General features: G+C 36.6%; 1 protein-coding gene across 1 annotated transcript; it reads right to left on the minus strand.

The window, feature by feature from the left end:
- Positions 1 to 8,896: 8,896 nt before the first annotated feature.
- SLC41A2 (solute carrier family 41 member 2) lies at positions 8,897 to 59,216 on the minus strand. The gene is made up of 10 exons (XM_050915099.1): positions 58,482 to 59,216; positions 55,662 to 55,769; positions 49,549 to 49,620; positions 48,551 to 48,695; positions 46,500 to 46,646; positions 36,556 to 36,703; positions 35,908 to 35,987; positions 21,809 to 21,940; positions 20,724 to 20,872; positions 8,897 to 11,020 (listed from the first exon to the last, which is right to left on the minus strand). Exons 1-10 carry the CDS (start codon positions 59,034 to 59,036, stop codon positions 10,835 to 10,837), a joined length of 1,722 nt encoding a protein of 573 aa, XP_050771056.1. The 5' UTR covers positions 59,037 to 59,216; the 3' UTR covers positions 8,897 to 10,834.
- Between the last annotated feature and the right edge of the window lie 7,362 nt (positions 59,217 to 66,578).

Below are 66,578 nucleotides of genomic sequence, written 5' to 3' on the forward strand. Positions count from 1 at the left end.
AGGTGTCCTCTCGTCCAAGCAAGGGACAAGATCGCGCAAGTAAGTCCGGTGGAGATGATGCAAAGTTTGAAGAAAGCCTGTTCCTGCGGTTGTAACATGCTCTCTGTGCAGGCACGAGCTCCACCAATACTTCCCAACCTTTGTTTGGATGAAAATGCATTTCATTTAATTCTACCATGATTACAAAAAAATTTTTAAAATCTGGGAAACTGGAAGGAAGAAAGAAAAAAAATTAAACAAATGCAGCCAGCAGCAGAGTGGAAACCAGAGCACATGCTTCCCAACCAGCAGTGCTGGGCTCTTCTCGCTAGGTGTGTTACACATCATCACGTCCAAGACTCCTGATGCCACACAAAAATATCTTGCTTTTCCAGTTACACTTACAACTTTGCCAAAGGTTGAAAATTTTGAAAAATTAGAGTCCAGATTTATTCTTCAGTGCGCTAAAGGACAGCATATTGAAAAGCCACTTCCCCAAATTGCATGCAAATCAGTTTTTTAAAAATCTGTGTTAAAAGAGAAAAATCAACTTTATTTTCCCTATTCGCATGATGAACAGCAGACCTGTTCCCCTGTTACTTCAAATGTCACTCTGCTGGAGTGCTCACGCCTCTGGACTATGAGATTCAACTCACTGTCAATAAATGGCTTCTGCTGGCTAAGTCAGAGGCATTTAGGACTGAGAGTAGTGACTTATTCATGGAGGAGAAAAATGTAGAAAGTGTTTTCATTCATTTATATGTTGTTAAAAATATATTTTGCCAATATTTTAAGAACGTTACTGACTTTGACATTGAAATTGATTCCTCTGTCCCTATTTTTTGAGTAAATGCAGACCTGAGATAACATTTCTTTAGGTGTTTAGTAGTATACGTCCTATCAGTATGCAACAAATGGACAGATTATGCTGGAAAATGAGACACAGCATTTCAAGTAAAATTATGTGGGTTTGAAAATCTCATTTCAGTCAGAGTTTTTAATTAAAAAACAAACAACCAGCAAAGCTGTTTTCCTCAGTCAGAGAAAAATCAATCCAAAGTTTATGCCCTCATTTCTATTTTTTTACTAATATATAAAGCTGTCAGGGTAACATACAGCTGAATAATAACAGCTAAGCCATTAGCCTTCGGCTTATTCTAAAAACTAGAATTATACTGTGGCAATTCATGACTTTTTAGCTAGCAAGAGGTCTCCGTGCTGTCAGCAGGTATTTGCAGCCCTACATCAAGTCAAAACCTGCAACCCACAACAGGCCCCAATTTCCTGCAAAAGCTTCTGCAAAGACAGGGTTTGGGCATTGCCTAAGCCTTTCTTAGGCTCAATTTAGTCAGACTTATCTTAGCAGATAACTATTGTAGCTAAAACAGGTTTAGTTTTATGTCTAAAGTAGAGGTGTTGGGGTTTATTTTAAAAGTGATTGTTTGCTCCATTAATGCAATCAATCACTGCATATATTTTTTTACCATTTTTTGAACTTTGAAGAGATGGATGTAGAAAAAAAACGTCAAATCAGAGCAAGCGGCCATGCTATGGAGAGGCAAGTGCTGTTTGCAGAGATGTCCAGGTAAATGCTGAGACACTCATTCAAGAAAAACAAAATATTTTCCCTCCTGGAATTATAGCTATATGTGATTTATTAAGAAATTTGCCTTCAGCTATATGGAAAGACGTAACAATTCAGCTATTTTGTATTAATTTTACAGTGTACTTTTTGCTATTTTATCATAAAAATGTTACTGCTGTGTGTGCAATATGATTTTACATGCAATATGTATCATTCCTACAGCAGATGCTTTTAAAGCCTCCCTTTTTCACTTAGGAAAATTTAAAAAATTAAATCCACAGTTACTTTTTTACAAAAAAAACCCTTGAAGTCAATGGTGGAAGGATTAGAAGGAGGCACAGCTGAGTGCAATTCAGGTGAGAAATTAAGTCTGTATAACTACAGGAAAGGAATGCAAGATGGGAGGAAATTCAGGATGGAATGTCTCAGTTTGGGGAGTCTCCATGTGAGATACTGAGAATTAAATTAGAGGAAAGCGTTTGAGAACACAGTGAGGTGAGTAATCTTGCTTTGCTTATTGTAGTCTGGTTCAAGTTACCTGGCAAATCTTTGCCAGGGCTATTGGAAGCTGATTAAAAACTGTAAATGACTCACATGTAATGTCAATGGGTATTTCCATGCTGAGAAATGCAGCCAGAGGAGAGTACATAGGCTCCATCTCAGTTCCTAAACAAGGAGTTACACACTTAGTTTGCAGTGTCTGGATTTCAGTCTTATTTTTCACAAGTGTAGAGATGTCAGAGGGAAAGCATTCAGGTGAACGCTTCTGAAATAATTAACTGGTTTCAGGTTGAAGACATTTTGTGCTTGGTTTTGAATAGCAGAGGCTCCATCTAAAGCCCTTAGGAACGGTGTGCCCTCCATACCTTAAACCAGGATAAGGCTGCAGTCAGCCTTTTGCTCACGGGTGCTGTCATAGTCCCTGGGATGTGCGTTACAGTTAACTCCTCCTTTATTATCAAATTACCATGCAAAGTGAGCTTTTGAGGTGCGCAGATTTCCAGCTGGAGACAGAGATGTTAGCTTTCCCTCTAGCAGGACATTTCAGTAGATGTATTCAACCAGGTGTGCTCCTGCTTCCGAGTGAAATAACATGCTCACATTTTTCCTTTGATCAAATAAAAAGCCTTGGGATAATTAGCTGAAGAAATGATGGTGATAGCTAATGGTTTCCTTCTGCATCAGAGATCTTTCTGGTGTGATCTGGATATAGGTCATGATAGACGTGAACTGAATGCAGCTGCATGCTGCATTGCCAGATGTTCCCCCCCCATTTCAGAGGCTGTCAGACAGTGGAGAAGCATCCTAAACCTGGGCATCCAACCCCCCTGTCACTCACAGTCATTCATTTCTATCAAGTGACTATCAGTCTGCCTTACAGAGCAAACACAGCTCCTTGTATTTTTTGTCCTGAACTTGAAAATTTTATATGAAGACAATTAAATTTGTTGTGGGTTGTTGAATAAGGATTCCAGGCCATATCTCCCACTTCACTAGAGGAATTAAATTGGTGTCAGTGCTGTAACAAAGCTGGCTCTGCTCTACGGCCATTGGCACCCCCCCCGTAGCCCTGAGAGGCAAGCACACAGACCCCCTCCTAACTCCGCGGGCAAACCGGGCTAGTTGCTGACCTCGCACAGCTGCACTTGACACCATAGCCCTCCTAATCCTGATCCTGAGGGCTCGTGTTGGAAAAGGGACTCCAGATTATCTAGGGGCTTTCAGAGGCTGCCTGCGAACAGGAGACAGCTGCCCTCAGAGCGTACAGAGGATGCATAGATCTCGCCTAGTCCACGGAGCTGTAAGCCATACCCTCCTAAAAGCAGGAGAAATGGAAAAAAAACTCCTTCTCTTATGTGTGGCAGGAGCTTTCTATATAGGTATGAACAGGACTAAACGGATTACAAGACTTGGTCCTTATCTAGCAGGAGACTTGACCATGAACATATGTGAGGGATACACACAACCATGACATGGTCAAGGTAGCAGGGTATCTGCAGGTATGCTGTGGCTCCAAAAAAAAATCAGATGATAACTAAAAATGAGCTTATGCTGAACATAATATGCCAGAAAACTGGGTGTGATGTCGTTAGAGTTGAATGAGAATCAACAATCATCAGAAAGGTGAACAGTTATTAGTTTTGTCTCATGAATACATGTTGTGAGAGGCTTCCTATGGTAATAGGACATTTTTCTGCTTCTTGTAATAAGTGCTAAAAATGTTCAGGTTTGTTTCTCTTAGCGCCAGTCTGAAAGCTATACATATTCCAGAGGTATGTATGCATTAATCAGCGCTTTAAGTGCAGCTTCTGTATCTATTAAACATTTATGTAATGCAATAATCTCAAGTAGGAAGGACTTTAAAATATTTACAGGTCCTAATAAATGTTTAAAATGCAATTTTTGTAGCAAACAGCAGAACTGGACTTCCTTTGAACTGATGGACATTTCTGCATCTTCTTGTGTCTCTAGTAAGACATGAAAATACGGAGAACATGTATACAGAAGTATCTGCAAGTTCCCATCCCATATGAAGTCAACAAGGTAAAGGAGAATCTAAGCAGACAGTTGAGACACCATGGTGAAGGCCCATGGAGCAGAGAGGGGGTAGCTCAGTAAATACCTTTGGATGGGTTAGAGGAACTGTTGCATGGACAGTTTCTCTTTCCAATTTTCAGCCAAGTCTTACTATGTACCAGCAACACAGTGGGCGTCTCGGTGACGGCTCTTCCAGCTATAGAGCTGCCTGAGGTGAAGAACCCCACACAGCCAGTACTGCATATTCAGCACAGTGCCAATCCTATATAGTGCCATATTCTGTTTAATGCCAAGACTATATAGTCAGGCTTTGCTCAAAGCAAGGAATTTAGTTCTCTCTAAGGGGCGAACGTAGTCATAGCTCATGTCAGTCTCATGCACAGAGCACATAACTGGACATGGTAACTAACAGAGCTGGGTTTCATGCTCTTTGGCACGGTAACCTTATGGTGCTTTAAAAAAGTCTTTAAAGAAATGAATCAGCTTTCTAACGCGGGAATAGAGCAAAGGCCAGCTGGAAATGAAACCTAGGAATGACCGTGTCTTTTTGTATCTGAATTCGCAGCATTTTAGATCTTTCATTTTGCACAAATGACATGCAGGTTTTGTAAGGGTTGTTTTTCAAAGGCCTTAATGTTTTCTGTTCCAGAGGGGGACCACAGTTTCCATACATACGTGACAGACTTACTTACACTACCATAGTACTTAGTGGCCTTAATGGATTGGCTCTAAAGAAGCAGCAATGGCAATCTCAAAGCATTAAGATGAAATGAATGAAACAGGAGTGATCAGCCAATCTTCATGTATTAGATAAATACAGAGCTTGCTTACATCTCCAAATCATCTATGCTTTTGTCCACAAATTCAGATGATCTTGGTACCTGAGCTGATCTCAGTTACCTAATGTGGTCAACCTTAATGAGCTAACTTCTATTTTGGAAATGCTCCAAGCTCCACAGATACTCTTCTATTTTAAGCAAGAGCTACCATCCATCTCCCTAGAACTAGAATTAATCAGACATGTCTAAATTTTCCTATGTAATGAGTAAAAATTGGTTCAGTCTTCAAAACAACTGAGATGAAGCATGTTCTAATGCTACTCCAGAATCTTGGATAGTATAAGAGAATAAAATAATTGGTTGTGTCAGCACAGGGAAAAACACTTGCTTCAAAAACAAACAGGAAAAAAAAAAGGGCTTTGGATGATCTAAAGCTAACCATAGTATGAGGATTCATAGGAAAGTAGTAGATGATTGCTTCCCAAGTATAAAACAAGTATTATTGCTCGTAATTTTTGGAAAACCATTTAGAATGTCAAATTTATTAAAATGCTGTTCTACCGTAGACAGGACATGGCAACAACTTCATTAATCAAAACCAGGAGATGACAGAAAAAATCAGTAAACAGACAAAATCCTTTTTAGATCCTGTTCACAGTAAAACTTAGAATGTAAATCTGAGAACTTAGAGACATTAAATCTTGAGGAACTATTCAGAAGTCAATTAGTCCCAAAGATGTCTACCATATAATTCATTCAGGACCCTATTTCACCTGCAAAAAGCAGATTTAAAATTATTCAAGGAAAGCACTTCCTTGACCTCTCAAGACTTTTAGCAACTCTTGAAGAGGAAACAATCTCCCAAAAGAGCAAGCTGAAGAATGCTAAGTAGAGGAAGAAGCAAATTTCAAGTATAGTTTGAACTGAGAAATAGAAGCATAAATAGAGCATATGATGAACTATCCTGCATATTAAATAAACAACAAGCAGGACTTGAAAGCAAATGAAATTTTTAGCTGCAGAGAAAGTAAAGCCCATCCAGCCCTGCCAGTGCTGAGTGACTAAGGGGTACACTGCTGCTCTTGGGTACCCTCCCAGAATATGGCAATCTTGTATATTTACTAAACATGGTGGTTCTTAGCTTTAAGCATGAATTATTCATGTTTTGTTAATACTAGATTCCCTAGAGTATCCATGCACAGCATGCATGATGATCAAATTTTCACTGAATTTAACAGAAAGACTTTCCTTTATAACTACCAGAATGAGGCTTTAATGACAAAACACACCTCTTCACTAGTTCTTCCTCCCCACCTTTATATATAGAAAGCTGATCTTTTGAGTACGTATGGGAAAATGATAATCCAAAAGATAACTGAACAACAGACTGACTTGATTAGGAATGGATTAGAGAACACAATTAAAACAATGTATTGTATCACAGAAAACCTAGCCAAAAATAAAAGAAAAATCCTACTAAGAGACTTCACATTGCTTCCAGTACCTTTGGTACTGTTTTCGAACATTGTCTTACTCTTTTTAAAGGAGGTTATAATTCAATTATCATATTCTGTTGCCATTTTCTGCACCTCTAAAGAGACTATCTCCTTCGCAATAGCAATTTTACCATTATAATAAGGAATTTCAAACACTTCATTTCACAGAGTGCTTATACTACTGTTTCCCAATGTGTATTCTGGGTTATTCTTGGACTTAAGAGAGCTTTTTGTGATGCTCAGAACTGAAGTGAAATAGCAAATCCATTAAAAAGATGATAGGTTTTATTTTGAGCCCTGATTCTGCAAACTATTCTGCATTTATAAAGCCTTAATCCTCATGCTGTTTTAATCTTTGTATGAGAAAAGTCTAATTTAGTTGGCAAATCGTAAAAAGAAGTGAAATTAATTTGCTGCTCGCCAGTTTCTCATCAGCATTCTAAAAGCCCCAGTGAAATTAATATATTAAACATGGGAGTGGAAGAGGATATTGCAAATTTAAACATCACAGATTAAGGCAAGATGTACAGTGATGCTATAAAACTCAAAATATTGATCTAAATACGTTAAAAGAAGAATCCTCCCCTATATCAAACAGCATAATAAAGCTGTGGAACTACCCTGGCTATATAATCACTCTAAAAATAAGCTGGAGTCATTCAGTAACTCACTAGAATGCAAACATCATTTCAAAGCATTACACAGAAAAAGAAAACAAAACACCTATGGTATGAAATGGTTCTGACTCCAAATTTTAAAGCTGCATTTAGTTGTAGTTTAACAAATGAGATTGTCCCCTTTCATGCATGCTCACAGAACAATTGAGACAGTCACAAAATCCTTCAGAATGGCAAAGGATACACATTTCAAATAACCTGCCCCTACTTCTATTTACTCTAGAGATATTTCTAAAGTAGAGAAAAAAAGAGTAGACAGTAAGAATGGCCAAAAAGAGCACTCCAACAGTTACTCAGCATCAGGTTACAGATAGCAGCTCATAAAGGCAAAGCAACTGGAGCTTCTGGCTGGTCTAGCTCATCAGCAGAATGAAAAAGGTACAAGAAGTTGCAGGAGGAGCTGTAAGATCACCTGCAGCTTAAATGAGGTAAATGAGCCAATATGAGCAAGAGTCAAATAAAGAAAATGCTACACACTGACACAAAAGCAAATAGATGTGAATCAGCCCTAGCCCTATATAGGTTAGAAATTATAACGAAAGGCATGAAAGAATCTTCTAGCAGGTGGAGGGGAGGAAAACACTTAATGAATTTTAATGCAAAGAGCGATCATTTTATCTGCAAGATTATGAAATATGGCTGCTTTGATAACAAGAGACAGAGTAACATCTCAGGATGGCCCTTTCAATTGTATGCTTTGAGCAGTACAAAAAGGACACAGTTTGTCTCTAACAGAATTTTTGGTAACATTTCTTACCCACACATACAGTGAAGTAATTGACTATTACTGGGATACGTTTAAAAAAATCAAGTTGGTGGAATACTGTGGAGAGGTTGACTGGACTAGAGTTAAAATTGGTTTAGGGAGTACAGCTTTCGAGCAGATGATAGATTCTCTGGTATCCAAGTACTCTTTCGTGCCTTCTCCCGTATTAACTTCATGGCTGGAATAATATTCCCCCCAAAACTTGCTGGTAAGAGCTTTTTACCTTCATAACACTACGTAGCAGAGTTAGCAAACCCTGTAAGTTTTTAAAATGCCCCTTCCACATAGGAATCAAAGCCCTTTCCACATCATAGATTATTTACTCCTTGCTCTTCCAGATGTCAAGGTTTTCTCTGCTTTATCAATGTCATACTTCTTTCCCCATTCAAACTCCTCTTTAACCATATGTTACTGAGAACATTCTTTTTTTTTTTTCCCCCCTCACTTCCACCATTCCCCAAAGTAGCTCTTTTTCCACCTCTTCCCCAACTCCTTTCAACACAAGTTATATTTTTCTTCCCTTCCTGAAAAAGAAGTTTGGCTATGCCTTTTTATTCTTTTCTCTAAATAACTTCTTTCTGTTTGCTCCTGCCTCTCCTAATGAATGCTGTGTGAATGTTTGCACCTCTTTCTTTCCCACAATATGGATTTTGCTCTTTCAACCATGCAATGAACTTTCCCCCTCTTGAAGTACCAAATTTTCCCATTACACTTTTCCATCACTTATTGTTTCCATGCCCAATTATTCCAGTCTGTCAACATATTTCCCTTTTTCAAATTTTACTGAATTTGTCCCATTTAACATTTCTTCCCCAGTTCCGCGATCTAAACACTCACCCATTTGTCAGCAGACTGTACCAACAGTCGTTGCTTATTTACTGGGAAAATATGTAACACACTAAAGATGCTGTCAGGACTAAATACTACAATGCCTTCACACATCAGATAAGCACAGATCACAAGTATTTCAAGAAATTTTAATTTTTAAGAATCTTGCAATTTGTTTAAAAAGGACCTTAAAATCCAGTAACTTTAATGAGAAAAGTGCTTGAAATGGCAGCTTAGTTGATTCAGATGGCAGTTCTATCAGAATAAAAAAATTTGCACCTACATCTGTACCAAAAATAAATAACCATTATTGAAAAAAAAAATTAAAAATGAGTTATGTCTAGTCCATTTTAAACAATTTAATAGGAGTATTTCCCACAATGCTACATACAAGAAACTATTTTAAATAACATTAATACAAACTAAGAAAAGTCAGAGAACCTGAAGTTAGAAAGATTTCATCTTTCTCTCACATAATAAAAGACATAATACATATAATTCATTCAAACAACTGTATTATCATAACTGTAAGAAAAAGCTTAAATAAAAGCGTTTAAATGAGGGAGCTAAAAGTCAGGCATCTAAATCGATGTGTAGGCACTGAATAGCTGGTTTAATTTTCAGAATTGCAAACACTTTCAAATTCCACAGAGTTTAAGGTGACCGACACCTATAGAAGTCCCAACACCACTTATCCACATAATTTAATTCATCTGAGTAGGTCCATGAAATTAAAAGGGAGGATTTATATGCGTAAATCACATGACTAATGTTTACAGGATTACAACATATGCTGATATATGGATTTAGTTGTCTAATTTAAGTCTCAAAATTTAAAACTTTCAATCACAACATTTAGAATATTTAATTATGCATTTAGGATGTATGCTATAGTCTTTAAAAACATATGCTGTGAGGAACTCCCACTAGATTTTAAAACAGAGCAACTAGTACATTTTTTCAAAGTGGCAACCAGAGTCCTCATGATCAATGTATCATTTGAAATATTGAGGTATACAAAAAAAAAAAAAAAATCATTCAGAAGCAGTCATTTTCCTTATTGACCATATTACTTCCACAGTTTGAAAGCAGAAATCCTGTTAGCAGAGATTTCTGCTTAGAAATGGATGACATAAATAGGTCTAGAATTTTAGAAGTTTATGTAACTTCCTAAGTGCCTAAAAAAGAAGCATAATCTTTTATACCCCAAGTTTTAATCAGGGATCAGTATTTACATTTGGATCAACACCTCTAAATACTTCATTAAAATCAGGATACTGGCCATCACAACACCATTAATATCAGTTAGTTAAACATCTTTTCAGTTGCTAAATGAAAATACACTTTCCAACACAAGTTTTAATCATTCATCCATTATTATTGATCAGGTCAGTGTCACATTATTTGTCTTTACTATGCTCTTGTTCTAATGAATCACAACAGCAAAACAATTAGGTTGCTCTTTTTAGCACAAAGAAAAAGGGCTCAGTCCTGCAGACACTTTTCAAGTGTCTAATTTTATAAATGCTGATGGTCATATTAGTATACATAAAATAAAGCTTGTGACAAAATGTTTAGACAATCAGGGTTCAAATCACCATAACAGTTATTATTGATATCAAGTCTGCAATGGTCAGAGAACTACAGCACTGAAATTGCAAGATAAGAACGTATCATCAACTGATCAGGTAATGTCTATGAAACCGAATTCATTTGAGGTCTACTAACCACTTCCGTGGTAAAATGAAAATACATACCCATTTTATTCCTGGGAGGGAAAGACAAGGCAAGCCACTGATTGGGTCTTACCCTCTTCTTCGTCACCACTGAATGAGCAATTAGAGATTTTTCTGGTTTGCAATACAGGTAAGGAACTGTTCTTTTAAAAGACCAGATCTTTTAAAAATTTAAAACTTGATAAAGGATTGATCTGCCCTTCATTGTGTCTACTCAGATGTTTTCAACTAGCAGCAATCCACCTTGGTTTCAGAGTAAAGGTCTCAAGTATCGTTCTAGTTCCATCCTATTTTTTAAAAAACAAACCAAGCTAAAATCATTAAGGCTGTTTCATATCTGTGTCAACTTGATTTACTTATACCAAATGGAACAATCACTTTGAGGACCTTCAAGTGGAATGATCAGTTTTGTCAATATTCCAGGAAAAGTCATTGTATCCATTCAAATAATTAGTCTCCGACATCGCCATCTCTGTCACCTATAAGCCACAGAAAATGAAAACCTATAGCTAGTAAGGCAGTTCCAAGCAGATCTCCCAGTGCAGTAAGATAAGGGATAGAAAAACTGTCAGGATCTTTTCCTTTTTTCCAGAAGTGGTGCACCATCCAGTCAGCAATCCATAACAGAGTAAACACCTACGCAACACCAAACAAACAAAATCTGTATTATTATCATCACATAAGTTACATTGAAAGGAATTCAACAGCCAACATTATTGTCTCCTTAGTACGCAGCACTATTGTATACAACTGCTTTTGGAAAATATAAATAATTAATATGAATGAATTTCAGACTAAAACTCCCCACAAACAGAGACAGGGACACTTAGCCAACTTCTCTCAGTCTATCACATGCACAGGTAGGAGGAACATATTGAATCATTGATAGCATTCTTCACCCAGACTACACTTGAGGACTTCTGAAAATGGCAAGAAAAGGCAAAAACTCCAACCAAACATGCAACTGCACTTGTCACACAAGATACCACTCTGTACAGCGAGAGCATAAGTGGGGCTTCGAGATCATTCAGAACCGAGTGACTTTGCCCCAGATGAAAACATTCAACCCAGGTGTAACTCTTGTTTCCACAGGTCTAGAACTGACCTGAAATCAGATGTGATATAAAGAATACGAGGTCAGATTAAGAACAGTTTCATCTGGGCTGTATGAACTGCAAAAAATGGCCTAGAAGCTACTTTTATGCCTGATACCAGCTTCAGCCCTTCTGTAATAAGGCACACCTGCAACATATATTATGAAATTGTCACTCCAGGCTGAATTTGTCCCAAAGTAAAAGATTTCATTCCCAACTGTGAATGTCTGAACATTCGAGAGGTTTGATCTTAATACCAAAGGTATGCATAATCATTAATCCATTTTTAGAAAAGAATTCTTTTAATGTTGCACAGCTGTATGACAAGAGATTCTGGTTCAGTGGAATCATGTGGTGTGGCATAGCACAAGATGAATGGAGAAAGGACCCCTAACTGAGCTTCCATTTCTCCTTGTCTCTTCTAAGGAGCTGCTTAAGATGAAATAAACACTGTATTTTATGTATTTTTAGTTGATCAGATCTTAGGAAGGGTAAACTTAAGACAGTTACTACCATAACTCATTTTTTAAAAGACTACTATGTACATTTAAAAGAATATGCAGTATCAAAAGTAGCAAAAGGTACAAAATTCATATTTTATTTAGTAAACGATCAATTACTGGTATCAAAAGTATCTTTATAAATGTATGCACTCATTTATTGACATACTGATAAGATGGTTGCAAGACACTTCTCCACAATACAAAATACAGTAAAATGAATGTCATATAAAAAATTGTGTTGAAAAAGTTTCTCAATTAATCTTTGCTTTGCAAAAGTATATGTTAAAATACAAGCCTGAATTTCTAATTTAAAAAAAAAAAGGGAGGAGTATTTGCTTAATGAAAAATGCATGGCTTATTTATACAAACATATCTTCTGAAAAGGGAACTCTGTAGTCTAAGCTAATTATGCAAGTCCTAGGTGTGCTGACTGGAATCCAAACAAATATATTTAAAACAGATGTTTTCTTTGGAAGACTATCAGATTCTTTGAGTCGGCTCCTTCTTCTAACAGAGACAAAAAGAGGCCTGTTTATAAAAGATACTGTACATTAACATCTCCTACAGGATGTGCACAGAAGACTCTGTAGCGCCACACATCAACAATAGTTATGCATGTTCTATTAGAAGATGAGAGCGTTCGTTCCAAGAATAATTTATAATGCAGTTATATAACACAACCAATTAGACATAACATACACTGTCCAATTTAAATGACAGTATGCACTTTTGGCTCTTAAAAATCATGACATGAAAAAACCTTTCATTTGTCTATGTAATTTCCACCCTGAAATAACTCACTTTTAGACTACTGTGAAAAATGGGTAGTTTGGAAATTAAGTTTTGTGAACCTTCCCAAATAATTATTTTTGCTATATTAACTTACGAGTGCATAACACATAACGCAAATTACAACAAACCTGGCTTCTGTAAGGCTATTAGAAAAAAGTCATAGCATATTATATTAACTGATGCTTGTAACTGTATATGATGGCAGTTGGGATATAGTGCTTACAGAATAAGTTATGAGACTGCAGTTCACCAGCCTTTATTTTGGTGAAGGAATAATGCTATCATCATGCATTTGCATGGCTAGAAACTCACTAACATTTAAGAATTATACAGATCAGTCTTTGGAAATGGTTACTTATTTGGCCACAGTAGTTGGTGTTGCAAGATAGAAGTCAATCAATGTGACTTAAATCTTCAATGAGATTTTGCTTCTTATCAATGTTAAGAGGGGGCAATCAAAGTCATCAATCAACTGTCATTTTTGAAAAAAAAATAAGCAAAAGCCCTACTATGAGTTTGCTGAATTTTTGAAAGTAAGACAATCCTTGAATTTAAAGTGATAAGAGAAGTCACTCACAAAGATCTGACAGATGTAAAAAAAAAAAAGAGAAAAATCATACAAAAGACATTATGAGACTTGTTACTTTCGTGGCACAACACTTCACATTTTCTGGGATTTATCAGTGACCTATACTTATTTCAGCAAAATGGCGCAGATGGCATAGCAGTACAAATACTGTGTACTTCTGCTCTGCACTCTGCAGAAGAAAGCCTTCCTACTTCAAATTGAAAACCAGCTGGTTTTGAGGGAAAAAATAAAGGGACCAACATTACAGAAAAGCCTAATAAAATAGTACAAAAATTATCTGTTTAGCGTGAAATGCTGTAGAAAAGTGATAAGAAAAGCTTGTAAATATATGCAGAACTGTTCAGGATGTGAACTAGTATTTTAAAATTATTTAATATACAGATGAAGAGAACAATTAAGTGTTTTCTGCAAAAAAGGAGATGAGTAGTAGTAGAATTATGAAACAGAGCCCTAGGAATTCTTCCAGACTGAAGAAAGAAATAACTGCAAGGTTTAAGAAAGGTAAAAAATAACTAAATATCTATATACATAAAAAGGTCCGTCTAAGAAAAGGGAGACACTCTATAGTCACTGATCAAGGAAAAAAGCCCAGAGCCAGGATTGCAAAAATACAGGCAAAATTCCAGATGTTTTGATATCATAAAAAGGAAGATCATGCTACATTATTACTCTTCTGGAAAAAATTACAATCAAAATTGAGGAAAATGAAACTAAAGACATCATCAGTTTTAGACTGTATTTCTAAAATGACCTATTGGTCACATTGTCAAAAAGGGTCCTCAGAAGACAGAAGCAGCAGAATATAGCAATAAGAATGAGAGGGAGGGAGGGAGGGAAAGAGCGAGAGTAAAGTCTTTATCAAACCCTAATGATGAAGAATCTGAAAATAAGGAGTATAAGTACACATATCATTTTGTACAGCAAAGGACAGAAATAGAGAGTAATTCTCGATATTGAACTTTGATTCAAATTATGAATATCAGATTGGAACTGAAATTGAATATGAATGGTTAAATAAGAGTGAGCCTCACTATTTAAAGCACAAATCTTATGATTGCAAGACTAGAAATGGGAACATTATACACTACAAAGTAGTTTTTTCCCTTTGTTATTGGGCACGAAATTTACTTTCATTCTTTGCAGGTCTTTAGATACAAATAACAAGTTTAGCTAAAGAAAAGTTATTTTTGTCTTTTGCATGTAGTAAGGACCCCTGAAAGCTATCTGCATTTTCTCATGTAATTAATTTCTCATGATTTCTGAAACAGGAAAAGAATGAAACTCTATTATTTAAAAAAAAATACATAACTCCCTCCAAACATTCTCAATACTGTCTAAGCTTCCTATAGCCTAATCGATACGTTACAGGATGCTATAGTATTTTTATTGTTTCCTTCATCTGGGATGACCACATTTCATCAGTGAATGCATATCAAATTCACAGTGATAAGAAGTATAACAGTATAACATTCACATGCATAATATTTGTAAAGCGGATTTGAATCTTTAATGTTTATATTAGTTTATACGTTAGTTGCTGTGATTAGTGAATTCCAACACCAAACTGGAAAGAGAAAGTTTAGGTTATATATTTGCATATGCTTTTTCACATGGGCATTATAAAAATTCAACTATAAGTTTAGTATGTAGAACCGAGAGCTTTTAGCAGTTTATTTAGCATGCCTTGGACAGGGTATCCTGCATGTTGCTAGTACTGCTGATTCATCTTAAATTGTTTCCATGTGAAGGTGCATTACAAAATAGTTTCATTCTGTTACTTTAGACAGGAAACACAGATGCAAATAAACTGTGGTAACCTCTTTTCCAATGTATTTTAATTCTCCTTTACTCTCAAACTTATACTGACTCAAAATTCACCTATAATGTAACTATGACAAGATCTGGTAATTACTGCACAAGAACTCTTACAAATCTATGAAATTCAAAGGTAAGTGTATTTTTTTTTTAATTATGAGTGAAACCCCCCAATTAAGGATCTCTAAAGACTACTGTGTCCTGACTCTGACATCACTCTCACCAGATTTATGGTGTAGGTCATCTAGTGCTTTTGACCCTTCACTAAGTTAATTTTTAAATTATATATTACATTTCTCAGATTTTAAATGGCTTTTGATGTCTTCATGTGAAACTAAGTAGTAACTGTAAAGCACTCGTAATAGATTTACACTGAACTTACTTGCTGAATTTCCATTGTCTACAGCCAGAATTCTGCAGTCAGTGAATTCTCAGAGTAGGGTCTACATCTATTTTTCAAAAGAAATTTTTCTCCACTGTCTTCTCAGGTAGCATATGTGGTGTGTATCGTGTCCAGGGGAAACAAGTCACTATTTCCTCCAAACATACAGAGATTTCCTTCAATGTCTGGCTGCAAAGAAACCACTGAACAGCAAGTTCTTTCTTGCTGCTGTTGTTTGTGTTGTAGCTAAGTGGTATTAGCTACGCTACGGTATCGAAGCACCCAGACAGCACAGCATACATTTATGTAAGACTAAAACCTCATCTGAGTAAAAAAGAGGATACTATTTTAACTGAAGTCGTTTCTAAATCAATTTGACTATATTGATGTAATTTTGTGGGAAAGAACTTTCTTTTATTCCATAGTTTGAATCCAAATTCCTCAGACTGTCTTCTTCATTTCCTTGTAGCTTTGCCAGACACCCTGGTTTGACCAAGACAATCCTAATTTCAGGCTGTTTGTCAGCCGTCTGAATGAGGAGTGCAACCCAGACCATTAAGTGTTCAGGTATGCTCAACCTGCACTAGCTGTAGCACAACTCAGTGGGTCATGCTACATACATTAGCACTTTGAGCTCAGCCTTCTGGAGGCAAAAATGATATATCCCTGCTAATGACTTGGTAGGAGCCAAGCTTCTACCACAGACAGCAACATGCCTGGAAGTGAAAGAGCGGGTGATACCCACATTCAGATCCCAATGAATCTGGTAAGTCTGCTTCTCATGCTGCAATGAGAAAGCACTGAATGTGCAGAACTGTCCAGGTTTGGACCTTAGTTTCCATATTTCCTGGAATCATGTACTCTCTTTAGCAGTTTTATGCTCTACATTTCAGAAGTAACCTTTCCTATTAGAAAAAGCAGTATTTAAAATGCATCAGTATTTTCTCTATAAACACAACCTTCCTTATTTCTCTATAATGTACAGTATTCCCCATGAGTTCTTTTTCCACATTGAAGAGGCCCATACCATCATTAGAATCCTCAAACTAGTGAGGAAATCTAAGACATTTTTGATGTGAGCAGGAAGTCATTATGAGCACTCCTGAATTCTTGGTTTTCTGTTGCCCCAAACAGCGCTGAAGCACTGAAAAAGTTACTTCACAGCAGTAGACATCTGACCTTCATTGGATAAGAAGGACTGCATTTTGGAATTACTTATTTGCTTGGTAATAGCTCTGGGAATCTCCTATTGTTTGTTTATTCCCCGAGTCTTTAACATAACTGTGTGCTCAGATTTGGTTAGGAGGTGTGAAAATTCCTTAGAGGGCGTTTTACTGGCTCAGTGAGAACACGCAGAACAGAGGCCGCCTTTGAATGCTCAGAGCCGTGTGCCACGACTGATGGCTTGGCAATTCCAGTGCTGCTCTCATTCTACTGCAGGTTGACAAGACAGAGGATGAAACTTTGCTCAGTGCTAGCCTCATACAGTTAAAAAATACTCGTGCCTTTGTGAGGTATAAGAGGAGGACTGTTTTTCAATTAATATATTCTTTGTTGGTCAAACGCCAGACTGTAACTGCATGTAGCATACTGGTATGTGCTTGTGTGTGACTTGTTTTTGTAAAATTTTCAAGAAAAGAGTATTCCTCTTAAATAGAGGCCACTCACCAAATCCAAAACACATTTAAAATCAATATACTGGTTTTCATTAATGCACATTGGCTTGCCCAGATACTGTACACTGCATTATGTGAAGTACCCTACGTACCTACAGGGTATACCTTCCTCATAATACTTTTTTTTGTATTTTCCTCTGGTGCTGCCATTCATAAACACAGAACAGACTCTTCACTACAAAGCTAATTCAGACCTTTTGAACTCAAGCCTAAAAGTTCTAGTTGAATGCAGATTAATATAAATATTTGTGCAGTTTTCCCCACCTTTATGAAAATGTAATTGTGAAATCCTAGCCCCACTAAATTTAAAGGGAGTATAGCCTGGGATTTCAATAGAACCAATTTATAAATTTAATTGAAGAACATTTCAAGAATATGTATTTAAAGAACCAGAAACAACTGTACTATTAAAGATAGGTAAATTAAAATAAAAGAAAATAAAAACACTTTCTGGGTCTTCCTAAGTCTAGAAACCAGAACTGTTTTGTTCATAGAGCATCAGAGAGAATGCAGATCATAATACTGGCTACTCATATTATTTAAAATATCTTAATTTAATGATTTTTAGAAACAACTACATATTCAGTGAAACTGTACTTTGTTTTACCACATAGCATATTTTTGGTCAATAATAACTAAATCATACTATTGCTAATGTACATCATGTCATATTAATTACTTATTTCCCATAAATATTTCTATTAAATGACATGCTGGGAAGAGAATATCTAAGAACAGGCAGGAGAAGAAAGAAAAAAAGCTGGTCGGCATGGGTGGTGAAAAAAACAAAAATCAAACAACGAAAGTATCATCAGAACTGGATGAAATTAACTATCTGATTGGAACTTCAGTAATACCTCCTCAAACACAGGACTGACCATAATTAACTCTTACCTTTGGGAATCACTATGTTCTATTAAATTATCATCTACCACCTCAAACATAAAAGGTATAGCCTGCAAGCAGGCTTGTAATTTTTGACATCCATTTTCACATGCCTTCCATGCAAAGTGAAAATAAACGCAAAGTCCAATATATTACAAAGGCCTAGAATGCAGATCTCTCACTGCTCAAAAGACTGTCAATGGATTTGTTTTGTTGATAATTGAAATGACAATAATTAGCTGTGAGGCTTTTCAGTTTTACAGCAGAACTGGAAAAGCTCTCATTGGGAGGACAAAAATATAAAAGAATTCTGGAAAAATTAGATAGTAGATGTCAGCTTATGCCAAAAGAAATGGCAGCTTGAAAACTGTTCTTTACTATATCCAGGTGCATAGATGATGTCACTGAAAAAAGGGAAGAGGAATGAGTACAAATATTTAAGTGCTTTCCTTGAGAAAGGAGAAACTTAAAAGCACACAACTGCAGTACGGAAGTGCTTCAGACTGACAGGTAAATAAAATATGTTCAAGATTGAAGGTTTAAAGCAAGAATCGTCTCTCTGAAAATTTTAAATTCTTCTAATTAGAGGTATGCAAAACTACAATAATCACTACTAGAAAAATACCAGAATAATTAAAATGGGGAAAAGAATCTATTAAATATTTTCAGAAGGTGTTAAAAAACATGGGGTTCCAAATTGTAAATCTGTCAAGGCCCACGAGAAGTTATAGTGTGCAATACTGTTACTCAGTTTCAAAGTAAACACATCTCAAACTGCCTGTAATGGCTAAAGACAGAAGATAAAGAGGAAAAAATCACCTATAAAATGGAGTGGGGAAAAAAGAAAAAAAGCTATACGTCTGCTTTATAGGTGAAAAATCAAGAAAATCATGTGTGGCCTTACAGACTGCAATGGAGATGCATAACTGCAAAACTGAATACTCTAATCAGACCCTGAATTTCTAAAAATCAACTTTACACATGTATATGTGCCAATGCTGGGTCTGAATTATTGTGTGATCTGAAAGTCCTGCCCTAATGCCTTAACTTGGTTTTCAGCTGAACCTCTGCATTTCTCACATCTTACCCTATCCTTTGCTGTTGAGGAAAAGGTTTGTATCCCTAAACATATTATGATTGCATATATGTGCAATCCATACATCCATCCTCCTCTGTGATCAGGAGGACTGTATGGATTTCATATGGATTTATGAATTCAGGTTGATTCCCATGTGAAATCTCTGAAGTCCAATAATGGCTGAAATCACACTGCAGTCTTACCTTCAGCAAAGGCATTAACAGGGATTCTTTCCCCAGCCTGTTTTTGTTAAGCTTATAGGAACTTAGTATCACTGAATGAGCTGAGGCTTAGAAAAACTTGACTGAAATGGGCCAAAGGATTCAAAAGTTACTAGAAAGGACAGACAGACAGAACAGACAGAGTGAAGGAATAGCATAATTTCCTCAGGAAAACACATTATAAAACAAGTGATAAGGCTGGAAACTAGGAATATTACGTGAGAGGAAAATGAAAACTAATTTATAACTTTTACTATGACATTCTCACTTGCACAGGTTGGAATGTTACCAGTTATATTCTACCAAAAAAGTATAGAATTCTCATATGAAGTTAAAATAGTAACAGTTTTCAAAACCTATCTTTATTGAAACAGTAGTGTGATAAACACAGAAAGACAATTCAGAGCATTAAAAATTATAATTTTTATTAAGGATTGACTGATGATAATGTTGTTTGTATTTTAAAACTAAATTGGTCCCATTTTTAGAAGGCGTATGTATATTTAACTTATTGATATTTCAACTGTATTTTTATTGTGTAACATGAACAGTCAATTTTTGTTTTTAAGGCACAATGAAACTTCATAGTTAATTCAGCCAGGTTTTAGCTAAAAATTGGCTGTGGATTTAATAAAAACCATTTCATTTTGTATTACTGATTTCTCTAAGTGAAATTATTTCACCTTAAGACATTGTTATTTCAAAAGGCATCTTTCAAGATCTGTCCTTGCTGGGTGTGAACAGGCCACTAGGTAAGACCAGCCAAAATAATGTAACAATGTTTGACAATTAATGCAATTACAATTTCTTGTACAGTGATTGCTGTCAGAGTAATTTCAACTTTATTAAGAATGCACCAAGCAAGCCATAACATTCTCATCTACTGCATATTTGACTGTTAACTAAAACAGTAATGTGAATCACTTCAGGAGATTTCTTTGAGAGTTTCCTTGACGTATTCATTATTCATAAATGCTACTTTTCCTTCTCTCCATCTCCCCTCTAGTTGATTAAAATGATGGGGGTTTTAGATGCAATGGTTCCAAGAAGCATGTGAAAGAGAAAGCACAAGATGCATGACTGGGAAATAATGCAGTCAAGTGTCTTCTGAAAAGCACTCACAATACAGATACACCTGTGTAAGCTGTATACATGTGGAGACAGTTACTTCAAAACTGTGCTGAAAGCCTATATTAACCCATACCTTCTTGTACTATTCATGAGATTTCAGAAATCAGATAAAACATTATTTTCTTCAAGAACTTGATTTTATACAAGCATTTTCAAGTTGTACTTCTTCTTACCTGTAGCAGAGCTGCAAACAAATATACTGCTATAAAGATAGGAGTTAAGGAAGTGTGGCCGCTTTTCATTAAGTGGATAGTGTACAAGAAAATCAGGTGTCCAGGAATCACCAAAAGAAGCAGAACTTGGGCTGATTTGTTATTTACTCCTACAATAAAAAAATCCAAAATTCAGTTAAGCTCTTCAATTACTATATCAGATTTCTATTAATTCTAATATAAAGAGCAGTTTTGGAATTCCACAGCATTGACTATGGTGGAACAGCAGGCATTATTTTCTGCTAAAAGACTCCTTGAGGATTTTCACAGGGGGGAAAAAAGCCACCTCTAGTGTCTGCCAGAAAATTTAAGCAGGGCCCTTCCAGAAGAGGGTGCAAACTGTCTGCTTTCCTTCTGTACTCATGTAATACCATCTACTTTTTTGGAGCTGCAGTGACCTCCTAAAGCCTTCCTAGGAAAGAGGATGTTTTGGACACCATATTCAAGACATCCTCAAAAGTACCTTATATTTCTAAAAAGTAATCCCACATTTACCACTCTCTCATCTGTTCCAATTCATTTCATAAATATGAAAGTGTAATACATGCTGTTGACACATCACATTTCACCACAGTTACCACATTATACGGAAAGGGAGCAATACAGTGGAGGAATAAGCTGTGAAGCAAGAATCTAGAAAGAAAATAGGAAATGGAAAGCAGGAACTTGGCTTAGTAATAATCTTAGATATAAAGTTTGGTCCTAACAGGAGATTGTTTTGAACTTCTGGAGTTAAGTGACAAAGGTTAGGAGCAGGTAAACAAGCTATGGAAAGATGACGGTTGAAATCCTTCTGAGTGGGTACCATAGCATCCTGCCTCATCAGTCCCTATCTTCGACCCCTCTACGCATCGCCTCCTGCAGGGAGTTCCTTGTGATTCTGACAGGCAAACAGCTCCAGGCAAAGGAAACTGCCAAGCCTCTGCTGCCTTTGAACTGCATACAAGTTCAGTTTGTTGCCTGTACTGGTGGTACAGTCTGGCATACAGGGGGAAAAAGAGGAGACATGAGACAGTAGTTTTAACAATTAACTGACTAATACATACCTGTACCATAATAGGTTCTGCATGGATAATAGCAACCCTTGGCTTCTTCTGGCAGCTCTCCAGGAATGCTATGTAAATGGAGGTAGGTAGAAATTCTGCTAGCTTGAATAGCTACTAGATTACCACCAATACCTGAAATACAAAAGGGAACAAGTGGTAAATTTTCAACTATTTTTTTCCTCTAGTAGGCAATATTTTTGCAAATTTACCAACTTCCTCTATGTTTACCACAGTCCTCTACATACAAAAGTCAAAAAGAGAAACATCTTTAGAATGTATATTAGTTATAGACAGGCTAGCACCAAGCATTAAAGCAAGTCAAAAAACTTGGGCTACAATTTGGTGTATCACTGGATATTTGCAATATCCAAATTGGAAATTTGGATATATGGAGATCAGTTTTAATTCATGATAAGTGCAAAAGATTCCTCCAAAAGGTTCAGTCTGATGCCTTCTTATAGGTGAAGCTCCCTTTTATTGCTCCCTCTTCTTTGGAAATCCTTCTTGGAACAACAGAAGTACTACATAGTTGTGCCACTGCTGGATTACCTTCCTAGGTCAGTATTGCTGGCAAGTATAAATAATGCAAAACAGATGCACTCGCTACCACAAGCATAAATGCAGATTTCACACACAGAATCATAGGGCTGGAAAAGACTTCAAGAGCTAATCTATCCATTCCCCTTTGCCACAAAGCAGGATTAACTATAATCTTCTGCCATTCATAATTCAGGCTGAAAGGACAAGACAAGTGTCTGAATAACTGATTTTTAAAAGAATGGTAGTGATGGAGATTCTACTTTCTCCATGACAACTGCTGAAATACTTCCCATTAGAAAAAGATTTCTATGAAACAAACCACCCTAGGATGCGAAGAGCGGCTGGCATTGTTACAAGGCCACTGGCTGTAATCTTTGAAAAGTCGTGGAGATCAGGGGATATCCCTGACAACTGGAAGAGCGCAAATGTCACACCCATCTTCAGCAAAGCATTTGACAGTTTCCCACAGCTTCCTCCTAGACAAACTGGCAAGTTACAGACTGCGAGATGGGTAGGAAATTGGCTAAAAGGTCATACTCAGAGGGTGGTGATCAATGTTTTTTAGAGGAGGCTGGCAGCCTGTCACAGGTGGGGTCCCCCAGGGATTGATACTGGGCCCCACACTGTTGAACATCTTCATAAATTACCTGGATGATGGGACTGAAAGCACCCTCACCAAGTTTGCTGATGACACTAAACTGAGTAGTGAGTTGGACACGTCAGAAGGGAGAGCCATCTTACAGAGAGACCTGGACAGGCTGGAAGAGTATGAAGTTTAACAAAGACAAGTGCAAAGTCCTGCACCTGGGACGACATAACGAAAGAGCCCAGTACAGGCTAGGATCTGTGTGGCTGGGGAGCACCTTGCTGAAATGGACCTGGGGATCCTGGTGGACGAGATGAACATGAATTAGCAGTGCACCGCTGCAGCAACGAAGGCACTGCTAGCAGAGATAGAGACGTGATCATCCCGCTCTACTCAACGCTTGTCAGGCCACACCTGGAGTATTGTGTCCAGTTCTGGTCCCCACAATTCAAGAAAGATGTGGACAGACTAGAAAAGGTTGAAAGGAGGGCCATGAAGATGATCAAAGGGCTGGAGAACCCGCTTTATAAGGAAAGACTGAAGGAGTTAGGTCTTTTGTCCCTGGAGAAGAGAAGGCTCAGGGGAGACCTCATCACAGTTTTCCATTACTTGAAGGGCAGCTACAAAGAGGATGGAGGCTCTCTTTTCACAAGGAGCCACATGGAGAGGACACGGGGCAATGGGTACAAGTTGCACCAGAAGAGCTTTCATCTCAATATAAGAAAGAAATTTTTTACAGTGAGAACAATCACTCATTGGAACAACCACCTTAGGGACATGGTGGAATCCCCTTCACTGGAAGTTTTCAAGACGTGACTGGACAGGGTGCTAGCTAATCTCATCCAGGCTCCCTTTCCCACAAAAGGTTGGACCAGATGATCTTTGGAGGTTCCTTCCAACCTAGGCTGTTCTATGTTCTATGAATTTTTACTTCAGTGAATAGAAAACTAAACCAACTTGTTATATCTACATTACAGAATGCAGTGGCACTAGCATAAAATTCTCCTATTGTTATTATACTCTAGAGTTGTCTACTTGCATATCAAGCACATGCTTTCCCCACCCCACCCCCAGATGCTTTACATAGCAATGGGTTGCTCTGAAAAGATACGATTAGGCAGAAGTAATGCAAATCTTGTCCCCACTTCAGAAAGAGAAAGCCCTTGTTTATTGTAGTTGAATTGATTTGTTTGCCTGATGCTTAGGGCTTTGTTTGGTTGCAGAACAAATATCTGTGGTCACCAGACGACACTATTTGCCAAATCCTTTTGGTGCCTATGCAATGGTTAGGACAAACATCTAATACTACAAACTCAAAGAAGATTTCCTGCCTCACCGCTGCTTAAAGACAGTTAATGGCTGAACCTAACAAGGAAGTAGGACTTTTAAGCAAAAAGCTTCAAATACAAATCAGGAAATGAGGTATTAGAAAAAATCATGGAGTTGGCAGAAAGGACTGTTCATCAAACTTACCTGCATCTTCCCAGTCAGGAGATATAGGGACAAAATATGAACTACCAAAAGGTTGAGTCAGTGTTTGCAAAGGAAATTAAAATAACAGTAGCTTTTTTCCAATGAACTACAGAGAAGTAAAATAAGGGATTTATCTAAACTACAAAAGAGGTTTAAACAGATTAAACCCAATCTAAGTAGGGTCCAAAGTCTGTCCTTTGATGGAGAACAATAAGTTTGAGACTTCTGACTAATGAGAATAAGGTATGGAAAGGGAAGCAGAACTAAAATTAAGGATCAATGCACTACATTTGGATGGGGATCAGATAATTTCTGTGACCAAATTACGAAAAAGCTGTTACGTAAAACTGCTTCTTAATAAAGCTACAAAGCTGGGGATTGTGCCATATGACTACAAAATATGAAACAGTTTCTGCTTAAAAAAGAGGGGATAAAAGCAATCTGGGTAATTGCAAGCAGGCTAACAACTGCAATAACTGATATATTCAAAACAATATTAAAAGAAAAAAACTACTAAACTCTTCTCTCACTATCCATATCTCTTATAGCACTATGAGAAGAAATAAAAGATAGAAGTAAATAGGGCTGTTTTTCAAGGTATGTTTTGAGGTTAGTAGCAATGCAACTGTAAACCACGTTGGCACAAAACCCCCTAGATTTCAAGTATTTCCTAAGCTGTATGCAATTTCCTCTTCTGACTGATAATTATCTGCTTCAACAAATTCAGACAATCAGAAATATGACAGATGATCTGGACCTCTTTCCCTAATTAATAACAAGGGAAACAGAGTGAGAGAAAAGAATTAAGGAAAATGGAAATTTGCCCATTTGAAATGGCAATAAAAAAACTGTCTGGACAACAGAGACATGTACAAGTCTATGAAAGAAGGTATAAGATTGGTTGTCAATCCTTTGATGGATAGCTATTAATCACAAATCTTTTTACTTTTATAACCATCGTTTAGAGAAAGTATGCCCCAAGCCCTATTGTGCATGTAGATAACAAGAAAAATGATTGAAAAGTATTAAAAACAATTCTAAAACAAACTGGCCAGCCATGGGACACTGGTAAAAGGAGGTGATATCTGCTCTGCAAAGGAAGCTGACATGCTAACCAAAACAGCCAGTGTGGAGTGTGATTTCAGGGGGTATAACATTCTCTTTTCTATTTTAATTACAGCTAAGTTGAACACATACAATCTATTTTAGCTAACTGAAAATGCAATATTCATACGTTAAGCAAAATTATTTTAAATTTCATTTGGTCTGAGTCTCAACAATCTAATATCAGTGGTATATTTTTAACACATAGAAGACAGGCAGGTGTACTGAAGTGTAAAAAGCTTCTAGAATTCATACATCCTGCTCAGTCTCAACCAGGTGACAATGTATGGTGATGGACACCAGCAGTCACACTGTCTTTTAGTTCTGTCCATTCATCTACGAATTCTTCCTTCTAATTATTTTTGAACCTTTGGGCCAATTTCAGCCACATCTGACACAAGAATAGAGATACTAACTACCTCCAAGTACAGTTAAACAAGCTAACAAAAAGGAAACAGTGGCTAGGTAAATAAAAAGAAAGATTCAAATCCATGCCCTCAGTGAGAAAAAGGCAGTAATACGAGCTGCATAGTTAACAGCATAAGCATGCCAACTGGCCAGTCAGCACCTAGCTTGGAGCTAGGCATGGTGCCTCTTGCTCAGCCAGTAGTTCAGTGACACCGAAGAGGTACGATGATGTTGTGGAAAGCAGAAGGAGAATGGAGAGAAAGTTGTGAGCAGTGGTTATTGCAGAGGCATGAGGCCATAGGAAACACCAGGGGTTGAAAGGGCTATCCAGTGCTCTAAAACCTCAGGATACAAATCAGCACGGAATCAGGTTTCATCATTCTGCTAGTCATAGAATAACTTGTATAAAGCTGTGCTTGCATTGAATGAATCACTTCAATATGCACAGAGATACTCCGTTTGTTTTGTAACAGCAGTTACTGTGCATGTGAAGTTATCTCGGCAATATCAGATTAATCAGATCCCTGCAAGAAGCAGAAAACAGATAAAACTGCGTAGGTGGACAAGATGTCAATACACAAAATTGTTAGCTTCTCGGCATCTTCTGAATGCATAAAATGGTCATGTGCTCAGTAGCTGCTCATATTCTGAAAATCTCTGTGGACATACATGAGGACGGTTTACATGAACATTTAAGTCAGAAAATCTTTTTTCCTGGAAAACAGTATTGCAGTCATCATAGCAAATACTTTATAATAAAGACTAACTTTGTTAGCTTCTTTTCATTCTCATGAGAACTAAACACAGAGGAAAATAATTTCTTTCAAAAGTAAAATCCTGCAACTGTTACAGCATTCCTCTCAGAACAACAGATGTGTTTAACTTCAATATGAGAGTGCTACTTTGTCAATAAGCAGAAGAGACTTCTGCTAAAGTGTGAAGGATGTCATGCTGACTTACAACATTAAAAGAAAATTGAAAACCTCATCATTTTATCGAGCCAGTTAAGGGCTAAGCAAGAATACTTCTTCTGAAAATTATCATAGTTCTTTTTTGTCTAACAAGCACAGAAAACCGTATTCAAAGTAGAGCCAAAACCATGGCATGTATTTGCGAATAGGCCTACAGGCATGATTCTATTAATCATTATCTGGAAAAAGGACTTTTTTCTAATAATAGAAGTAACCATGCTATTTGCAAAACCACATTAAAAGTACTTTACATCAATGCATCTTAAAGAATATTTCAAAGCGAATCTGTGTCTCATAACCCTCATTACAGGTTAAAAAAAAAAAAAAGTTCAGGGAAGCTAGATGGGTGTTGCTGATGCAGACTAGTCTGAGACCATCCAATGGTCTGGGTAACACACCGGGATGTTTTTTTCCTCAGATCTTATACTGCATATTTTGACAAACAGGGTAACATTTTCCAGGGAAAACTGGGAGGAGTGGCTGATAAGACCAAAGGGTTGTACTGCCATTCAGAAGGAACTGGATAGGCTGGAGAGTTGGATCGAGAGGAATCTCATGAAGTTCAACAAAAGGAAATGCAAAGTCTTGCATGTGGGTAGGAATAACCCCATGCACCAGTACAGGCTGGGAACTGACCATCTGGAAAGCAGCTCTGCAGAGAAGGACATGGGGGTCCTGGAGGGCAAGAAGTTGACCAGGACCCAGCAATCCACATTTAGGGCAAAGGTCAACAACATCCTGGGCTGCATTAGGAAAAGCATCACCAGCAGGCCAAGAGAGGTGGTGCTTCTTCTGTACTCTGCACTGGTGAGGCCACATCTGGAGTACCATGTCCATTTCTGAGCTCCCCGGTACAAGAAATGGACTCACTCCAGTGAGTCCAACACAAGGCCACAGGGACTGCAGCATCTTTTATATGAGGAGAGGTTGAGAGCTGTGACTGTTCAGCCTGGAGAAAAGAAGGCTCAGGAGGATCTTATCAATGTGTATAAATACCTGAGATGAGGGATGAAGATAAGGGAGCCAAGCTCTTCTCAGTAGTACCCACTGACAGGACAAGAGGCAATGAGAAAAAATTGAAACAGAAGATATTCCATCTGAACACAAAAAACTCTACTTTTTTTATGGTGAGGGTGGTCAAACACTGGAACAGGTTGCCCAGAGAGATTGTGGAGTCTCCATCTGTGGAGATATTCAAAACCCTACTGGACACAGTACTGGACAACGTGCTCTAGTGGATCCTGCTCAAGCAGGGGGTTGGACTAGATCTCAAAAGGTCCCTTCCAACCTAAATGCTTCTGTGATTTTATTAAAAAGTAAATAAAGCCACCTCTTCCTCCCAACTCTATGTCAGCTATGTTTCAAATGAACAGAGCAAGCACTCCTTGCTTATTGCTTTTGGAGAACAGATGTATCCATCTAACATTAGTTAAGGACTCTAAATTTTGAAACTTGAGCAGACAAGGTACTTGTCTTCCTGTGATTTTCCAAGGTAGCTCACCGTCTTTCAGACACTGTTGGGAGCCCCTTGCTCAAGGTTTTAGTTTATCTGCAGAAGGTGAGGCACCCAGAATCAAGGTGTTCCAAAGCCAAAGTTCATAGTAAATGCAGCCCTCTAGGTTGTATATTAACCTATCTGTAAATGCTCCATGGGTAGAATTGGTATAAATTATGATGCAGTCAAATAATACTACTACTATTCTTCTTCTCAGACCTCTAATTCAATGCCACAAAGTATTGCCTAAATAAACATTACTCTGATATTTTGTTTTATCCTTAGCATATAATGAATGCTTGATAGTCTTATTTAGTATCCATTATTCAAAGCTTGAACTGAATAGAGACTTACTAGTTTCCTTTCTGCTTTTCAGTGGTGCTTGTCACTATAAATCTGAATGCTTTACAAACATTAATGCATTTATTTTTAAAACATACCTGTGAAGTGATATTTTTGTACTATCTGCAAAGAGGATTTTTCAGTTTTGGATACCCAATGTAAAATATTTAAGTGTTTTTTTTCCAAAATGTTTACGTATTTTAAGCAGATTTCTCAATTATTTCATTTGTACCAATGAATGTTTAGTATTTCTGCAGCTCAGATCCAGAATCTCTAATCAGGGATTCCAGAAAAAGAGAAGAATTAAGTTACTACTAATCAGTAAAAGATCTGGTTTAAGGTACTTGTTTAGCACCAGGGGAGAACTGTACGAAAGGCAAGAGCAATTTCCCAAAGCAGTATTCAACTACCTTATTTATAAAGTCACCTCCTCTCCTGTAGGTCCCCATCTCATTCTTCCTTTTCTTCTTTTTCTTAAATACATATAAATGAATACGGGTTCCTGCAGAAAACTGCCTCCTATGAAAGTACTGAGAGCACAAGATAAAGCCTACATACTCAGCTTTAATGACCAGTGCCACAACTGTTCACAAGACTATAAAGAACAGCTGCATGATGGGGCACACAAATAATTGTGTAAGAATGGGCAAACCATATGCATACCAATTCATTGAGATTAAAGATTTTTAGAAATCCAGTTCTATGGAGAGAGATTAATCAGCCACAGAATACTGTGTTGTTCCCAAGCACCTACAATATAGCTTGTGCAATGGGACTAAAATCAATTAATAGCCACATAAGGGGAGAATTAGGCCAACACAATTCCCAAACTGATTTTTCTTGTAAATCTACCAAGAGAAGGAAGGCAAGAAGATTCTCACTTTTGCATGCTCCTGAGCACAATCCATAGTTCAAAATAGTCAGTTTTGCCAATTAGTCTTTTTGGAGTTCAACAACTTGCTTTTGCATGTCATTTGTATTATAAAAATGAAATAAAAAAGAAGGAAAAGAATCTTAGTTACAATAGTGACCAAAAGCTCTAAATTGTTGAATGATCATATTACCTTTCAGAAAATTCAAGATCAATATTTGCTCTGACCTCTCTACCACTAACTTCAAAAAAATCATGTTTTATGCAAGTGAAATACTTAGATTAGAAGCCTAGCTTAACTAGCTACCTTTTTATGTTGTTTTTTCATCCATATTTCTTCTATCTTCCTTTTTACTTTGTAGCATTTCTTTTAATACTTAAAAATGTTTGGGGGAAAACAGTTGGAATTATTAGCTTTTCCTATATAGATGTTCTTTAAGGGAAGTCTTTGAGACAACATTATCTATGCAAACTATTACATCTTATGTTTGATTTGACTCATAAATCATTTCTTTCCTATGCCTAATAAAAAATTGTTCCTTGACTGTCAAAAAATGAAAATATTCTGGATACAATTTTGTTGTGAAAACTAATGATTACTGAAATCTTCTAAAAAATTTACAAGTAAGACTAAAAGAACGAACACATATCTATAATAGAATAGAATATGCAGATTTACATGTACAGGTTAGCAACTAAAAAGCAGTAAAACTATCACCCAATAATGCGTCAGAAGTAAATATCCAAAATCAAAACCCTCCTCCTTTTTCATGCCAAAATAAAGACTGAATTATAAAGTTCTCATACAGTATAGGTTCCTTCTGAGACTATCATATTCTTTCCAATTCAGGATGCAGAAAAATTAATTTGCTACCCGGCCAAATTGCTCTACTAACATACAGGTACACTAATGTTTTCCTTTGTAATTTACAGAGGCAAATTTCAGATGCTCAGCTGTCTGAAACAATAGTTATCTTCTAATCAAAGCACTACTCTGTTGTGTAAAAGCTGACAGTACAACTATGCTATAAGAGATTAAAATATATAGTTATTAAAAAATGTTGGTTTTTTTTTTTGAGGAGGAATGGTTTCTGGGTATTCTCTTTCCATATTCTCCAAAAAAATTTACAGCAAAAGCTCTCTGAAAAACCTGAAAGTCTGTCATTCAATTTATCCTACTAATAGATAAAAAAGGTATGGTTTGGGGAATATATTACATAAGCTTAACTTTCATCTCCCAGACAACAGACATTCAGTAAGTTTTGTGTTAAATTTTCTCATATGGGTTTCTCATATTCCTTGATCTACATTTATTCCCTCCAGATATCAAATACTCTTACAATATGTACAGCCAAAGAGTAAGAAATATTATAACAGGTTTGTGTTACCCTTGAAGAGTATTGCTTCAAACCATCTGCAAAGGCAAGTTTTTCTACATAAAGCCTGCAAAGCATTTCTGATTTTCAGGTGTTTTCAGAATTAATTTGCAGAACCTCCATTCTACAAGATGCATAAAAATGGGGTAAAGTCTACCAACATGTTGGTTATTATGCAGTAATTCCTGAAATGCAAATACTTAGAACATATCTCACAATGTTTGTCTAAGCATACAACGAAAATGGAGAGGAAAGTGGCTCTATCTGGTAACTGCACCTTAGTTCATTTCTGCTGCATATTCAGAAGCATATAATTGTTTAAGGCATTACCTTTTTTCTGCACAAAAGGAACTCAGCTACTTGCAAATTGCAATTCCTGAGCTGAATTCAACACGCTATGATGCTGTAAGAGGATTTGCAAATTTTAACCATCTCATCCATTAGAAAACATAAAGATCAACTTAAGTATCTAGGCTGAAGCACAGGCACGCTTGGACTTAGTTATTTTATTCAGAACTTCAGTACATGAAACACAGACATCTAAATCTCAAGTAGTTTGTAAGTACCACAATGGCTGAAACCTGAAAATGATTTATTTATTCTTAAAAAGCAGAGTTACAATGTAACCCAACCAACCAAAGAATTAAAAATAATGATTCATCTCAAGAAATGTGTTTAACAGGGGAAAAATGAAAAAGCATTTGTGAAATACTTCTGGCCACCAGCAGTAAAGCTGACTATAAATGCCTGTCTGCTTAAGAACTATTTTAATATTCTTGGCAAATATTTGCAGTTATTGTTAATAGGTAGGAACCTTTGAGGTTGCTCAAATTGCAGACCAATATTTCTGAAACCAAAAGATTTATGGCTCCACACTGTAACATATGTGATGAAAGTAACGTGTCTCACATCTAAGAATATGCAAACCATCTAGACAGAAGCAGGTTGAAAGCTACTTAATGGCGCACACAGGAAGCCTAACACCTGACAACTTTGTAGTGCATACTGTTCAGGATTTTGAGATACGACAACTGGCACTGAAAAAAACAGTGACAGCTTGAAATCCTGGACAAATTTACATTGTCCTCAAATTTTGGCTGAACACAATCCCAATAGGTTACAATATTTCTTTCAGGTTTCCCTGGTTTCTTTCAGGTTTTCTGTCATAGCAGCAACAAACTTTAAGGTAAGAGAAAGGAAAAGGCATCTGAAAAGCATTTTGAGGGTGAAACCCTCAGTTCCTTTCACTACTTAGGCTTACAATGAGAATTCCAAGGCCAAGAAAGCACTGGTAGAGAAGGCTTTCTGCAAGAGTAATATTTAAAAAGCCATCTGTTAAGTGGTCTAGCACACCTTTTATGTCAGTAAATGAGTGTCAACAGATGTGCTTTTTTAACTGAAAGATTTCCTAAACCTCAGTTTACTATGCTATACTGACCAGCAATATCAAAAGGTGCCAGCAGAATTATGAAACCCAAGAGAGGCTAATCTAACAGCAACCAAGAAAATCACCTACCTACAATTTCCTTTTCCAGGAGGTGTACCATAAAACAGGCCCACTCTGCATCCTCTACACAGAACATATTTTCTCCGTATTTTCCAATAGAAATGCCTCTATCCTTAGAATTCTGAGGGCTGAGGGGGTTAGCACATGCACATACAACTCTTACACATTACTCCCCCCTGCTCTTTTGTGGATGAGGGAAAACCAGAATTCCTTAGTGCTTCTGTTGTTACCCAGTGGCACTGCAAAAGCATTATCACTATTGGTAGTAACAGGCCATGGACTTCAGCCTAACTTTACCTTATGCTACAATTGCAAGACTCTAGTCTTGGCCTAGTAGGCTTGTTGCGAGCTTGTTATGAGCTCCAAAATGGAGCTTGGTATGAGGTTTCTCTTCTTACAATGTAGTTTAAGTTTGGGATAATAGCAAAGGTCCTGAAAATACGGACACAGGACTATAAACAACCCACTGATGGTCCACTACTAGTCACTGAAGAAGTTTAAACTTTGAGAGCTGGGAAAAGACTGCTTTATGCATAACAAGAAAAGGAGCTAAGCATGAAAAATCCAGATGAACAATGGAGTAAGGCACCCGGTGTGGCTTGGAAAGTAACATTCTCAGGCATTGCATAATAGTCCAGGGGGTACATGACAAAGGCTAAGAACAGTCTAGAAATACAAAACTTCTTATGAAAAAGCAACATTTTGAATGCGGGTCGTACAATCATCACAGGAATCATCACCACAGGAGCACTGTGGGATTGCCACAGCTACAAGCATGCCTCTTGCTGTCCCTGCCTTCCTGAAGGACTCTTTCTCTCCCTTCCTGCTCCAATAGCCCCAGCTTTCCCTCTCTTCCACCTGCCTAATTCTTCAAGGATCTTCTGACCTGTCAGCTAATCATCCAGGGCTACGTATAGCTTTTGGCTAGTTCTTTTTCTCTAAAGATAGTTCAAAAGAATGTATGTACATTGCCTTAATTCTGTTGATAAACTTATGAAAGAAAATAAGAAACAAAGTGGTACATTTACCCTTTTCTCTAGAGGAATGTTTATAGTAAGCTGTCATTCTTAGCAATTAAAATTATTTACTTAAGTCCAATCATTAGCTAAAAATGTTAAAAAGGTAAAATGCAAACACACAGGCAAATCCAGGTTTCACAGCCAATTCCTGTGAAAGAAAATGACCTTGAATAGGATACATAGTTCCAGTTACAAGAGCAGTCCATAACTGCTACCGGGTAAAAGACCATCATCATTGCAACATCTGGTAGGAGCATGAGGCCTTGAGAAAGGCATGTATCCATGAGACTTGTATCCATTGTAGGTAGCAAGTCTAGAATAAGTGAGTCTATAGAGAAAAACCAGAAGTATTCTGGTACTGTACTGGACCAGAAATAGAAGCCTATGGGGAAACAGTAAGAAACAATCACCAGACAGTTGTTGGCTTTTGTAATCAAGGGATATCATCTAGGAAAGCAGGACCACTGGTAAGAGTACTGGTTTGGGTACACCTGCCTAAAAAGAAAAACCAATCCTCTTCTCTTAGGAAGCAAATCCAGGGGTTACCAAAAAGGACTATTATAAGAAAAAGTTAGAGATATAAAGCTGAAAAAAGTTGAAGATCAACATGTCTGCCCTGCTCTTTAGGCATTTGGAAATCAAAATGGACACACACAAAAGGTAGATGCAAGTACTTGCAATTTTGAATTAATATAAAGGCGAGGCACAGGCAAGGAAGCATAAAGGCTGAAGTGTAAAGATTAATTTACAGTTAGCAAGGAACACAAGTGGCAACACAGAAATGTTTCATATTAAAAGTAAGAAGAAAGGAAATATAGGACCTTAACGGGAAAGAACAACAAGCAACATGCTCTACGGAAGATTGAAATACTCAGTTCCTTTTGTCTACTGCCTTCATAAAAATGGTGATGTCTAATCACAAACTGATATGTATTAGGGCCTGAGGGTAAGTTAAATTCAGTGCACCCTTAGAGAGCTAGATGAACAATCCATGAATTATCAGTGATCATTTTTGCAAACTGATTATCTTGGAGGTTAGAGAATACCAGAGGGCTGTAATGGGGAAAACAGAAAATATATCTTTAAAAAGGGCCAAAAAGGATGATCTGGGGAATCTGTATATCAGTGAAATTTATATTCCTACATAAGTATTAGAACAAATTATTAAAAAGACAATTTATAAGCATCTAGAAGATAAGAAAGCTGTAAAACGAGAGCTAACATGAATTTGCCAAGAACATGCTTCTGTCAAGACAATACAATTTCCTCCTCTAACTGAACAGCTTGCCTAATGGTTGCAGCATCAGATATACTAACTCAACTGTAGTAAAGCTTATCAAAATGTTTTGGTGCTATGCCATGCTACATTTGCATTAGCAATGTGATTCAAAACTAAAACCTAGTGTCCATATTAACATTTTATTGTCAAGGTGGAAAACAAGTGGTCATAATTCATTTATTTGATAGCTTAGAAAACAGAATAAAATATACCCATATGGAATTTGCAAAGGTCACATTAAGTCAAAAGCACTTTGTAAGCCAAAAATTAGAAGTCAGAATCATCTTGGTAACTGGAGAAATGGTTTAAAAATCAACAATACATAAAAATGCAAAATAATATAAGAAATCAAATGGAGAAATACAAAAGGGGAAAAGAACAGCTAGGCAGCAATACAGTGGGAACAGATCTGGTGATTATAATTATTGCAAACGAAATACATATCAAGCCAGTGATATTGTAGGAAAAAAAAAAAGCATTTTCAAACTGCATCAGTCTAATAATATATTAACTGTTCTTATAAAATTTGCCTTGTTATCATTAGAAGATAGAATACTTAAGGACCAAATTTTCACAAATACATTCTTATATGCCTGGGAAGTGCATACCAAGCATGGGAAACAACACATATTTTTCTTAAGAAATCTACTTTGCTATTTGCCTGTAGCATCCCTGTTAGTTCTTATAGCTATGTACATTACGTGTAAATAGTAAATTACTGTTTTGAAAATTTGTCCTTGGATGTTCATAAGAAAATCCTTTGAAATAAAATTTTATCTACATTTTCCTCAGCCATAACCATTTCAATATAATATTTGATCATTTAATATTTGAATATACTACTTAATATTTGAATATACTACTTCAATATTTACACTTTCAGTTTCTTAATGCATACTTTAGGATCCTACTTCTCACATTCTCTATCATGTTTTAATGGTTGTAGTAAATAAGATCAGGAAGCACTCCTTAGGTGTTCAAATCAACAACTGTTGACATCAAAATCAAAACTTGAAATTAATATACAAGATAGTAATTAGCATAACAGAAATTTACTGTAATAGACTTTTCTCAAACCAAGGTATATCAATTGATATATAGTAGCACATAATCCTGTCAGAGTCTTACCATTAATTACTGGGGTGTAAACAACAATTCCAACTAAGTTAGGATCAGATACAGTTGTGTCCAGAATAAGGCCACCAATACTGAAAAACAAAGTACAATATTTAGAATAAGGCAAGCAGGTACATTAATTAGTATTTAAAAACTTTTTTAGCAATCTGTCTTAGAACATCTTCAAGCCACAACTTTCTTCTCAATTCGTCTTTCCCTCCGCCCCATTATCTCGTTCTCAGCTACAGACTAACATCGCTACAGTTTATATATTAAAATCAACTTCTTCTATAACAAAGACCATAGAATTTCAGCCAATCACTCCACTTTTAAGATTCATAACTTTCATTGGATTAAATAATCTCTTAGCTCAGTGTATAATCTGCATTGGAAACTGCAGGAGATGAATAGCTCACCATTTCCTTCATTTGATATGGCACACTTCTGCTCAGTCGTTGCCACAAGCTACTGCTGGCTCCCACACACATTCTCATCTGTGACTTAACTTTTTAACTCCCTCATTTTGGGAAGATTAAAGTTTATTCACACTCTACATTCTAGAGGCTCCTTAAATGTTTCTTTTAAGCACAATCAGGTGTTAAATAAGATATACAGAGACACAGGATGACTATCAAGACGAAGCAAGACAAATAGACCTACCTGCTTATAACCATGGCAGTTATAACAGGCTCCCATCCTGAATGGAGAACAGTTCTGGTAGCTGGGTGTTTGGCAGCTATGACAATCCCCATCGGAGTCAGAGCCAAAAAAAAGGCACCAACCAAAGGAGATACATAGTAATATGTCTCTAAAATAAGAATATAGAAAAAAACCAAAAAACCCTGTTTTACTTTCAAGACATTCCTATATGTTTTTCCTAATTTAGAACTCTAAAATAAATTATAATCTACATCATGCCATTGAGGAATTTTAATAGTCTTTATCACTACTGTACCTAAAGTTTCAACTACTGCACTAAACAATATGGTTAACATCTGCCATCTGTGATTGCTGTCTCCCATCTTCTCAAGGACAGAACTATCTGTACAAAGAAGGAATTTTGAAGAGGATTTTTGTATGATGCTTTATGATAAAAATGCAATAAGGATGTGGAATATAAAACATTATTTTGTAACATATCTACAAAAAAGAAGAGAAACTGAATATATTGAAAATGCATTTTGTTTATACACAAATTCATAGCATATGTACACCCCCTTCTTTCCAAAGCACAGATAATATGGCAATCTTCCCAGAAATAGTATACCTAAAATGATGCAAGCACAATGTGTAATATTGAGACAGTTATATCAGTAGCTCAGTTGTTTTATAACCAGTCTGAGTCTGAAAATTCACAGCCACAATTCTGCTGCTTGCACCTATCCATCAGAATTGCATCATATTTCATAGGAACACAACTGCAAACACCAGTGAGTACCATCATAAAGCTGAGCTTTTAAGGCAAACAGCTGCCTCCACAGAAAGAATACTATTTTTTTGGATTACTTGGTTTTATAATCCCATCCACACAGAAGCTATTACAGTGATCCAAGACTTCCTAATTCAACAGTGAGGTAAATAATGGAAAATTTATCCTAATGGCAAATATATAAACTATGCAAACATTTCACTTTTGCATATACTTAGTTTTATGAGAAATGCAGTCATGTATTTAATGTTAAATACATTTTGTCTAAAATTCCAGAATTTGGACAAGTGTTAATGCAAAATACATTTTAAATTAACAGGTTGAAGTAGTTAGTGTAGAATACACAAACGCTGTACCAAAGAAGAATATTTAGTATATAAAAAAGTATTCTCACCATGCAGCTTATTACAAAGGCAGCAAATTCAAACAATTACTACTGTGATGTTATCTTGGTGGAGCTAAAATTACTCCTGGAAGAATTGCTGTAGAGTTTTTAGAAGTTACTATCCTTCTGCATTGACTGGTAACAACCTCTGCAGCAGAGCCAGCAGAAAAGATAGTAAGATACCTTTCACTGCATAAGCTAAAAGTGATAGCCAAAAGCTATTAGAATGAGAATGAGACAAAGCCCAAACCAGAAGTAATTTTACAGTATATTATCTCCTTCTTCCTTTGTGGTGCCTTTTTTCCTCCTTTCTCCTCTTTCCATGAACAAAGAGGCGGGCCTAATGTAAAGAGTTCTTACTCAAAAGAGTACACACAATACGTGATTCCTTTATTTCATAATTATAGTTTTATCAAACTTAATAAAAAAGACAAAAATGTACTGATGTAAAGTTCTTGAACTACTTACTGCCCAGGTAAATGCATCCTTCCCTCCACTTGCAATGAAGAAAGATCCCTGTGTGCACTAAAATTGGTCACATGGAAAGGCATCATTCATTCTACATCTATTTATTAAAATTTTGAAACTCCTCTCCTTTTCCCCTCTCTTTTTTTACCTTTTTTTTCCCCCAAGACATAAATCATACTGTATCCCTGCTTTTTCTTTCTCCCTCTCTGCCTGTTCCTCTCATATGGAACCAAGGTGAGGCATAGCACGCACCAGATGCCCAATAACTGATTTAAAGGTCAGAATGAGAGAATAGCTCTAATGTCGTATATTTATGTCCTGGTTTTGGCTAGGACAGAGTTAATTTTCTTCCTAGTAGCTGGTATAGTGCTGTGTTTTGGATTTAGTAGGAAAATAATGTTGATAACATGCTGATGTTTTTAGTTGTTGCTAAGTAGTGTTTATACTAAGTCAAGGATTTTTCAGCTTCTCATGCCCAGCCAGCAAGAAGGCTGGAGGGGCACAAGAAGCTGGGAGGGGACACCGCCAGGACAGCTGACCCAAACTGGCCAAAGAGCTATTCCATACCATATGACATCATGCCCAGTATATAAACTGGGGGAGCTGGCTGGGAGGGGTGGATCGCGGCTGGGGAAGTAACTGGGCATCGGTCAATGAGTGGTGAGCAATTGCATTGTGCACCACTTGCTTTGTATAGTTTAATTCTTTTAGTATTACTATTGTCATATTATTATTATCATTATTATTGTTTTTCATTCCTTTCTGTCCTATTAAACTGTCTTTATCTCAACTCACAAGGTTTTTTTCCTGATTCTCTCCCCCATCCCAGGGGTGGGGGGGCAGTGAGCGAGCGGCTGCATGGTGCTTAGCTGCCGGCTGGGGTTAAACCATGACAATTTAGTAAAATATAAAAGGGCACAAAATAAGTTCCAAGTCTGCCACATTTTTGGAGAGGTTGCCAATTTTATTAAAAGATAAAGTCTACTGGTCAGGAAAGATCCTCTGTTGCAAACAAACATTGAACAGCAAAATACAGATGCAATGGTGAGCATTACCCTAATTAATCACAAATTTTTGAAATTCTTTCACTTGTGCATCAACAATTAGCCCACTGTACTCTTTATTACAAGACTTCTACCAACACAGGAAAGGAAATTAAAGTTCAAAAAAGTATGCCTTTTACCATAATTTCCTTTTTAATCCCACTAACAACTAAAGAACTTGTTAGAATGTGTTCATGAAAAAAGGGAGAGTATTTAACTATCTGCTCCAGTCTCCAAGCTTGGGGAGCTAGTCCAAGAATGTAGTCCAAGAATTACAAAGAACCCTAAAAATAAGTAAAGTATATCATATAATTCTTTTCTCCTGGGGGGGGGCGGGGAATGCACGTAGATAAAACTGAAATCAGTCCAGCAAATGACCGATGAATACTAACCAAGAATTATTTAATAGGTAACTTCTAAATAAATAGTAAAATATAAAATATACATACACATGTCATCCTGCCACAGAAATGTTTTGTAAGAAGTTTATAAAAAAGGAAAAAAAAAATATAAGAAGACAGTCTTGCTAGTGTATGATTCATGAATTATAACCAAAATAAATATAATTTATATCTACAGTGCAACAGGACCATTTCAGAAGTCAGCAAGTAGCCAGAAGCAAGGGCAGCTTTACAAATCTTAGAAAACATGACTAACCCATGGCTGATTATTAAACCTTTCACTAGTTGAATTCAACGTATTTTACATTAGTTAACAGCAGCTACAGGAAAAAAGGAAATATGCATCCATAAAATGACACAACCTGTCATTTTTACAGCAAAGCAAAAGTTAGATGAACTTCCAAGAGGGTGAATATGTGTTTTATAGCAATAAAACCAAAGTGCATAGTGACATAAAAGACAATGACATGAAACAAAATGCAACCAGTGTTTTGTTTTGGTTTTTTTTACACACTAAGATAGGACTTTCAAGACTACTCAGCAATGGCTTAACTTTGTTCCTCTGAGTCAACAGCAAGAGAGAAGAGTTAATTTTTTTGGCCTTATTGTTCAACGTTTTAGTATGTATAAATGTCTTAATTTCACCATGGAGAAAAGTACAGAGAAAACTTATAAAATATGTTTTATACTCGAGTCCTTTAAATGTAGTTGGACATAAAATGGATTATAAAAGCTTCCCCATTGTTGCAATACTGTTATAAGTTTCTTCTTGAAAAGACCAAAAGCCAGGAGCAGCTCTCAGGAGTGGGGGGAATCTCCAAGGACAGGACACAGCCAGAGCTTAGATTCTTTTTTAAAAAAACCTTCTGCTGTTATAATATACTAGCACTTTATTGGGATTCTCTGTTCTAAAGTGCTGGAGGGAATGATAAATAAACAAATAAATAGATCACCAACCATCCCCATGCTGCTAAACAAGGAAGAAATCAGGTATACATATTAATCTGTTTACAAGTTTTAGACCAGACAACTGAAATTCACCCTGCCCAGGTTTTTTAAGGCAAAGATGATGTAAAAATTAAGGCAAGGCAGTTGTTCCCTACCAGAAATTCAAATTCTACTGCCTGTCTATTAAGTTGAATTAAAAACAGAAGCAATTAATAGTTTAGAATTATATTACAGAATCTGTCACAAGTGAGCAATGATAGACTCCAGTTACCTACAGGACCAGTGAAACTACTCAGCTCCAGTCTAACTCTTGGGAACAGAGCGCAGAACTTTTTTTTTTTTTTTGCTATGGGAGACCCTACTTGTAGAACACCTTACTATAAGAACCTAAAAAGATGTTAACCTTGAGATGCATCTATTAAGGAAGGGTGAGCCATCTTCCTCTTCATATTTAATTCACAGAAGAAGAAAATGTATTCTGCAATAGCTGGAGAATGGGAAGAGGGAATAAACGACTCCTCTTTTAGGGCTCACTTCACTCCCTTTTTGATAGCCTTACAGCAGGTAGCTTACATAGCAAAAGGAATCTCGCTCAGCCTGGCTCTGCTATAGAATTTGTACCATCTCACAGTGGAAGATCAACTCCTAAAAGCACTCAACTCTTCAATGAACTTCTGACTGTGACCTTAAATTAAAAAAGGAAGGAAGGAAGGAAGGAAGAGGAAAGAGACAAGGTTCTCAACCAAGTCCTTACTGATCTTCATTTACTTTAAGCCCTCATTCCTTTAGTAAACAGTGATATAAATGAATCTTCTAGTTTGGAGAACTCAGATGCTTAATGTTTTACTCCTTGTGCAGGGTATCTACTGTGACATACAGTTCAGTGCAGTGCCGCTGAAAACAATGCAACCTCTAGTAGGAATCAGAGGTAAATTGGAAATATACTACTTCAAAGCAACTGGTAGGAACCTGAAAATAATAATGTGAATCACACAATTTGTCTTCTCAACCCAGATCCAACACGCACGAGAGAGAAATGCATTATACTGGGTCTTCGTATTCCAGAGCATCCCCCGTGTTCCATTCGCGGAACAGGAGCCGGGTCCCAGCGACAGTCCTGGGGAGCCCTCTAGTGCTTTCCCCCAGCTATTTACCAACGATTCACAGACACAGTTCTTTTTAGGCAGTTGTTAAGACAGAAAGAACTGTTAACCTTTTACTATTTAAATCCCCATGTTTGATACCTTTGCCATTATTTTTAAAGCACTCAGATGAACTTTTAAGAAATTATATGTACGATGGCGGCCAAACAAGATGTTTGATTTGGCCCTAGCCTAGGTAAGAATGCTACAGTCCTTTCCCCTGCCTCTTCTGGGTATGTCATAAAGCATCCTCTCAAACCAAAGGCTGAGCACAGGTGTACAGCTCTGTTACAGACAAGCAGGAAGCTTGTACATAAATAATTTCCCCCTTCCAGTTTTGTTATCTGAAAACAACTCTTCCTCTGCAGAAAGGAGCCAGAAACTTACACTTTGTTTCAGTACATTTGAGTAGTTAGGCCAATAAATCATAGGGGAAAATAGTTAATTCAGAATACAGTTCAGAGGTGAATCCCACCTGCTTCATTACTAGCCCATAAACTGTGGGTTTCTTTATAACATTCCCACTGGGCTTGTTATTCTAGCACTGAGAAAGCAGGGAAATGACAGAAAGAACATAAGAACATCTGTGCTGGGTGAGGCCAAAAGTCTCACCTAGCCCAGTATCCTGTGTCTGACTATGGTCAACAGTTCAGGCTTGTGGAAAGAAAAGAAAATGACAAGTTTAGAGTGATGCTTCTTTCAGTGTGCTCTGCCAGCTTCTGCTACGGTTTGCCTCAGGGATTTCATCACTCAAGTTTCTGTCTGCATCTGTCTGTTCAATACTCCTCAATGGATTCTTCTCTCATTAATTTATGCAAATAGTTTTCTAAAATCACTTTCGTCCTCTTAATACATCATGGCAGTAAGTTCCGCATCCCAATCATGTATTGTGTAAAAAAGTTTCTTTAACTTTTTTTTAACCTGTTGCCTAATCATTTTCTGAATGCCTCTTCCCTGCCATTCACAACTTTGTATACCTCTTCTGAGCTGAAGCTACTCCATACTTCTATTCCTTGTTACTATTTCATAGTTCAAATACATGCATCTTGGAAACCACACATTTCCAAGGGCTTTGTGGTATGTTCTTACTTTAGAAAGACTGTTTCCTAAGAGAAAGAAATACAAAGACATTGAAAAAAAAATATAAAAAGCAGAAGCAGTCATTTTAGCAGTAACTAGATAATTACATACATTACCAAAGAGAAGTATTTCCAGAAGACCATACAGAAAGAAAATTGGGAGTAACTCTTAGAAACGTACTTGAGCCTACTAATCCTTCCCCCTACACATGTGTGGGATCTGCTTTTCAACTGCAGTGGCTGACTAAAATGCGAGTAGCGATGACAGCTGTAAAAGTAGCAAAGGATCAGTTCAAACTGGCCCCACTTCTTTTTTTATTCCTCTGAGATACATTAGGCCATCTGTAACTAGTGATGTAAATTTCTGGAAATGTGTGAAAGGAAGAAAGAAGTCCAAGTTTCTTTCTCCATCTTCTTTTTGGGGTTGAGTGTTTTTTGTTTGTTTAGATTAAAAAAAAAAAAAAAAAAAAGCATGTTTTAGGAGAAACTGAAATAGTAGTAGTAATTGGTTACTCCTTTAAAAAAAAGAAACATATTATCTGTAATTTATATAAAGCATAGGAAGCAGTACTAGATATAGTCACAAAATAATATATGTTGTTTATTTACAAATGACAAATGTAGCTACTATTAAAATCCAGCTACTATTAAAAAACCAGTACATGTAACTAAGTTTTGCCTGTGGCCACAATTAAAAAAAAGAAATGGAAAGGAGTAGAGGAAGCTGTTTAAAAACGGTAAGACTCCGTATTAATGATTTACTGTCTTTGAGTCATATGGATTCAACTTAGGCAATTATATAGAGAACATTACAATGCAAATACAAAAGAAACTAATACTTGGAGGGAAAAGATTTAGGAAAAAAATGAAAAATCACTGGCACATTCATTACAATGTAGTTTAGAAAGCAAAATTTTAAAAACCAAAACGAAGTTTGACCTATAGGGCATAAGTTTCTAAGAAACTTCATTTGAAATACTTACTAGTTAACATTTAAAACCTGAAGTCTAGCATTATTTTAAATCAGACACGGTCCTGACTAGAATAAATTTTAATCGTAACCCTAGCCCCAAATCTAATCTCAGTGTTAACCCAAATTTGGCCACCTCTTCCAACTCCACACCTACCCAGATAGCCAGTATATGCCAATAATCCTAGCTAACTCTCTTCTAGCTAACCCTTTTCCATCTAGCTGGTATACTAACTTCCCTGACACGTCATTGACTAGCATAAACCCTGATTTTGAACTGAATTCCAATCAAACATATTGATTGTTGGGATCTGAAATCTATGTTAAGCAGCATAACCGAATGTTCCAGTCTAGTAAGATTTTTGGGGATAGCAATAAATCTAGATAAACAGTCTCTAATGAGCTAAACTCTAATTATTATCCCAGCCCTAGCATTAGCTGCAGACACCAAATTTCATCAGAATAGAGGCTTCCTCTCTGTTTTTCTCATGGGGAGAAAAGAAAGAAGAGAGGTTAAAAAAAAACGTTTACCAATTTTCTTTTCACTGTAAGTCTATAAACTTCCTTAAAAGAAGTATCGAAAGGAATTATTTGAGAAATAAGTTATTTTATTAGAATATAATATAAAGTATTTAAATATAGGTATGAAATTAACAATACCATTTAAGTTTTAAAAAAATAAAGAAAATATAAAAAATGGCTGTATTGCACACTGACACATTTAAGCTGACATCATGTCAACACTTTCTAAATATGAAAAATCAAATACGGAAAATATAAAATCATCAGTTAAAAACTAAGAAACAAAATGGCAAGTCACACCAAGGTAGCTTGAGTCTTATTAGATACCTTTTCTGACTGATGCTGTAATACTTACACAGAACAGCTCAAATTTTTACATAAAAAGGCTTGAACAATGAGCATAGATGTAAAGAATATATGTGGTGATATCAGCATGTCTGGTAAAACAATTATGGACAACAGGAAATTTGGCCTGTGGTATACTATACCATAATTGTCTACAATTATGTCTTTTAAAACACAATATACTTTAAATAGTTTCTATGGAAGGAGTCCGTTGCAGCAATAATTTAATTTTAAATATTGTTCTGAACATTCTTCTCCTCCTGTGAGAAATTGTTTTCACACTTTTTGTTTCTTCATGGGGAAGATGAAGAAACAGGAAGAAAAAGACTGATTTTTGAGTTCCTCATTCTCATTTTCCAAGCTTACATCTCCTTTGTGACAATGAAGCATTTCATTACATCAGCTACTATCTGAGCATGCTTCTAATAATAACAACTATAGGCATATTCATTTTTAGCAGACATTGTGATGATGAACCTTCTTCAGTGGTCTGCTCCTTTAAGAGAGTAGGATTTAAACAGTACAGGTCCTAGAAATCAGAAAAAAAGTTTCAAAGGGACTATAGAAACATGCAAATAACTAGTAGAAGAGAAGAACTGCAGACTGAAAAAAAAAAGTCATTCGTAAGAAAATTAGTTTGGAGCTGTGTAATTCACCTGTTCATAGCTGTTAGTGAGAAAGTAAAAAACTGTCATCAAGAAGCCAGACAGAATTCATGCATGAAGTAGGATTAGATCATTGCCCTCTGTAGTCAGTAGTCAACAAAGGCCTCTCCTTTGCTCCTTAGCTATTCAGAGTGGTTATACAATTTTTCATCTTTCGTGGCAGAACTGCTGTTCTGACGAAAGCTACAGCTAAATTAGCAGATTTATGTTTGAAATATAGTCACCAAATCTATAAGAGAAAACAAAGAAAACAGAAGAGAGCAGGGCCATTATTTGGAGAAGCTGGAAGTGGTTACTTCGTTTACTGAAAAGCAGAAGGAAACGCTGTTAAAATCAAGCACAGGCACAGGGAACAGGAGGGAGACACTGAAGTGTCACACTGTGAGGGAAACAAAGCTGAGGAAACTCATATTGGAAGCTGGAGCCGGGGAGATGAGGAAACAAGAAGGTATTGCAATGGGAGCTGGAAAGCACTTGGAAGGAATCAGAAGGAAACTCACAATAGTCTTTGTGTAACTCATTTAAAAGTCAGCAATCACAAAGCACAAATCTATCTAAAATTAGGCTTTACTTCTTTGAATACATACTTGTTGTCGACTTGCTATTGTTACTCAAATTATTTAAATTATTTTTATTTTGATTTCTGGGCATAGCTGCAGCTCAAGATATACTTGAGTGGTGTCTAAAACCACACCCTAACAAAAAAAAAAAACCATTCTCAAAGCAGAACTCCTCTCCCAGCAGCTTATCAAGATAGCCAATTCAACTCCTTCCCCTCAGTGCAAGGGGAGAACAATTCAAAAGGGCTCTGGGAAGCAAATATTTGATTTAGGGTGGGTATTCAAGAAAAATTGGATAAAGACAGCTTCCTTCCCCCCCAAGGAAGCAGAGTAAATTCAGCAACTACAGTTTCTAATTCACATGTAGATTGACTGTGACACTGTGAGAGTCTTTCAGATATTAGTAGATTGTGCCAAGATTGTGGTTAGTGACTTCTATCATGTCAAAAAGACGACAAAAAAGAAAAAAAAAAAAAGATCATGGCATAATGTTGCAACCCAAGATTTATCATTCAACGGTATAAATGTTGACAATAAAGTCAGTCAAACTAAAAGGTTTTCTGAACCTCTCCCTCCCTGCCTTCTCCCCACCCTCCTAACCCCAAAGAGGCTCCTAGGGAGACATATACACTTAGAAACATACTTACCAAGGCAAGTATAAAGACCCTGACTTATCCATGCTAGTATAGCAAGAGTGATAAGATCTCCAAAACTTGCTGCTATAGGAGTGGCAACATTGTCAGGATTAATACCAGTCTTCTTTGATCCAACAATAACTCCAACCATTATTATTCCTAGATTCAACAAAGACGACAGTACTGTAATCATATCTACTGTTGTAACTCCACAGAAAATTCCAAGATAATGGCAATTTCAAACTTAATAAGAAGTCAGTGTTTTTGTCCCAGGATGATTGTTCTTCCCACCTGACTGATGTCTGTATTTTTAAGTTTTAGCCATTTTTAAAAATGAGGTTATATATTAAAAAAAATACAGTAAGCACACCAAAACAAAAAAAATCAAGAATCATCTGTAGAACAAACTATTTTGCTTATGATTAGAATTAGTACTACTGAAATTGTAAATCAGCCATTTCCTGAAGAAAAAAATATGCAGTGTATTATTTCTACACCCTATTAACTTTCACTGCCTGAAATTTAAATTACACTAGGCTGAAAACAACATAAGATTAAATACTTAGACATCTGATATTGTGCAAGATTTCCAGTCATGGACTTAGCACCAAATGTCAAGAACCTACATCATAAATTAAAAACAAGACAATATATAAAAATGTTACTTGCTACACAGTTTAAAAATTTTAAATTAGGGATGTTGGTTTCTACTTTTTTCCTATAAACAGCAACACTAACTTTTTAAGAGGCATTTCCCTGCAGAATGCAAGTGGCTACTAAAAATAAAATTCACGTTGTTATTAACAGTCTTCTTTGGCGTAACCTGAGTAATCTCCCTCTCATCACATAATACACATAAGAGCTTCAACTGTGTATGCTATCCTTTATGTTATTTTAAAGAATTTTTGAAAAACTGGTATTATAATTTTCGTGTATTTTAGCAATATTATGTATTGTAGGCTACATTAGGAGTTCACTTTCAGAGAAACTGCCTAAAGAGTTACACTCCATGAAATTCTCGGAAGAAAGAACTGAAATGATCCTGTAGGATCACAATATTTCAAAAGCACCTGTTTCACATGTAGGAGGATGAAGCTTATAAAGTAATGTCCTGTGCTGGCCCATCACCAGATAACAACAAAAGTTTCTCTTCATGTCCAAATTATACATGAGAAGTGGAAAAAATGCACTCATGTTCCCCAGTTCTCTTGCTGCTCTTAATTCTGCACATGATCAAACTCAATGGCTTTGTAGTCACTAAAAAAAAGTATGTGCTCTTAATTCCATGCAAAACTTTAAAAATTTCGCAATTTTCACATAAATAAGCATATCAAATTAGTAAAAAAAGGCAGTTAAACATTTTACTTGACTTACTATTATTAAGACTACTGACTATGTATTTTCATTAAGAATATGTCACAAGTAGAGGTACTTTTTTTCCTCCCTCATGTCCATTAAGTACTGTCTTTTATGGTTAAATGTTTCCTGACAATTGGGAAGAGAAGATTAAATTCATCATGCCATATGGCTCCAGACAGACATTGGCATTGTTTGTAGTGGGGACTTGAACTTGGCCCAAACCCTTCACATAACAAGCCAATTTGTTCACTTCAGATAGGAAGCAGAGCACAAACTAACATATAAGCAGCATGGGCAACCAGGAACTTTGGATTCAGCTGAGCTAACATCCAAGCTCACTTGTGTTTAATTACAAATAAGTTCTACCTGTTCAGTACTGAGAATATATTTTGTACATTAATGAATACAGAAAGCAAGGGAAAAAAGTTCTCCATCGTATTAGGTAAAATCTAAAAGACATACTTTTTGGTTTAGATATGCTCAGGAGGTCACGCAAATCAAAACCTTTTCAAAGAATATGACAGGAGAGGAGTGCAATATGCAGGCCTACATGGAAATTGCAAAAGGGCATCCTATCCTCAGCTGTGTTTGAGATGTATTATACTTTACTGGATTTAAATTTTTAAGGAATGGCAACATAATACACATTCAGCATCCACAGAAAACTAAATAACTGTAAAAAGTAACATATATACTCCTTTTACCTTGTAAAAGAGAAGCTATGAAGGCAGTTGCTACGCTGCTAGAACACAGAAGGACTGAATGATCAAAGCGGTATTTGCCCTCTGGAATCCAGCCCAATATAACCGCTGCCACTGCTGCCAGAAAACCAACTACTGTTGCCTGAACCTGGAAAAGAAAAAGAAGATGAACAATTCTTAAAATAATTGATAGACTTAAGAGGACTACAGAATCATTTTCTGTTATTCTTTCCTCCTATCTACATTTATTTGCAGGGTGTAAAGGGAGCATGCTCATCCATTTTGTAGAGATGATGATAACCTTGGACGATCAAGAAGAAAAATCTTATGCCAGCAGAAAAGGCTTTACCAGCATTTCAGAGATTCAAGAATAACAGTAAAATCAGGGAAAAGAGCTGAGGATTTACCAGAAGCCGATGCCTAAAGAGGCTCCTAGGGCACTTAAAACAGTGAGGTCACAGCATAAACATTTAACCTATTTTTTGAGCATGTTGTATTATAACATATGAACATGAAATAGTTCTTAATCTTAAGAAATAGTTGCTTTGGAGAACAAGCACTCCCTTCCTCAAATGACCCAGCTATTTAAAATATTGTTTATTATCCAAAAGCTCTATCACATACTTCCTTTAAACATTGAATCCAATGCAAATACAGTACTGAAAACATTTGAGAGGTCAAATTTAAAAGGTTTTGCCAAATCTGAAATTTTGCTCTAATCATCCTCAGATCCTCTCTCAGAAAAATTAAAAAGGAAATACCCTTGGTACAGTCACAAAGAATACCTCTTCTTCTGATAAATATAAGCTCATATTGTTTTAGAGAACTACACTGTTAAAAAAAAACATCATGCAAACATTGTATGTTAAGTATGAGCTAGTGTAGTAGAGCTAGCTTCCCATTAACACTGTCCATCTCCATACTTACCAATGTTTGTGATGGACTTTTTCAATAACTTCACTCACTTACAAGAGTTAATCAAATAAATCCATTATATTTACCTGTTTTAAGGCCAAATTGCCAATTATTAGGTTCCATTTCTCAATGGGAGAATCCATTTTTCCAATATTTACCTGCCAAAATTGGAAAAGAATTTCAGACATTTGGGTTTAAAATTGTATTACTTGAAAATGCACTAACAAGGCAGAAACCCACAAATAATTTAACTCATACAAAAAAAAGATACATTTTGAAAGCAAGTTAAAACCAAGCTATACTTTCTTCAAGTCAAGGGTTGCTGTTGATTTTAAATTGTACTTACAGTACCTATCCAAAAGTAGCTAAACTTGATGCAGTTTTACACAGTAACTGCTTTAACATTAGCTTACTGTGCAAGATATACTAGCCACCTTACATTCCGGATATGTCCAAGCACCACCAGTGATGAGATCAGTGGCTGGAAAGGAAACTTATCAGTATTCAGTCACTTTAGACTGAACTTGTTTCTATGGTCCTTAAATTCTATGAGCCAATAGAAAAATGTGTAGATGCATGAGAGTGTGTGTGTCCACACACACATGTAAGTGTGTTAATTGATTGCAATAAAACTACCTGCATAGAGAAACTGCAAGTGCTTATGGAAGATCAGAAACCACATCTAATACTGTTTAGTATTCTAACTTTTCATTTATACAATACAGCTAGAGACTTATGATGCTGTAAATTATGTAAGTCCAGTCATAAGGCAGTAGCTGGAAAGACAGCAAATAAATCATTCTAAGAAATGAAAAAGTACATACATATTCTTTTATAATATATTTCCTACTTTTACTTTTTTTTTTTGAGTTAGAGGACAAGATCTGAAGAACAGTACATACCACTGCAGTATGACTCTGTTTAAAATAACTTCCTTTTTGAGATAACTGAACAATTTTTTATACATTGAGCATAAATTTTAGTGTTTTTTCCCACAGAGTACTAATTTATAAGATAACATACTTCTCAAAACACAGAAAGTCTTAAGGCATATATTTTTCATCTTTTGATAATTTCTTTCCAGTTGGTTTTACTTCCATTTCTTTTTTATTTTGTTCCATTTTGTGATAGTAGTGACTTGCGAGGAACAAAGTATTGGAAGAAATGTTAACTTAAAAACTTAGAAATATAGTAAAACACTTTATCTCAATCCACACTATAAATATTTTACAGTGTTCAAAGTACAGTCAAAGCTCCATTAATACATGCATTAAGTTTAAATATTACAGCAATATTTAAGGAAGTGCAGATAAGAATTTCCTTTGCATCCTTCTTAAATATATATGCTAAATGAATGAAATGGCAGGCTATGGAGAGCTTCATTCTTTTTCTCCTTTGAAGAAGTTTTGGAAAAGTATCCAAAAAATCCCTGTTCAAACAGTAATCTTGCAAAATGCTTAATCCAGCCTAAAAGTGAGCTGCTGCCAAATGGCATAGTTCTTCTCTCCCCTACTATCAGCTACACATTCACGTTTTCTTTCTCGAACCAGATCTACCAAGTCCATGAGTGAGTTCATGGCAACATAAATTTGCTTGCTGGTTTGATGGAAAACGCTTTTTTTCAGGGAGCAAAAAGGAGTTATCTTCTACAAAATGATCTGAACCATCACATGCAAACATGTAACCATGCACAAATGCTCTTAGGGTTTGGAAGGGAGAAAAAGAGCAGGACGACTCCTTTCAGCTGCAGATTTCCGTAAAGTAAGATCAAGTTTACTGTGATACTGTGGAATAGATGGACCTAAACAAAAAGGTTTGTAAAGTCATATTGCTAATGCCTAACCCTGATAACACACAGTCAAGACAAAAGTCTGCATAAGTTTACAGGGATGACTGGATGAGTGGTGTTTTGGTGTTGTGGTTTGTTTTTTTTTTTTACTTCCTCTTAAAAAATGAAAAAGGAATAGGGAGAAAAAGCAACAGTCTGAACCGAGACAACGAGAGTGACCCAAACTACAGAACAAAGCTGAAGAATACAAAACACACAATATAAATATTATGCTTGAATGGGCAGTTGACCTAAGTACACCTCACACAGTTAACGCCAGCACAGCAGTGGGCGGAGGGAGAAGGGCTTACATTAACACTAACACCAAAGAGAAGTACAAGCTATGCCCTGAGGTAGATTAAAAACACAGTATTGAGACAGATTTGAAATGACTGATTCTAAAGTGGATGGGAAGTTGTGAGTGACCAGTAAGAAGCAGCTGAAGTAGGAATTTGGCAACAAGATGAATGAAAGCGATGAGACAACACTTGAAACCAGATGTAGTATGGATAACAGAAACTTGCTAACAAGACATTACTTTTTGGCTGACTACATAATTACGATGAAGTAAAGATAGTTAGTTTACAGCCCCAAGAGCGTAGACATGTCTACGAATCCAGATGCAATTATAAGCTAACTGAGCAAGAAGGGTATGAATTAGCTCCAATGCTGAACTCATGTTAGAAATTTCCTCCTCAAAAGGTAAAGCTTTTTACAGGCACACAATCTTGCACTTACTGCAAAGACAGAAACTGGTGGGGAGCCAGCTAGTGCAAATTTAGGTCAGAGAAGGGAAGATTAATCATACAACTGCCTCCAAACAACTGTTTAGATATGCTCTGAATTAACATACTCCTCCTGTTTTTACCTAGGATGAGGACAACAGGACCAAAGATTGGATGGCTAAAGAGAGTAGGGGTCAATGAAATCAATGTGAAGCATGCAAAGGTCAGAATAACCTCTTTCACAGAGGCCTAAGAGAACTGGCACATAAATTGCAGGTCTAGTAGTAAGCTTTTTGATTAAACTCTCCAGTAAGCAGTGATACAATATGACACAACACCTGTTTTTAAAACCTGGGGGAAGCAGAGCAATCAAGGCAACTGTCCTGGAGTTCAAATTCATATCTGGCAACTAAACCCAAGCTGTCACCTGCAAGAAGTAACATGTAACAGGTTTCCACATTTTTTGGTTTGTTTTTTGGTTTTTTGACTAATGATTGGAAACCTTACAGAGTTCTTGTGTGTTTGCCTTTGCAGTAGCACTAGGGGGGATGTGGCTGGCTATCTGCCAGCTCACAGACCTGTGCACATTTGCAACTGGTGTTGAGTGTGAAAAAAGACACGTAAGAGAAAGTTGGAAGGTTCTCTGCAAGATAAAAGCCTTTTTTTTTTTCCTGTTTTTTGATGTACAAAATCTAAATATAATCTTGTTAGCATTATCTTGACAATGAATGATCTATATTGTTCTTATTTTGTACAGTATTGTTCTCTTAAACCTCCACTGTATTGTGCGCATGCACATACACACACACACTCTACAAAATTTACTGATGAGCTCTTCATCAGCTAGAACAAATTAGAGCCACCACTGACAAAAGACAGAACGTTCACTGAACCGTGACAAGCCTCTACCTCCTCCCTGTGAAGGATGTCCGATGAACTTACAATATGACTAAGGAAGTCGCAGAAAGTATTTCAATCACCTGTGTAACTTAGTCCAGGGTCTGTCATGATTCTTGAAGAAAACAGGTCATACAAGGAAATTAGAGGCATTAGAAAACAAACAAACAAACAAATAACAAAAAAAACCCCACAAGTCTGTTGATGCAAAGCTGAGAAGTAGCTTGGTGCCAGTGGTGCCGTGACTGTGACTTCGGGCAATGCCAAAGACATTGGAACTCCCACACGCCACATAGCAATGTCTGAAGAAATGTACACTTCACTGACCTCTTCTTAGCCAGTTAATTAATCTTCATGGTAGAAGGATGTGAACAGAGCTGGCTAACCTGATTTGGCCAAGATAGACATATGACAATTTCTGGTACTGGGGTGAGAGGAAGCCTTCATGGCATGCTTAAGTAAAAACCTCTGAAGCATCAGCTGATTTATGGCTTGGTGAGACTTAATGACAGTGGTGAGTGGCACTGGTAACACTCCTCAAACTAAGCCCTCTCAGAATGGACTGTTTGAGTCTTGGTAGGAGCTTGGACTTCAAATGGCCAAATTGGCTCTGAAAAATCACATTCAAGACATCTATAGATCATGTTATCTCACAGTTACTGGGATACTCTTAAGAATGCCATTTTGGGCTGAGGGGAGCGGCCTGAACCTCATGATGCCAACTTTCGTTAACCACTGAACATGCAGCCAGTGTTGTGGAAACTCCAGTATCCTTTATTTGTGTGTGTGAGAGGGGGATCAGCTCCTTGACTTTTGGTAACCGTTGATGGATAATAAGAACTGAGGTCAGGATTCCCAGCACAGAAAAAGGGTCTGCATGGCCCTTTTCCAAATGTCCCCTGATTGCTACGAGGTTCACAAATGAGATGGCATTGGTGAGGATGGGGAAATCAGCCATTGATTGGCCCAGAGAAGAAGTTCTGGAGTTATGATCTGGCAAAGGTCATAAGTTCAAGTGAGACAAATAATTAAAGATCTCATTAACTGAAGCAGAAGTGGAGGAGCTGATTCTGACCCTCTTCTTTTAAGCCTTCAGTAAGGCACTGGTAGATCTTGGACCTGGTGTATTTTTCACTACGCAATACAAGCAGTTTCAATCCTCAGGCTACGAACTGTACCAGTCAGGAACAACTTAAGCAACAGGTCAACACAAAAAAAAAAGGTAAAAGACAAAAGTATTCATGCCTGACAGTAAAGGCAGTAAGGTTTAAACACAAAATATTGTTAAGAAACAGTAAGAATACTCAGAAAAGTAAGAGCATTAAAATCAAACAGAAAACCAGACTGAATAGCTAAGGCTGCCATTGATAAAGATACAAAAAACCATGTCAATTCTTACATATGAAAGAATGGATATGGGGCAAAAGTAATCAGTTTCTATAATTGGCATGACACAAGCAAACCTTCATAGGACTGCTAAGGCTATGTCCATCACAGTGTGCATTTGGGCAATAACGCAATATGATGTGGCAATGACATTTATTAATGACTGAAAACTGGGAGACCTTGTCAATACAAACCACTGTAATATCGTACAAAAACTAAATGACCATGAGGATTACAGCAATGAAAACAGATGAAATTCAACAGTAGAAATGCAAGGTCATGCACTTATGGACTAATAATATTTCTGCCAGAAGATGGTTGTGACAGCTGGAAATAACACAAAAGGAGAAATACTAGGACGCAGTCACTGATCACAAAGTGACTGTGAGGTCTAAATCTGAATAAGTACATATAAACCTAGAAAGTTTCAAGAGCAATTTTCGAGAGAAATAGGGAAGTGCTATTCTACAAAGCCATAGTAAGGTCTCATCTGGAGTTACATACACCTTTGACCAAACATTTTCTAGAAAGATTCATGCAAGCAGGAACAGGTAGAGAGCGGGGGCCTTGCTGGAGAATGGAAAAATTATCTTACAAAGGAGAAACACTGCATTAGGCAGTCTCTTACAGAGATACCCAGTTCAGGTACCAGAAATAGTTCAGCCATATTATTAGAACATTCTGTTCACTATAGTTATTCACACACACACAAAAGATACATGGTAAGGTAATCTGGCTTGCTTAGGCTAGAAAAATGAAGGTATGGAACATCCCCTGAGATGTAGAAAAGAACTATGACAAATACGTAAGAAAGAAGGCATAGAAAAAACCTAGTTATACTATGTTACAGTGTTGACACACACACAAAATAAGCAGATCCCCAGAAAAACACCACAACAAAAAAGGAATAAAATTATTTAGCCAGAAAGCTACAAAAGAGTTTCTTACAGTTTGATCAACAAAGGTCTGGAATAGCAATGTTAGCAATGCTTTATTTTGGTGCCACACAAGTGGCCTTTAGAAAAATGCGTTCAAAACGTTCACATTTTGTTAGTCTATTCAACCCCCCTCAAGGCCAAAGAGATCTGTCAACCTTACAGAACACACATGTAAATCTCAAAAATCTACTTTACCTGTTCTGAATGATGACTCAGAAGAGACCAAAGAAGTAAAATTTTGATGTGTGGAGATTAAAAGAGGGTTGCCTTTTTAACTTTGCCAATTTAATAACAGATTTAAAGAGCCCCCGTAACAGCCAGATTAAGCCATCAACATAAAACACCTGTGTTCCAAAGATTTGTTTTCCTTTTGAAATATTTACAACATATATCTGAAGAGCAAAGGGGAAGAGAAAGTTACTTACAGCAGTTGACAGCCGGGATGCCAAGGTCATTTCCAAATTTCCTTTGAGACCAAGAAGTGCAGGAACCAAGATAAAAACTTCAGTAACATTCTTGAACACATCCCAGTGCTATATAAAGAATACAGTGGGAAACATTCAATTGAAAAATTCTCTTTAGACCATCTGCAAAGTATTCAAAAAATTCTGTAACTCATAACTTAATCCTCTAAAAAAAAAAAGTCAATCTTTTTATATTAGACCTAAAAGTAGAAAGCCAGAACTGTTATATATCTAGATAAAATAGATTTATGACTGCATATTACTACTTCAAAGATGAGAATACCAAAAGTAAGAGATACAAAATTTGGCCTTAAAACAAAGCTAGTTAAAAAAAGATGTCACTAATTTGAAGTCTTTTTTTTCATTACTTTAAAATAGTACCAGGTACTATGACTGCTCTTGAATTCTGCTCTTAATTTACAATAATATTTTCATCTTCTCCCTTCCAGCTCTGTAGAAACCTCACATAAAACCAGCAAGGAATTAGTTGTCAAATGAACAGAGCCTGTAAGTGAAAAAAGCTTACCTTTATTCTTTTACTTCTAAGTGTGAAATTTAGGAGAGTACAGTTTTCCAAAGCCCAGATTTTATAAAGCAAACTCTCCCGTAATTTTTTGTGTGCTGAGTTCTCAGCACTGAAATGCTGTGCTACTTTGTATGTCTGTCAATCCATGTATTTAATTTGTAATCATTTACCAACTGTAAGTAAACTAACAGAACTGTAAATTGTCTTTGTATTCAGGGATTTGCAATCATTTAAACTATTAACTTAATTAAACTAAAAGGATTCAATTCTCAAATGTAAACAAGATCTGATAATTACCTATATGTGAAGTTACATATGTATTTACTACTGGGAAAGAATAGCCATGAAATGGTTTGTAAAAAACAAGCTTAGAGTGCTTTGTTGTCTCCAAATTTTCATTTTCAAAACATCTTCTGTCACATTTCAAAATCCTGCTTTACTGACATCATAGTTTAATGCTTAGTTTAAGGTGAAATAAGGTAGTACTGACACTAGCTATTTATTTTTGCCTTTGTGTCACATCTCTCTCATTCATGGTGAGCTGGACTGGGAAACCAACAAAGATTAAAAGTAATACAGAAGGAAAAATCAAGATATATCTCAGTTCCTCTCAAAAACCAGCTATACAAACACATTCCCTTAAGGGAAGGAAGACAAGGTGAAACATTTGGTTGGAAGCCAGTAGCAGCAGTAGGCACAACTGCCTCTTTTGGCTGATCATTATGCTGTATCATGCAGTAAATCATATATTAACAGAGTACAAAGCAAGGATCTGTACAAAGAATAAATTGGTAAGATGTAAATGAACAAAGCACAAGATTGGTGTAAAACAGTGCAAGGAAGCAGTAAAGTTTGCATGCCAATTTTTATTTTCCTTTTTCCTGATGTATAAAAGCGTCTTTTCATTGCAATTGATTGAAGTCCAAGCTTCCTTTACTCTCTCAAGATGCTGAGTGACAAAGATAGTCACCTCTTACCCCTCTTTAAATTAACTTTGCAAACTCTTTAAGTGTAGCTAAAGAGAACTCTAAAGCTGAATGAAACAAAACAAAACAAAAGAAAAAACCAGATTAATTTCTCTACTGTCTTTCAGTTTTAATATTGTGGTTATTTCATATTTTTCAATAATTCTTTGTGAATCTACTCATACAGGAAGAGAGAATCCATGAGGTTTGTACTTATAAGAAATTTCTGTTTTTTAAAAAACAAATTAGGAAATAAAAGTAAATATAGCCTTCAAAATGCAAAGAGAAGGCAAGAAAATAAGCTAGTCCAATAAACCTTTCTTAACTGTTACTGTCTCCAGAATTTTCTTCAAATATCACTGCACAAAGAATTATTTCATAGGCAACTGTTACTTTTAACTCCACTGAAATGCTGCTAACATCTACAACTGTGTTAAACTAGAAAGCGGTCCTAAAACCATTCCATATCAGTAGGGTCTTAGTGATATAATACTCCAAAACAGGTTTTAAAAATATTATTAAACTTCAGTCTTAAAATTGAAAGAAAGTTCTATTTTATCTTAGCCCGAATAACTATGATCAGTTAAATCCGCTACCACAAACCAAGATAATCTGGCTTCTCTGGACTTACTACAATTACATTTCAAGGTGGACATGACTTTGCAGCCCTGTTCACACCACTGACGTTTGTAATTCCAAGTGTTCAGTATACCTAATGTTATACAAAAAAGTCACTTACATGCATGTGAATATTCAAAAAAGCTCTAAATCACTTCATATGAATTTCATATAACATATGAAAGTAATGCACATTTTCATATACCATATGCATTATCATGGACCAAATCTACACAGTATTTCAGAAATTGCATAGACTTGAAGCACACAAGGAGATGAGATAATGCAACACATTCTTCTAATCTTTGTAAACTCCTATGTCTTGCGGCATCACGGTTAATTACAACTCCCACTTGACTATGTATACGTTTATTAGTGTCAACAGAATTTTGAACCGTTACTATATTTCTATCATTAGTTAAAGCAGAAGGTAACAGTTTTATTCACCAGCTCACTGTGGCTAAGTGACAACACTTACCAAAACTTGAACGACTCCAAATTAAACATTGGAACTGTTTAAGATGAGGTTTGGGGAAAAGGAGTTCATAGTAGCAGAACCATACACAGACCTAATTACTCCTCAATATTGTAAACATCTACAATATCACGCATTAGAATTATAAACCTCATAGACTACCTGTTAAAAAAAAATCTTCCAAAGCAAATACCAACCTGTACAATATCCAAAACCATGCCAGCAGAAACAGTTCCAAATCCTGCTAGCAAAAAAGGTACGAGTATCTGTAATGCCATAACACTACTAGATTCTTTGGGTTGTTTTCTACTTCCTTCCACAATGATATCTTCATTACTGTCACTAGATAGGTTGTCTTCCTGCAACATGGCATCTGTTTCTGAAGTGTCCATTCCATCACAGTAATTATAACTGGTAAAATCATCATATTTAGGGCTACAGCTAGATTGGCTGTGTTCATTACTACCATGAAAACTTGGTTCCGAGAAGTGATGGTACTCTGTGTGTTGTTCAGACCTTACATTAAAATTGTGTCCTGCTGGTTGTAATCCATCTTGCCAGACACCATTCACTTTTTTGTGTCTTTCATCCTGGTTTATTTGGTAAACAACAGGAACCATACTCAAAAGCAGTCTCAAAAATTTATCAGACTGAATGGTATTAAGATTTATGGTCCAGTTTACAAAACCTTCTCTGTCATGAACTTTGCTATTTGTTTTGGAGATGGTAGATCTGCCTTTACAGTTAGTCATAGTGCTACAGAAGTACAGGTTGAAAAGCACTTTGTTCTTCAGATGTCAGCGAAGAAATCTTGTAGATGAGTCATCAAGTGCCACACTTGATGCTTTTAAAACAGATAAACCAAAATGATCCTTTTTTGCATGCAAAAATGTTTTTTCATTGATCTCAGATCTTCAACAATTCCATAAGCAAGACCGGATCTGCAAAAAAGTAAAAAGTATATATTCAAGCTTTAAAATATTTTAACTCTACAGAAGACACAAGATACTGGTGTAAATTTTCAGATCACCCAGTATCTTTCCAAAGCTAGTATTTGTAGAAATGCCAATCTCCTCCAACATTTAACTGTGGTTAAGGTAAAGGTAAGGTAAAAGGTAAAAAGGTAAAAGTTGGTGGGTGAGGAAGTTTCACAAACCGGTGTATTTTCCAGTGAAAGAAAGAGACAGCGATATGGACCGTAAGTGAATTGGTGAGGGCCCTAGCTTTTGCCTTCTTGAAGCCCAGGAAGTCAAAGTCTTCAGGCGATACTGTGTGTAGCCCTACACTTGCAGTGGCCTTGAAGGCAGTAGGTCCCCAGAGAAAAGTATTTCTGCAAGGTGCAAGGGTATGGACAAATGGAACCCACACGATGCACCGTGGGGCCACTGTTGTTCCTCCCACTCTATGCTAATGGCAAGGAGCCCAGAAAAAAATAAGGAAACCTCCCTCCCCAACTTTCAAAATGCTATCAGAGGTGGTAAGCCCAAAGCAATATTCTGGGTGGCAAAGGCCTTATGTGTTTACAGTCCCTGCCCTCCATCTCCATAAAAAGATGACAAACCAATACTGATATGTACAGTTCAAAAGCATGCTAATTTAAAATCATAACTGATTTTTCTCTGAAGCAAACATACAAATTATGTTAAATATAAAGAGCTACTATGTACATAATAAAACTGGACTTTTTTTCATAAAATACTACAATATCAAGGAAAGAAGACAGCAATGAAATTCAGACCAATTAGTCTAAAATAGTTTAAATTAGTCCAGTATAAAAATAAACCTACAGTACTGTATTCATAAATCTGGCATATTAAAATTTAATTAAAACTAGAAAAAAGGTTAGGAGCTAGGATAATTAAAATAAAGGTATTAAAAATCTTATTTTAATCTAATTTTGCATGAAGTGTAGGCTGCAGATATTTCTTGAAAGATAGCTTATTCTAATGTCCAGTAGCCACTAAAATATAATTATTTGATCAATATTAACACTAGATGTGGTCAGTTTGTTTTGCTTTCTGCAAATCATGCAAATACAATCTTTTATCTTCTATGTTTAATGTGATTTAATGTGTGTTTGTTTGTACTTTGAAATTTCCGTCATGGTAGAAAATTAAACAATGATATATTGGCAGTCTCAATTCATTTGACATTTCCTCCATCAGAAGCCACTTTACCTTCCTCTTCTTCAATTTTCATGTTGTGATAATAGTTATGGTAATTTACTAGAAGAACAGTCGTAATTTGACTTGAAGCTTTGTTGACTTTGGTATTTATTACTAGACTCCATGAATACAAGTAAACGATTGGCATAAACAAAGAAACAAAGGTCAGGCAGACTACACCAGCATGATGTGGCATAACACAATTCCACAAGCTCAAGACACTATCTATGCAAAGCTGTGAAAACATATTTTTACAGACTGTCAGAAACAAAAATAGTTTAGAGTTGGATGATTTTTAATCTGTTTCCTAAGACAACTGGGCTCCTAAGATCATATTGTTTATGTTATGATCCCTATACTTTCCCTCCCTCCGTTTCAATGTTTTTAAGTCACCCAATATTTCTGGAGCAATTGCAGATAGATTTGACAGAGAGTAGAGATGTCAAAGCTTTTAGTAACTAACAGCCTTATAGGAGATCCAGATTTGTGCCTTTGCTGTAAGGCATCTTCAAACATTAGTCACGATAATTCACTCATACACGGCCACAGCAAGTCAACTTCAAAAGTCCTGCTGCTCACAGAATTACTTGTTTTGGTTTTTTCAAGTGAAGAGATGACTGAGACACAACATGAAGAATTTCCCTCTACCGATTGCTTTATTCAAGGGAGCTCTGACCAAGAAACGAATATTTTAAAAATGACAATGTAGTTTATTACTTGATTTAAAAAGAAGTAAAGTTTTGCAAGAAAAAGCAATCTTTTTTCCATGAGACCAACAGAGGAATTTAAGTAACCAAGATTCCTACAATGTCTTTTGCCGCTCTGTAGCAGATTGTGCTACATTGAACCTTTTAGCATAAGTGCACAAAAACTCCTAGGCCTCAATTACGGTTTCCACACACTTTAATTAGGAATAACAAAACAACTTTTGCTGCTATCCCAGAGGAGCTCTAACCACAGGCTAAAATGGTGCTCTGTTAAGTGCTACAGAAAGACAGAACAAGAAGAGGCAATTTTATTTCTTCCTGGCCCAAAGGTGGCATTATCTATGTAAAAGAAAAGAAACGGTGCATAAAAAAAGACAATGAGAAGCAGATGTATCATTAAACTATCACCTTATTATTATCAACTTCTATGACAACAGCAAAGAGCTTTATAGAAGGATTAAGAGGAACACAAGAGAAGGGAAGTTCATGGAAGTTGAGGAAAATTAAGATTTCAGGAAGGGTATAGCCTAGGGTGCTGAAGGTTGCCAACTGATTTATGACAATGGGAAGTGGCACACTACTTAGGAAGCTTGCAGAGGGAAAAGCTCTGGATCACTTTAGCCAGCTGAGTTTCAGTTGGTCACAAGAAACATCTAGATTAGAGAAACTTTATGATAGACTTCAAGAATGGGATGCAGAATTAAGATGTAAAAGTGTCCATGATGAAAGACGCGTACTGAGACCCACAGCAACCTCATTGCTTTTTTGGGGGGTGGTGGTATTTTTTTGAGGAGAGAGGAGGAGTAACAAATGAAGGATTTTATTTCACTCACGGGGAAATACATTGAGAATATTTCCCAATAGCTTTAACAAGGCAGAGTCTGGCTCTCATTGTGGTTTCTCCAATATGTCCTCCAGTCACATCACCGGAGTGCTAGACCAGTGACTCACAGAAATTATTCATTGCTCTGGAACTCTGGCCAAAAATATTTGGGTTAATTATCCGTATCTTTCTAACATATGGATTTTTCTCCTTTTAAGTTTTTACTAAGAAACACATCTTTTGGGAAGATTGTGGTTTCATTTAATATTAGAAAGTGTTGACAAACAGAAATGGCACTTAAAAGAAAAAAAAAAGAGGAACAGAAAAATGATTCAGTCAACTAGCAAGTTACAAAGGGAATGTGTTGGTTTTGGCTGGGACAGAGTTAATTTTCTTCACAGTAGCTGGTATGGGGCTATGTTTTGGATTTGTGCTGGAAACAGTGTTGATAACACAGGGATGTTTTCCTTATTGCTGAGCAGTGCTGACACAGAGTCAAGGCCTTTTCTGCTTCTCGCCCCACCCCACCAGCAAGGAGGCTGGGGGTGCACAAGAAGTTGGGAGGGGACACAGCCGGGACAGCTGACCCCAACTGACCAAAGGGATATTCCAGACCATATGACATCATGCTTAGCACATAAAGCTGGGGAAAGAAGAAGGAAGGGGGGGACGTTCAGAGTGATGGCGTTTGTCTTCCCGAGTAACCGTTACGCGTGATGGAACCCTGCTTTCCTGAACATGGCTGAACACCTGCCTGCTGATGGGAAGCAGTGAATGAACTCCTTGTTTTGCTTTGCTTGCATGCACGGCTTTTGCTTTACCTATTAAGCCGTCTTTATCTCAACCCACGAGTTTCCTCACTTTTACTCTTCTGATTCTCTCCCCTATCATGACTCGGGCATCGGTCAGCGGGTGGTGAGCAACTGCATTGTGCATCACTGGTTTTCTTTTTCTTTTTTTTCCCCTCTTTTTTTTTTTTTTTTTGTATTTCTTTTCATTACTATTATATTTCATTATTATTATTGTTAGTATTATATTTTACTTTAGTTATTAAACCATTCTTACCTCATCCCACGAGTTTTACCTTTTTTCCCGATTCTCCTCCCCATCCTACTGGGAGCAGGGGGGGAGTGAGGGAGCAGCTGCGTGGTGCTTGGCTGCTGGCTGGGGTTAAACCACGACAGGGAGGAAGAGGCTGGCACGGACGGCTAACAGTTGAAATAGTACAAAGCAGTTTGGATGACAGTTATTTATGTTTTTCCTAACAAAAAGACTTGGAATGACAAAAAGTGAGCTAATGATAAATGCTGAAAAATAAGAATTTAGGAAGACAAACTAAAAAATATACTATACAGTGAAGAGTAATTACTTCCTCAGAGCATACAGAGAGGAGATAACTATGAAGCCTTCTGAATGTAACTACTCATTTCTAAAAACCTGTTCCAACAAAGATAATTTTCCAAATGTTATCTGATGCAATAATTTTATCCTGAGTTACAGGATGCTAATATTGCCGTACTTTGGGGGGGGGGGGTTGTACCTACAAAATGCAGCAAACCATCTAAGGAACAGTATAATCTCAGGGACAAGAACTTCCTAAGAAGCTTTATCATTGACAAGAAAAATGCCAATTTTATTGTGTTGTCTAGAAAAGATATGGCCAGCTAAAGAAGCAAGCTCTACTCGAGTAACTCATGAAGAAAAGGAGGTAAAAATCTCCAAAATCCCATGCCTAGTTTCTGTAGCAAGAGGAGATAAGTGAATCTGGTTTCTTGCCATATAATCAGGAGGTTACAGAGAAAGGTGAAGTACTAAAAAAAAGGAAAAGAGAGAGACAAAGATCCTTTGAGAAGCCAGGAAGCAGCCTCAAATTTATCATATCTGGCATGCTATGTATGAAATGAAAGGACACCTTGTCTTTGTCCCTACAAGCAAAATAATGAGCTATGCGCAGACTATGAATATAATAATTTCCACTTCTTTATTGTTTCCTAAGTACCTATTTTTAATAGTTCCTTCTTTTCCTTCATACATTTTATACCACGTAACAATTACTGTGTATTATTCACCTCTCTCTGTCCTGCAAACATACACAAACACAAATAGTCCTGCAAACACAAACAAATAGGAAATACAGCCATACCCTGCTGTTTGCTGAAGATGTGTTCCTGAAAAGCGAGACACTTCGCAATCCAACAGATAACAAACCAATTTTAGCCCTAAGAATTAATATAATTGATGCATACAGCAATTTAAAAAATACACACAGAGACAGTGTATATGATGTGGAAAATGGACAAGCAGAAGTGGATGCTGTGGAAAGGACCATGAGCTGGAAGAGATGCTGACCTTTGGAAATGGATAGCTGCTTTAGAAAAATCTCAGATACTTCAGCTATGACACTGAACACTTGATAATTATCACATTTTTCCATCCTTCACCTTTGATTGGCTTGATTGGTCTTGATTCATCTGAGAAAGATGAAGATGAAAAAGAAAATGTAAATGTTCAGGAACAGGCAGCAAGAACGCTCTTCATTATTATCCAAACAAATTGCCAACATTGCTTCAGATACACCCACGATTCAGTTCTCAGGAGCATGGGAAAGAGATGCTTCTTCTACACTTCCCCAGAGTTTAAAGAACATCTACCACTAGCAGGATTAAGGGACCGGATTCTACAGCTAGATTTGATCTTATAGTGATGAGACTGCTGATAATTTATTTAAAGCATGAAAACAACCAGTAATTAAATCACCATGCTTTTTTAAGAATCTTAAAAAAAGGGGAATGGGGAAGAATGGTGAATCATTGAGTATGAAACTTTTGTAGAGTCAACATTATGACAGGCTAAAACAAATATTTATCAAAGTCTAGGTCTAGGAAAATTAATTTTCTGATTTCTTTAAGAGTTTGGCTAACAACGCCAAAAGATAACACCTATCTAAATAATACTGAGGGCTTTCACAGGATCCAAAGCCAATCACACCACAGTCAAAAAACGTTTTTCCTAAAAGCTGCAAACATTTTTTTACAGGTAATCTTTTAAGGCAATAATAATCTCTACGTTGCGCTTCTAGGTAGTCCACAATAAAATACAATAGCTTAAACATGTCTGTCTGAGAAATACCTCTCAGTACAAGAACAAGCCTTGGAAAGGGATTCAGGAAAGTAATATGATACATTAATGAAATACTGAGCTTTAATATTTTGCCATAATAAGCAAAGATGAAGCTGGATTCTTTTCTGGCTTCAAAGACTCTTTTCAATGAAAGGATGAGAGGTAGTGGGCACAAACTGAAACACAGGAAATTCCATTTAAACATAAGAAAAAACTTTTTCTTTACCATGAGGGTGGTTGAACACTGGTCCAAACAGGTTATGGAGACACCATCCTTGGCAATATTTGAAACCCAACCGGACATGGCCCTAAGCAACCTGCTCTACTTGACCCTACACTGAGCAGAGGTGGCTGAATAGAAAATTTCCTGAGACCCCTTCTGACCTCAACAATTCTGAGATTCTGTAAAGTTTGAAATGTGAGGTTTTGGGGGCCTTCTTTAAGTTCAGAATAAGATTTACACAGGTGATACAGGGATCTGCACGGCCTCTTCTCCACTATTGTGTCCTGTATACATACAAGTTCCCAGTATCACACTGACACCCTTATCACAGCTGTGGCTAATCATTTACATTGCTGTAGTGGACGTATCAGTAGAAAGTGAAGGCTACATCATATCACCTCAGCATTATAGAGAGTAAACAAATAGACTGTATTATCATTAACCATTTTATAGAATCCGGAACCCAAGGTGGTATGCTGGGCTAAGATTATTTATACCAGATACTTAATGTTGAGTATTAAAGACTGGAAAACACGCTGAAAATTAACAAATGTTGCATGCAAGGCAGACATACAGGCATTACATACCATTTCTTAAACATTATGCAGTAAACTGGTTAACGTGGTGTTTATTGTATGGCGGTTGTAGGTTAAATCAATAACAAAAGAAACAAAAGAAAAAATAATGAGGGGAAAAAACAGATTAAAGAACCTCCAGATGCCTTCTTGAATATAAGACACTGAAAGAGCTGCCAGCCTCAGGCTCAGTTTTCAGACAAGTTTGAGACTGCTGCATTCCACTTCCTGAACATGGCAGCTTTCGATTTTGGCCCCAAGGAAGAGAAAAGCAGCTGTGGGAAAAAGATTTGGTTTGCCTCTGCACTTTTAAAGCAACTCAATTAGAAGAGACCAAAACAGAGCCAGAAATGAGGTAGCAAGGCCATGAAATGTGGTCAGGTTGTAAAATCACCCAAACGGAATACCAACATGAAAAATACCAGGCAAATCACATCCAGCCCATTAAAAGCAGGTGGGAAAGTTTGAAATATAAGAGCTAATGCAGTCCTCTAGATTAAGTAACCAATAGATACTTACCACGATGAGTCCTAACTGTACTATTTGGGATCCTGATTACAGGTTTCTACTGTCATCACCAAGGAGGGGTGAATTGCTTATTAACTCGGGCACTAGGATACAGACTTCACATTGTTTTTTGTGGATAATATCCTAAGGTATTTGAAAAGAAAATGATACACT

Source organism: Gymnogyps californianus, chromosome 1, assembly GCF_018139145.2.
Source record: "Gymnogyps californianus isolate 813 chromosome 1, ASM1813914v2, whole genome shotgun sequence".
Taxonomy (NCBI): Eukaryota; Metazoa; Chordata; class Aves; order Accipitriformes; family Cathartidae; genus Gymnogyps; species Gymnogyps californianus.

What these genes read in the sequence shown, in the direction of transcription:
- SLC41A2 (XM_050915099.1), bottom strand. Translation starts at nt 59,036, where the DNA reads ATGACTAACTGTAAAGGCAGATCTACCATCTCCAAAACAAATAGCAAA. An exon ending in GCAATTTGGCCTTAAAACAG is followed by an intron (nt 48,696 to 49,548) that starts GTAAATATAATG and finishes TTTCTTTTCCAG; the next exon opens with GTTCAGGCAACAGTAGTTGG. An exon ending in TGTTTGCAGCTCTGCTACAG is followed by an intron (nt 11,021 to 20,723) that starts GTAAGAAGAAGT and finishes GGTGTTGCGTAG; the next exon opens with GTGTTTACTCTGTTATGGAT.